A 72089-nucleotide genomic window follows, 5' to 3' on the forward strand; every position below is an offset into this window, starting at 1 on the left:
TACAGCATTTGACAATTCGGCTCGTCCTATTATAACTATCTTCTTGTAGCTTTTGAGGGGATCATTCGTTTGATTTATGAGATAAATTTTACCTCTGACTAGTTCCAAAGATCGTTGACAAATTACTTGTATCCTTTGAAAGATCACGCTACGAATCATTAACGAACTACTCTTGACTATATTACTGATGAGACTAAACCCAGGAATAAATGAAAACACCCTGAAATAAGGGACAGAAAAACGATTCTCGCCAAAATGGAGACTTTTATTGAACAGAAATAGATCTGCATACTATTGATTGAAATATGAAATAATTTTGGGGCTTACCATCGATTGATAATCAATGGAAGCCCCGCGTATAACAGATGGAGGCTAGGGTTTTTAGAGAACTTTTTTAGAGAGAGGGAGAGAGAGGTTTTATGCAATTGTATTTGAATTAGACCTTAACTAGTCATCCGTTGTTTTTGATTAAGTTGTTAAAAATTCGATCTTAGTTGTCAGTTTCGATTCCTCGATTAAATTAATCATTTATAGTTTAATTGAAGTGTTTGACGATGAGAGGAGTACATTAAAATTATCGAAAATTAGTAGTTCGTCGACGATAAATTGCAATTGGGCTTATCAAACACACTATCATTACGTAGTACTCCCATGTGACAGTTTTTACTTTGGGTATAACACCCCCACTTACCAAGGAGCCTTAACAAGACCTTCTGTAACACCCCCTTCTAACCCGACCAAGGTAATTGGGAGATGTTACCATATCAGTTTCCCGAGGCGGTAAATCGGAGATACAATAAAGAAACATTTATTATAAATAACAAGTTTGGTGATTACAAACCATGAATGAATAAATAAAAGAATACAACTCATGACTACTATCTATGTTATCTATCAACTATCCAAGTACTCGACTCCAAGTCCAAAGCACGACCCCAATCTCGATCACGTCAACAAGCAAAACCTGTACTTAACCTGCTCCCCATATGATCAGAAATATCATATGGATCGACACATGTCACTCCGAAAATAGGTGACAATTACACAGACACACAAAACATCAGTTTCAATAAATAAAGTGTGACACGACTCGAGTGTGTGAATATGCAACATGACTATGATATGAATGACATGATATCAAACAACCACCACCACGGTACGGGACACACGCAGACATACCGACAAGCACACTGATACCGGGACACGCCCAGACATACCAATAACCACAAACATGTACAGGGACACGCCCAGACGTACCGGGTCCGGAAGCCAATCGAATCCCCTGCCACACATCATGTCTTAACAACATGAGTCCCTCCATAACTCAAGCCATTAATGTGCACATCCCTCTTGGAGTGGGAAGCTCCAAGAGGCGACTTAAGCGTAAGATGGTCTCCCAACCGTCTTACGTCTCCTCAATAACCAAGTAACACCACCAAAGAATCACAACCGTCACATTCCCCAATATACATGACAAATAAAATAATGCAAGATACCACACAATATGCCAATTACCGACTCGTCAAGTCATCTTAACCAATATCATGTTATAATGCAATCCAACCAACATACTTATCTCCTTAATGATACTATTCACCACTAAACATGTATTAATGCAATTAATCTAGTTATGTGACACTAATTACAACATTAACCACAACATATGTTATGACCACATTATTGAAACCGAGTAGGATTAACCTACCTTTTAGCATTCTTCATAAGAAATCCAAAACCACCAAGCATTCATATCATAAAGCCGTCTCATCCTACATAATTCCATAACAAACTATCACAAAGCATTCTACAACAACTAATACTACTAATTAACCCTTCATTATTACCCATTAATTACTCCTAATACTAATTAAAACACTAATTAACACTACCCATAAGAATCTCCCAAATTCTAGGGTTTAGTCTTAAAACGAATTATCCAAACTAAAAGGAAAAATGTAGTATAATACTCACCAAATGATAAGGAACAAGAATATGTGAATGAATCTTCCAAATTCTTCACCCATAGTTATAGATCTAGGATTTAGAGAATGAGGGATTATAGAGAGAGGTAGGAGAGGTTTAGAGAAAAGGAATTAGTGTTTGGAAATGGGAAAAATTAGAAAATATGGTGTATATATATGTCAAGGCCCATCAATAGAAAAGCCCACACGTGAAAACTCAGTGGTTCCCGTAGCACTCGGTCGAGTGACGGCTCCACTCGATCGAGTGAGCTACGAATCAGGGGCTTTAACAACTTTGGAGGCTCACTCGGTCGAGTGAGGTTTACTCGGTTGATTACTAGGTCATTCGACTGAGTGCTAGCTTTAGAATTTACGAGGTATTACCCAAAGGTGTAGAGAGAGATGAGAGGATTGGGAGAGAGAGAAATTAGGTTTAGGAATGATAAAATGAACCGTCGAAAATGAATTGTGTTTAAGACTCCACGTTTTATAATAACGCGCTTACCAACGAGGTACTCGGTCCCCACTCGGTCCCCACTCGATCGAGTATCTTAACTACTCCTATGGTAAGTGGGGGTGTTACACCCAAAGTGAAAAAACTGTCACATAGGAGTACTACGTAAATGATAATGTGTTTGATATGCCCCTGCTAGGCCGAGTAGCGAGTTACATTGGTAAACTAATATATCTCGTATCCCTTGCTAAGGCTCTCCTTTGGTCAATAGGTCAGTCAAAGGGTCCCTAACAGGGCGGGTATTACAGTCTTCCCCCCTTAAAAAGAATTTTGCCCCGAAGTTCGTCCCACACTTCCCAATGTAACACAACAAAGCAACTCGAATAACCACATAGTACTCATGCGACAAGGAAAGCCACGTAAACTTATGCAACACCAAATCACGCCAACGTAAACACGACAAGATTATTATCATTATATGTTTAGCACCACCAGTTATCGTGACATGATTTTAACGACCATGCAACCACTATGTTATTACTATATGCAAGCCACTAACCCGCTTAGGAAACACCAAATGATGTCATAAAATAGTTTAAATAACGACGATTAAAAGTTATGGAAACGGCAGTTTAAAGATTAAAAGCAACATTTTTTTATGAAGTTTAGCCTTAAAGACTAAAGGCAACAATATTAAAGAAGTTTCAAGAGCTTTGCCATTTCTTTTATCGCGATGTTATCTACCCCTTTTAAAAGGAACTTCGTCCCCGAAGTTCACTCCCAGCTATAGAAATGAAGTGTACGTATGTAACACCCCCATACACCAATGTGCCTTACCAAGACCACCTAATGCATGAGGGTGCTACCATCTCGGTTACCCGAGGCAATGAATATCAAATAGACCATCAAAGAACGTACTTTAAAATAAGTTTAAAGTAAATACATGCCAAAACTCAAAACTGCAAAGTACGATACAACTGTTCCAAAACCAAACCAACTAAAGTAAATAAAATGTTCGACTAACATCGGAAGACTTCTAATTGACTCGTGGTGACTCATGCCCAGCTAATCCCTCACGCATCCAAATCATACCTGCTCAATAACTGCTCACCATCCCCGAATGGATCACCACAGTTTTTAAAATAATTAAACGGGATCAGTTACTGCATATATACACAATATAAGACAATACAACAGTAATGCACAAACACAATTCTCCAACACCATCACATCACCAATCGCCTGGCTAGCCTAAAGGTCTAGCCCTGCCAGATTACCAGTCGCAACCAGTAATCCACTCCGCCAGTGGGGGGCCGCAACCGTTCCCACCTAAGCCCCGCTCATCTTTACCGAGCGAAAATCCACGTTCCTTAATGTGCACATCCCCTCTTGTGGCGGGTTCCACAAGGGGCGAATCAAGGTCGTGAAGCCACTCCCGCAAGTGACTCCACTCAGCCGAGGGGGCACCTTGCGAACCATAGACAAACAACCACAACCAAGTACAAAATGAACAATACTAAATCAATTACGATATAACCAAATGCCATTTAACCAACAACCAACAACCAACAACCAACAACCAACAACCAACAACTAACAACCATCTCATAATCATGTAAACAATAACTAAGTAGGAAACCCTACCTTGAATGCAATCACCACAATCGACACAACAACAGATCAAAAACGCTCCTCTACGAAATCATCTCATATCAACATATAATCGTACAATCACAATCTAATACCAATAATACTCCCAAAAACCCCAAAATTACCCAATTAGGGTTTAAACGAAAGTTAACGAAAAAATATGAAACTGTACTAGGATCTTACCCACAATACGACGGTATCAAAGGTGTAAAGAACTCTGAAATCCGATGAATTTGGCCCTTTGGATTTGATAGCAATATAAAAGAGGATTCAACGTAACTTGTTCGCTTGTGTAAAATATTTTAGAATGAAATAAAAAGAAACCAGTGAAAATACTTTATATACCAATCTCGCGTTGATATCAAAACCCGGCCAAAAACCCGTAAGAACCGACGTACTCGATCGAGTAACTAAGGTACTCGATCGAGTTGCCCCTACTCAATCGAGTACCCAACAGACAGAACACTGTCCAAACGCAATACTCACTTACTCGACAGAGCAAGCCCTACTCAATAGAGTACCCATCAGCTCATATACCGTAGTATTACATCATATATATAAACACAGGAATTATGGAGACATGTATTACCTTCCTAACAGTTATGAGCATGTACGGAATAGCAGTAAAGCAACCATGTTCATATAAAGCGGAAATAAGAATAACTTGCAATCATCAATGTTGTGTCTTATTACCTTCCTAAAGCCTGGGCGTATCCCGGTACCGACATTATGATTGTATAATCGTATTTCATTCATGTAACACCCCTATACTCCAAGTGCCTTACCAGGACCACTCAGGTATGAAGACATTACCATCTCGGTTACCCGAGGCAATGATAATCAAACAGCAATGAAGAAACAACGTTTAATATAAATAGTTTAGCGAATAGTTACAATCCTCAAAACCAAACCAAAAGTACGATACATGATTTCAAACTGACTGTTCTAATCGAAATGTAAATAAACTAAAGGCTACAAAGGAAGACTCCTATCATCATGTCGTGGCATCCCGGCTATCCCAGTACTCATCTCAATACCTGCTCAATATCTGCTCACCATCCCCGAATGGATCACCGCAGTTTACAAAACAACACCGGGTCGTACTAATCACACAATTAATATAAACAACAATGATAAGATAAACAGCGAGCCTTAAGCGTCACACACACACACAACCCATCGATTCCAATCATCTCAATCGATCCGTCCTTTGGGGACCACACCGCCGATGGGGGACCGCACCGTACCCACCAAATCCCCGCTCCACATAGTGAGCGATAAACCCTGTCCATTAATGTGCACATCCCTTTTGTGGCGGGTTCCACAGAAGGCGAAACTAGGGCGTGAAGTCACTCCCGCAAGTGACCCCACTCAGCCGAGGCCACGCCTCGCGAACCATCAACAACGATCACAACCACAATCACAATACAATTATTATAGCAAACAACCAAATACAATGCATCAACCAATATCCCATTATGGGACTAATGCGAGTAGGAAATCCTACCCGGTATGCACACAATCGATGGTCTCTCTACCGCCGAGTCAAAAAGCCTCTTCTATGAACCCTCCTCCTATCATACAACACATAGAGACTACCACATCACATACTACACATAAAACCCCAAATCTCTAAATTAGGGTTTAACCAAATCGAAGGAAACACAATAAAAGGGTGCATAGATCTTACCCTCGACGCAAGGAACTCAAGTGCGAACAACGACAAGAACCGACCGTCGAACTCCGGGAATTGCTAAGAATGCGATTAAGAAGATGAACTTGCTTGCTTTCTCTCTTAAACAGAAATTTAGGTTTTGTAAAAGTGATTTAGAATAATGACGATGAAGCTTAAATACCTTAATCGCATAATTAACAAAACCCGAGAAAACTCCCCGTAAAACCGGACACTCGATCGAGTACCCAAGGTACTCGATCGAGTACCCCCTTACTCGATCGAGTGCCCCAGCTACTCGATCGAGTACCCAACAGGTCAGAAACTATTTTATTTCGCAACTTACCCTTACTCGACAGAGTAAGGCCTACTCGATAGAGTACCCCAAGACTTATAAATACGGAGTATTACAGTCTTCCCTCCTTAAAAGGAACTTCGTCCCCGAAGTTCAAACCACTACTAAACAAAGGTACTCCCACAACATTCCCGACTCAAAAGTCAAACAAAATTCAACATAAAACATGACACTAACCCAACTCATCCCGACCAACACACCGACACAACATATAAAAGGGGTATAAAACTCTTAAAACCGCCCGCGATCATCTCCTACCCCCTAAAAGAAACAAGGTTACGTCCCCGTAACCATACATACCTGATCAAAAAGGAAAGGGTAACGCTCTTTCATAGCTTCCTCTGGCTCCCATGTAGCTTCCTCGGTCTCGTGGTTAGACCACAAGATCTTAAGTAAAACTGTCTCACCTCCCCTAGTCTTTCTAACCTTTCGGTCTAGAATTTGCTTAGGCACCTCAAGATATGATAAGGACTCATCTAGCTCTAAGCTCTCTGCCTCCAACACATGTGACGGGTCACTCACATACTTCCGCAGCTGCGATACATGAAACACATTATGCACTCTCTCTAACACATTTGGTAAAGCCGACGATAAGCAACTTCCCCAACTCGCTCTAAGATCTCATAAGGCCCTATAAACTTCGGACTTAGCTTGCCTTTCTTCCCAAATCTCATAACCCCGCGCATAGGAGAAACTTTCAAAAGAACCTTGTCCCCAACTTGAAACTCTATGTCCCGACGATGTAGATCTGCATAACTCTTTTGTCGATCCTGGGCTGCTCTCATCCGTTCCCTGATCATCTTAATCTGTTCCACCATCTCATGCACCATCTCTGGTCCTAAAACCACTGCCTCAGCACTATCGTCCCAACAGATTGGACTCCTACATCTCCTCCCATACAAAGCCTCAAACGGTGCCATACCTATATCTTTGGTGTGATAAGCGTTATTGTAAGAAAATTCTATCAAGTCCAACCTCTTCTCCCAGCTACCACCAAAATCCATCACACAAGCTCGCAACATATCCTCAAGAGTCTTGATCGTTCTCTCGATCCGCCGTACTGTCGCAGGATGAAATCTTTGTACTCATCTTCAAAGTTGTTCCTAACGATTCCTGCAACTCCTTCCAAAACCTCGATATAAACCTCGCATCTCTGTCAGACACTATGTCCTTAGGGACTCCATGTAACTTAAGCACGTTCTTTCGATAGGCCATAGCCAATTGTGCCTTAGTCCATGTATCTTTCATTGGAACAAAGTGAGCTGACTTGGTCAGACGATCCACTATCACCCAAATCATGTTGTTACCTTGTTGACTCTTTGGCAAACCCATAATGAAATCCATGGAAATGGATTCCCACTTCCACTCAGGTACCTCTAAAGACTGAATCTTACCTTGTGGTCGTCTCTGTTCCCCTTTAACTCTCTGGCATGTCAAACAACGGGACACAAACTCAAATTTGTCTCTTTCTTCATCCCAGGCCACCAAAACGTTTTCTTCAAATCCTTGTATAGCTTGTCTCCACCTGGATGAACTGAATATGGTGTGCAATGTGCCTCTGTCATGATAGTGTTTTTCAACTCCTAATCATTAGGAACACACCACCTACCATCAAACCTCAAAATACCATCTGTATGAATAGAAAATCGGGACACTGTCCCTTTCTCTACTCCAGCTCTCCACTCCACTATCTTAGGATCCAAAGCCTGCTTACCCCGAATATCATCATAAAACTCCGGATGTCTTTGTCATATCACCCATGGCATCTCCTTTCGCATCATATGTATCCCAAAACTCGCTACCTCATCCTCGGCCTCATCAAAGATAGATTTGTACATAGGGAATGTACACTCTTCCTACTCAAAGCATCAGCTACAACATTGGCTTTCCCTTCACGGTAGATGATTTCCATGTCATAATCGCCAATCAGCTCCATCCACCTCATCTGTCTCATGTTCAACTCCTTCTGCGTGAAGATGTAATTGAGACTCTTGTGATCAGAAAATACCTTAAAGATTGCTCCATAAAGGTAATGTCTCCAAATCTTGAGAGCAAACACCACTGCACCCAACTCCAGATCATGAGTAGGGTAGTTCTCCTCATAAGGTTTCAATTGCCTAGAAGCATAGACAATCACTTTACCATTCTGCATGAACACACATCCCAGCCCATTCTTCGAGGCATCCGTATAAACCTCAAAGTTCTCGCTCCCTTCAGGCAATGCTAAGACAGGAGCTGTGGTCAAACGCTCTTTTAATGTTTGGAACGTCGTCTCACAACTCTCATCCCAACGAAACCTGTTCTCTTTCCTCATCAACGCTGTCATCGGTCAAGCTATCTTGGAGAAATCCTTCACGAATCGTCTGTAGTATCCAGCTAAACCCAAGAAACTCCTAACCTCGCAACGTTCTTGGTGCTTCCCACTTTGTCACTGCCTCAATCTTCGCCGGATCCACAGCTACCCCATCTTTAGAGATCACATGCCCCAGAAAAGCAACTTTCTCTAACCAGAACTCACACTTGGACAGCTTAGCATACAACTCATGATCCCTCAAAGTCTGCAACACGATCCTCAGATGCTCCTCATGCTCCTCCTTAGTCTTAGAGTAGACTAAGATATCATCGATAAACACCACTACAAACTGGTCCAAGAACTGTCTAAAAATTCTGTTCATCAAATCCATAAACACTGCCGGCGCATTAGACAACCCAAACGGCATCACCACATACTCATAATGGCCATACCTCGACGTGAAAGCTGTCTTTGGTATGTCCACCTCTCTAATCTTCACCTGATGGTACCCCGACCTCAAATCAATCTTAGAAAAGACTGTTGCACCGCTCAACTGATCAAACAGGTCATCTATCCTTGGCAAAGGATACTTGTTCTTTATCGTCACACGGTTCAGCTCCCTATAATCTATGCATAACCTCAAACTCCCATCTTTCTTCTTCACGAAAAGAACTGGTGCTCCCCACGGCGATACACTTGGTCTAATGTATCCCTTCTCTATTAGATCATCCAACTGCTTCCTAAGTTCCTCCATCTCCTTAGGACCCATACGGTACGGTGCCTTAGAGATTGGCCCCGTCCCTGGCTTCAACTCAACGGTGAAATCTATCTCCCTCTTCGGTGGCAACCCCGGAATCTCCTCTGGAAAAACATCGCAAACTCTCCCACCACGGTATCTCATCAAGCTGTCGGACTCTCTATCCGGTCATCTCTCACATGGCACAAGATCAGAGGACATCCCTTCCTCAGATAAGACTTCAAGGTAACAGCTGAAATCAACTTAACTTTGGGTTTGACTAGAAACCCACGATAAGACCCACTAACGACCTTAGGACCTCTTAAAGACACTTTCTTTTGATGACAGTCTATCTTAGCTTTATACTTTCCTAACCAATCCATCCCGACTATCATCTCAAAACCGTTAAAAGGAAACTCTAGTAAGTCTACCGGGAAATCAACTTGCCCAACTATCAAAGATACATCTCTAAACAATCTCCCACACGATACAGACTCACCCGAAGGTATGAAAACTTGCTCACTAACAGACTCATATACTCTCAAACCCAACTGTTTGACATGACTCGAAGACACAAACGACTGAGAAGCCCCCGAATCAAACAAAACAAAGGTAGGAATACCATTAACAAGGAATGTACCGGTGATAACGTGCGCATCTTCCTCAGCTGCTTTCTTCTCCATCATGAATAACTTGCCATCGGTCTTCTCGCCCACCTCCTGGACAAGATCTTGGCGAGGTGGTCGCTTAGCACCCGACCCTTGATTGTTGTTGTTGTTCGCTGGTGGTTTCTGATAAGAATTACCGCCGTTGCGGTTGCCTCCACTCTGTAACTCGACTTCCCGGTTTGGCCATGATCCAGCCGGTCTGTTGCTCGCGAAGCTCTGCGCAGGTCTCTGGAAAGATCCTGGTGCACTTGTGCACTCATGTCTCTTGTGGCCTACACCACCACAGCTATAGCAGGTCACTCCCCAACTATTACTCACACTTCCACGGCCACGCCCAAAGGAAGCCCAAAGATCGAACCCGGACCCGAGGAAGAAAATCCCTTGGATCGATTGTGGTTGCCTTTCTTGTGATTCGATTGGCCACCACCCTCGCTCTCGAACTTCCTCTTCTCACCACCTAACCTCTCCCGAGCCATCTCCACCAACCTCTCAGCTCTCCCAGCCCTCTCATAAGCTTCCTTAACATCGTAAGGATTCCCACGGGTAACTTATCCATAATCTTAGGGGTCAACCCCTCTCAAACCTCAATGCCAGATTCTCCTCACTCAAACCCATATCCTCAAAGATACCTAGACTTCTCATTGAACAGACTGTAGTACTCGGCCACGAGACATCTCAACAGTCATCTTAAAACCATCAAACTCTTCTCTCATCTTACTCCTCACATGTTCCGGTACAAACTCCTTCCTCACAGCCCTACGAAACTCCTCCCAAGGTATAGCAGGTAAGCCTTGGTTTGTATATATCTCCTTAGCACTCACTTTCTCTGAATCCCACCACTTGCCCCTTTGCCTCCCTCGGATAGAACGCAGCTGTTCCACCCTCATCTCATCAGGACAGTGAACCAAATCTAATATGTTCTCCATCTCCTTCAGCCAATTATCAAGAAGGTTAGGTTCCCCAACTCCCTTGTACTCTTTCGGGTTAAACCTCGCTATGTAAAGGCTGATTTTTGAATGGTCAACCTCCTTCTCCTTCTCCTTCTCCTTATTCTTATCCTCATTCACTTTCTTTAGGGTCTCAGTAAGAGCATCCTGGTGCTCTAACATCTTAACGATGTCATCCACGGTCATAAGCTCAGCTCTCGCATACAAAGCAGTTCTCTTGGGCGGCATCTTGAAACTATACATATATAAGAAAGGGTAGATATGAACATACGTACTAAACTTCAAAACACGAAGACACGACACCCAGAACCTACTCGATCGAGTTCCCAAACCCACTCGATCGAGTAACTGGCTACTCGATCGAGTGCCCAACATACTCGATCGAGTACCCAAACATCAGACCCTTAACAGACCTTCGATCTCTTACCTACTCGATCGAGTATCTAGGCTACTCGATCGAGTGACCCCTACTCGATCGAGTACCCCTAGTTACTCGATCGAGTGCCCAAAAACACGATTCGGGACTCAAAATCGTCAAAAACCCACCCGATCGAGTCAGTCCCACTCGATCGAGTCACGCTAATACATAAAAGCTACCCGCATGTTACGTCATATGCTAACATGCTAAACTTATAAACCACATTATATCATAATACACATGCTACGCATGTTTTCTACCATCTACGAGATCATTTCATCATGTTATTAAATGCCACATTGTAAATCATCCAACATGTTATCATCTCATCAACAAATTCCCACATATCACCATTTTCTTTCACATGCTCAACTTTCTACTCCAACACCCAACAATTAACACATTTCACCACATTCTTACACAAGTTAACCAAACGCACATACGACTCGACAAACACTTCCCCCATGTGACCGGTTCAAAGTTGTAGGGCGACCTCTGCGACTTCAGGACGTCTCCCAAGCCTTTGCACTAGCTCCTACAACTTTTACCCCGGGTTCATTTTAATTGACTCTCTATGTTCATTAGGTTCATTGGTTACAGGTTTCAGGATCGTCGCTCTGATACCATTTGTAACACCCCCATACTCCAAGTGCCTTACCAGGACCACTCAGGTATGAAGACATTACCATCTCGGTTATCCGAGGCAATGATAATCAAACAACAATGAAGAAACAACGTTTAATATAAATAGTTTAGCGAATAGTTACAATCCTCAAAACCAAACCAAAAGTACGATACATGATTTCAAACTGACTGTTCTAACTGAAATGTAAATAAACTAAAGGCTACAGCGGAAGACTCCTATCATCATGTCGTGGCATCCCAGCTATCCCAGTACTCATCTCAATACCTGCTCAATATCTGCTCACCATCCCCGAATGGATCACCGCAGGTTTACAAAACAACACCGGGGTCAGTACTAATCACACAATCAATATAAACAACAATGATAAGATAAACAGACAACTTAACTGTCACACACACACACAACCCATCGATTCCAATCATCTCAATACTGACTGTCCACTGGACCAGCCCTGCCAGTGGGGGACCGCAGCCGTACCCACCAAATCCCCGCTCCACATAGTGAGCGATAAACCCTGTCCATTAATGTGCACATCCCTTCTGTGGCGGGTTCCACAGAAGGCGAAACTAGGGCGTGAAGTCACTCCCGCAAGTGACCCCACTCAACCGAGGGCACGCCTCGCGAACCATCAACAACGATCACAACCACAATCACAATACAATTATTATAGCAAACAACCAAATACAATGCATCAACCAATATCCCATTATGGGACTAATACCGAGTAGAAATCCTACCCGGTATGCACACAATCGACGGTCTCTCCTCTTGAGTCAAAAAGCCTCTTCTATGAACCCTCCTCCTATCATACAACACATAGAGACTACCACATCACATACTACACATAAAACCCCCAATCTCTAAATTAGGGTTTAACCAAATCGAAGGAAACACAATAAAAAGGGTGCATAGATCTTACCCTCGACGCAAGGAACTCAACGGTACGAACAACGACAAGAACGACCGTCGAACTCGGAATTGCTAAGAATGCGATTAAGAAGATGAACTTGCTTGCTTTCTCTCTTAAACAGGAATTTAGGTTTTGTAAAAGTGATTTAGAATAATGACGATGAAGATTAAATACCTTAATCGCATAATTAACAAAACCCGAGAAAACTCCCCGTAAAACCGGACACTCGATCGAGTACCCAAGGTACTCGATCGAGTACCCCCTTACTCGATCGAGTGCCCCAGCTACTCGATCGAGTACCCAACAGGTCAGAAACTATTTTATTTCGCAACTTACCCTTACTCGACAGAGTAAGGCCTACTCGATAGAGTACCCCAAGACTTATAAATACGGAGTATTACAATTCATATCATTGGTATGTTGCATATTTATTAATCATGTTGTGTCTTATAAGTATCAAGTGCTCGCTCGAGTTTCTGAGGCCAGAATTCGTTATTTCACAGTACAACCAACAATCCCGACTTTATAAATTTTACCTGTAAAACGAGTATTTAACCATCTACCAACTCAAGAATCCAGGTCTTAACGAACTCAACAATACGCAATAATAAGTATTGGCCTTATGGCCGGTTACAATCATCTCAAATAAAAACAAATGTCTAGTACGATAAGAAATCCAACAAAATATCCAAAAACCAAAACAATATAAATCAAACGGAGCTCAGATGTCCGCATCCTCATCCATGTCATCGCTGCCACTGGTGCTAGATGTCCCCTCCCCTCAGTATGCTCCTGCTGGGTAGCCACCACTAGTCCACTTCCTGGTCTCATCCAACTAGCTACCATAGTTAGCTCCCCGCAGTCCCGTAAGGCAGCCATACTGGTAGCTCTCCGGGGCCCTCCACGCGGTGCAGTTGATAGGCTATCGCACACCTAACAAAGATACCCTAAACTCGGCTAATAAATTAATGTAGTAAAGTAGGGGTCGAACACAAGGAGACGGGAATTGCGTAGTGAATTGATATAAGTAGAATTCTATCTAGGTCGATTCAATTGTTTGGTTGGTTTGATTGTTAAACTTGTAAATAAAATGAGGCAAATTATAAATGATAAAAGAGTCTAGGGGAGTCAGGTCACACATGCAAATATATAGATGCTCATGCTAAACTAGAAATAGATAATATTGTCAATGGTTTAGGTCTTATGACAACCACCTCTCGGCCTTTTTGTCAACCATAGAACGGGTCCTAATGAGCTCTCGCTATGTCTAGGTCGGTCTACTAAAACATGCTTAATATATTTCATTTCGTGCCACTCGACTTATAAAAGTGAATTAACAAATTACTCTAAGATAGTGATCAATTGCCAAAGATTAGAAAATAAAACAAGCATGTGATAGAAACTTATCAAACAATATTATGTCATCCTAATTTAACATTTACAAATATTATTCATCCATGGCTTCCTTATTCCCTGGACAAGAAGGACTACTCAGTCATATTAGAAATAAAGCTAATGATGTATGAATTAATAAACATAATTATAATAGAAATATAACTAAATGAAATTATAAGAATTACGAACAAACTAAATAGTGATAACATATGAATTAGTGAAATTGCTAATGATAAGAAATGTAAATATGAAATTGCCAACTTGAGTATTTACATAATTTGCATGTGTGACCCGACCTCCCTAGATTATTTCTTTATCATTATTGTTTTCTTCCATTATCCAACCAATCAATCATATGTTAACCGACCTTGATAGAATTCATCCCATAACAACTAATTAACAACTTCCGTCTCCTTATCTTCGACCCCTATTACTACATTAATTTGTGTCTAGCGAAATTTTATCTTTGATTAGGTGTGCGACAAAGCCTATCAAATTTTGGCGCCGTTGCCGGAGAGCACAGTTTTATTGCGTTTAGATTTGTCGATTTCTATTTTGTTTTCTTTTGTCTTAAAGAACACTTGTTCCTTGACACCGTTACTTACAATCTTTTAGAAATTGTTTGGTTGGCATACACCATCTAGGTTGCATGAAAACGGACACGCGACACGACACTTCAAAATTTTCAGGACACGGACACACGACACGGCACTTCAAAATTTTTAGGACACGGACACGGCAAAAAAAATCAATATACATATTAAAATGAAAGGACGTTATAACAACATCTAAACTTTGGTCATTTAAAGGGCACAAAATCGTAAAACGACAACCAATATTAATGTTATACGTTAAAATCAACGTGTCTTAAAAACTACAAATTTTCAAATTACAAACCCAAATTTAAATAAGCATTCAAGTCTTACAAAATTAAATAAAAAATATCAAAGGTTTAAAATTACAAACCAAATTTGAGTCTTACAATACTATTCACCATAGTTATCAAATCGAATTATTTTCACAAAATATATTAACATTAAAAGGCACAAAAAATAAACGTAATTTAAATTGGACAAATAATGCTCACCAAAAGCTAAAAAAAAGGGAGTTCAAGGATCATCCTTTGCACCATTGTAATTATTCATTAAACTTCTTTTGGTGAGTGGGAATAACAACTCAGTTATTCGCTTCCGAAAATTACCCCTAAATCAAACAAACCCTAACTTCCAAAAAATCAATAATCTCCAAATTTAAAACCCTAAATTTAATAACAACAACAATAATAATAATCATTAGAACGATTGATTTTGATTAATTTGATTATTTAGAAACTTTTATTATGTATAATATATATAGAGATTAATATAGAAATAAAACATAGATTGAGAAATTAGGAAAAAATGAAAAAGCACGATACGTGGCAAGCATAGGTTGTCGATGATAAAGGGGAGGCTGACGCAGGGGCGGATTTACAGGGGGTGATGAGGGTGAACCCTCACCCCCATTAATTTTCAGAAAAAAAAAATTGAATAGTTAAAAAAAAAAACGACTTTGCAAATCACACAGATACTCACATACGGACTAGAGAAAAACCAAAATACAACCCCATATCTTTCACTATTTCAATCTTCTTAAAATTCCTTATGCCCAACTGCAATTTTCTCTCTTTGAAAGATTTGCTATATAATGATAATTATTTAGAGATGTGTTTAACTGGGAATTCGAGTTAGGTTTTCTGGGTTTGGGGATGTTTAATTGGAGATGTTTTTAATTAGGGATTCAATGTTTAATTGGGGATGTGTTTAATTGGGAATTCAAATTAGGGTTTTCTGGGTTTGGGGATGTTTAATTGGGGATTTCGAATTAGGTTTTCTGAGTTTGGGGATTTAATGTTTAATTGGGGTGTGTTGAATTGAATGATGAAGTAAAGGAATAAGATGGGTGTTAGAGCTGTGTTTTTCATTAAGGTTAATTTGGGTATATTTGTTAAATTAAAGTCGTAATGTCGGAATTAGAGAGGGTTTTATAAAAACAGTAAGCGTAGTCACTATTAAGTGGTGATTTTTGGATTTAAGTGATATTTAAGGTGATTATTAGAGAGAAGGGACAAATATGGGTGTTATTTATATAAAAAAAATACCTCAAATATTGAATGAGTACTTAGTCACATTTATAGAGAAAGATGTTTTTCATATAGTTGAAACTGATGATGTACTCGATAGTTTTATTTGAGTCATTATATTTTGGGTTTTTTTATGCTAAAGATTTTATTAAACACCCCATATCACAAATCCTAGATTCGCCACTAGGTTGACGTCGGTCGGACTGAGGCGAGGGGAGGCTGGAAGGCATCACAATGCAAGAGAAAAAAGGGGAGAAGTGATATATATGTAAGGGGAAAATGAAAAAGTGAGGTGTCATGATAATTGATAGGGTGAGATTTTGATTTCAAAACTTCTTATTTGGTGTGTCCAACGGCCACGGGCCGTGTCCAACCATGCTGGACCGTGTCCAGAACGTTTTCAGGCGTGTCCGACACGATATCCGACACGGGAACTGTGACACCCTTAAATAACCCGATAATTAAACGCGTAAATTCTACGGAAAAACTGGTAGGATATGTTTGTAATTGGTCCAACTATATAAAAACCTGTAATTTCAAAATTTTTTCTAAACCAATCACAACATCTCCAACATTCCCAATAGGCGGGTGCCAAAACCTGCAATTGCTAACAATCTAATTTACTTAACACCGCTAAAGGTAAGAAAATACATAATGATACAACCCAAAATAGAAAAGGGAGACATATGTCCCTTCAAATTATATACAAAACCAAAAGTTAAAAGGTTTACTATAGGAATAGCCAAACTAGGTCCAAGGTTCCTTATGCTCACTAGCTCGTCTGTGACCCCAACAAAGCATCAACAACCTGTCAATCGCATTTTATACAAACACGAAAGCCACAATTCAGTGGGGAGTAACCTTCGAGTCCTCCCGATACGAATCGTCAAAATTAATGTAACATGTAATGTAACATGTAAACAATTTGATAAACCATTTACTTATCATGTATTCTAACATGTGAACTCTAAACTGACCAAACTAAACTATCATGTGAAACATATAACAAACAGTAATCCAAACTTTATCAATTGTAACCGGCTTACATCTCACCTATTACAATTCATAAAATCACCATACAAGAAAGGGCAATATATCAAAGACAGGCATAAGTTCTTAGTACGGTCAATAGTCACTTTGTAACTCGAGTCTATACCACGAGGTAGGGAAGGTAATCGAACCGGTATCTTGGCTCAGCGGTTAATATTAATAAAACATGGCCAAGACACAACACAACCCTAGCCTAAAATCTGCGCAGACCTAGACATGCGGATACACACCACCGCACCCAAGACCCACAATTTTTCTAAAACAAAGTGAGTACCCTAAGGAGTCCACCAAAGGGTTGGCTAGTACTTAAGCTGACCACTTACTATCAAAATAAGTAACGAGGTCATGCCCCAACTTGGATATAAATCCACTAGTCAGGAACACAAAGGCTATCAAGCAGTGAACATATACTCGTCAAAGACTATAAAGACCTATCTATGATGAAGGCCGAAATACTCACCTAGGACCTAGTCCCACTAGTCCAGACTTGAATACTTTAGCCCACACCACACAAGACAAGTAAGACACCCCCTTAACCATAAGAGGACAAAAAGTCCAACTTACCAACCTAAATGCTAACATTCTATCATGTGAAAGGCTATATAAATGTCTATTCAGCAGATAAACCAACAGAATCCTCAATACCAATTTCTAATTCTAACAATATTAACCATATTAAAGGCTTCGGGGAATCTAGGGCCGTTTTTACAATATAAGAAACTACTTAAATTCAACTAACTACACATGTGAAATAGAGATATAATAAATGACCTCAAGCAAGAAAAAGGCCGATTATCTAATTCATTCAACCGAATTTTTACCCGCAACCCCAGCCCTACGACAGGTACGGGTTAAATTGCGGCTGACCAATCACTCAATTAACTGACATCGCATCAGTCAAAGGGACTAAGGCTCAGTTTTCGGCACAATCATCAAAACATGGCAATTATTGCTATAAAATTTACCTTGAGCCTAATCATTACAATTTCATCTTATAAACTATCCTAACATGTGATAACTATCAATATAAGCTTAATTTTACCAACCTCATTATCTTTACTACTAACATTATTCATTTTAAGCCTTTTAATTACCATTTCATTTTATAACCTATACTAACATATGTTAACTACCAATATAAGAATAATTTCTACTACTAGTATGATTCAATTTAAAAGCGTACTCATATGTGACTTATACAACTTTAACATTAATTAACCCGAAATGACCAATATTGTACGAAAAACCGCGAAACAAGCAACGGACCAACCCGGGCCAACCCCAAGGTCTGCCGTGGCCTGCCGGCTGCTGGCCGTCACCCCTACACCACCATTTTTCCATTTTTGTTTAGTATAAGACCGTCTGAAACATAATTAATCGTTCCCTATACTAATATGTTAACTAAAACTAACAAAAATACATGGATTAAACATGCATGCATCAAATTTAAACATGTGAAAATTTCTACTCAATTAAAATTCACCAAAAACATACAAAAATCAAAGCATGTGACGATTATTCGTCGAGTAACTCGAAATATGTTACCTTAAGCTAGAAAAATGAGCAATTAGCACCTTAAAACCCAAACCCTAACAACAACTAGCCGCTATCCTCGACAATATACGAGTCCCCAAACTCGTCTTCCAAATATTCACCTAAATAAACAATAAAAACACAAAAATAAGTATATAAAACCGAAATTACCCAAAATTCGTCTTAAAACAACTTCAAGAAAACTGAAATTAAAACATACTAGGTTGTAGATCTCGATGAGAGGATTCCGGAAATATAAATTATGCGAAAAACCGATAAGAAATGAGGAAGTTATGGCCAAATTTGCTTGAATTTGTGATAAAATGGTGTTTTTGGAAGGTTGAAGATGATGAACCAAGAAAATCAGAAAAAAGAAGGGTAGGGGAAGGGCCGAAGGGGTGCCGCGGGTTAGGGGAGAAAGAGAGGAAAAGAGCGGGTTTGAGTCGGGATTTTACGAGTCGGTTTTGGCTCGTTTCGATAATAATTAGAACCGTTGGTCAAATGCAAATTCCGACAAGACCAAAGTTCTTAAACACGAGATTACAAGAAAATTGAATACTCATACGACCCATTTCCAAATTCGTTTACCCAATATTCAAAAGAATTGTCATTTTCCCCCCGATACGCCCTTATTTCGAAATAAAAAGTTTTACACGGTTTAAACTATTTTTAAACATCTCGGAACTATCAAAATAAATACTTTTCTTCAAAATATAATAAAATTATATTTCTTTGAATTATTTTTACTTTAAATATCAAATTTTATTTGATTAATAAATTATTTTCGAAATATATTAACGGTCCGAAATTCCCGGGGCGTTACAGGAACACTCAAAACTCAACGTGTCCGTGCAACCTAGTATGCCATGCAAACCATCTGTGCTATACTATATTCATGTAATCTTTTTTCATTCAATTTTATATGATAATTTATCTAGGGCTATAGTCCTAGTAAATATGGGCTAAATCCGCCCTGCGTACATTGAAGATGAGCCATTTAATTAGGTCTAGTTAAACCCTAATAAATCATACGGAGTAACTCATAAGCAGTTATTTATGGTCCCGTGCTAAAAATTCCAATAGCACTTATATTGAATCAAACGGAATAATCATAAAGGCTTTTTTACATCACAAAATCTCATTGAAGAAAGCGATATCCGTCACAAGCTTGTGACGGATACCATTTCTTCTCACAAAATACTCATGAGAGGTGAGTGGGGAAGCACATGGGGGGTGCCCCACCTTGTCCCCTCTCCCTTTTTGTGAGAGGTCTTCAGCTTGTGACGGGATTAGCCCGTCACAAGCAAGACGCTTTGTTTTTACATTTGCACTAAAGATTGAAGAGTGATTTTTGTCCATTTTAGATCAAGGTGAACCTTACCAAGACAAGTTAAGTGAAATTTATCAATGTTTCACCTTCACTTAATTTCACCACCAAATTGCATCTCGAACTATTTTAACTACCAAATTGCACTTTCATCTATTTCCATCCCTAATTAGTATTTACCACAATTTGTGTAAGTGGGCTCATCAAGTAGTGTAGTTACAACTCACAAATCACAACCCTACTTACCAATCGTTGGTTGGCGCAGTGGTAGCATGGGGCTGCCCTTGGTAGGGAGGTCTGCGGATCGATCCCCCACAACTGCGATTGGGAGGGGTTTAAATATCGTAATCCTTGGACACGCCCCGAAATCCGGATTAGTCTGCCCAATGTGGTTCGGATTACCGGATGGTTTAGACCAAAAAAATAAATCACAACCCTACTTTCACTGCACTTCTGCAAATCTCTCGCCGTTTCTGCAAATCATTTGGTGAGCTTCTACTTTTCTAAATCAAGGTTTCGATTTGGTAATTTTTTGCAAATCTTTTGGCGAGCTTCTACATTTCTAGTATTCATTCATTCCTTCCTTCTGTTTCTTCTTTTCCTGGAATAAAATGTCTTCCCCTTTTTCTAATTTAGGGTTTCGATTTCACCATCATTTCCATTTCAATTCTCGTCATTTTTGCAATTCTGCTAATGCTAAGCTTATTGCTACTGATGATGATCCTCATAAATTTGTGGTGTATGTTAGAAAGCAACTTCAATCAGGGTTTAATAATCTCCAATTTCCCATTAATCTGTTCCACCGAATGATGTCTCTTGTGCGCCAACCTTCGATTATTGATTTTAATAAGTTATTAGCGGCAATGCTCAAACTCAAACGACTACATCCTCACGCTACTATCATTTCTCTCTATTCACATCTCGAATTATCGGGTACCCGACCCGATTTACATTCCATAGGAATCCTGGCTAATTGTTACTGCCACTTAGGCCGTGTCGATTTCGGGTATTCTCTCCTTGCCAAGTCCCTTAAGCTTGGCTACCCTTATAAATCTGATTTAATTCTCCTCACGACCTTAATGAATGGTCACGTTCATAACAACCAGCTCAGTGAAGCCATTAAGTTATTGGATGTAGCTGTCATTAAGCTTGGCATTCGGCCAGATATAGTTATGTATAGTACCATGGTGAAAGGTCTTTGCAGGACCGGGGACTATGCGGGCGCTCTCCACCTACTCCGCAAAATGAATTCTGCCCCCTCTTTTTGCAAGCTTAACATTTTCATCTATAATACCCTTATCGACGTTCTTTCCAAAGACAAGTTGATATCAGAGGCCCTCAACCTATTTTCAGTCATGAAAACCGAGGGAATCAAACCAAATGTATACACATATACCTCATTGATGTGAGGTATGTTCGACATAGGTCGTAAAGGAGAGGCCATGGAAATGTTGGTTGAGATGATGGAGAGCAACATTGAACCGAATGTTGCTACTTATAGCATGTTGGTTGACATCCACTGCAAGGACAAGATGACTGATGTAGCAGAAGCCATATTACCGATAATGATTAAACGAGGTTTGACTCCTAATGTGGTCACTTATAGCGCTTTAGTGGATGGCTATTGCTCGTGCGGCCAAATGGACAAGGCAAGGGATCTCATAGATTTGATGGTCAAAAGCCATTGTCACCCCAATGTTGTGACTTTTACTACTTTGATCAACGGTTTTCTTAAACTTCAAAGGATCGACAAAGCCCTCGACGTATTGCACAAAATGTGTGAGCTAGGGATTGCCCCTGACGCATGGCTCTATGGTGTTCTCATAGATGGCTTGTGTGAGGCTGGCTACGTTCAAGATATAGAAAACCTTGTTTCTGATCTCTTAACTATGGGTTTGCTTCCTCGTAAACAAAATAAAGTAAAATGGATGCTCTCCTGATAGTGTAGTGTCACTTACACTGCGATTATCCGAGGATTCACGGTCATTGAGGATTTGTCAAATGCATTATGTTACCGAGATATAATGGTTAATGAGAGCTTTGCAACTGATGCTAGAATATTTAAAAACTGCCCTTTTGGTACATTTCTGAAATATCGTGTAACATGATGATTTCAACCGTGAATGCGAATATTTTCCCTCTTTTCTTCTCCAATATTAATTTCCACTTTACCGAATACTCCTATCTATTCCCCACTATCCCAGTTCCTCCCTCCTTATTTGTAATTCCATTTATAATGGTGTGGTCATCTTAAGCGCATAATCTAATTGGATGATGATATAATTGGGAATTTACGGTTTTATTCCTCTTCATCTGTAAGTTTTTTTTTTCCCGCTTGTTTTAATGTCTGATATTTCCTGCAAGTGTAGTGTGTATAATATTGTTAGACGATGGATGATTACTTATGTGCTTCAATTGTTTTTTACATTTCAAATCGTAGGACACAATACGGCATGACCAGTAGTAGGCGGGTGGTGTTTGACGGCGGGTGTTTGGTGTTAATGGATGGTCCTGATGGGTGGTGTTTATGTTGTTTTGGTCTCAGTTATTCTGATTTCGTCATAACCTTGTTCTATGTCTCAACGGGTTGGCCCCTGATGGATGGTGTATTGATGATTGAACAACTACATGTTCAATTTGGCTCTTTGTGATGATAATTTAGCGCTGATAATTTGGCTCAACGGGTTGGCCCCTGATGGATGCTCTCAATTATTCTTCATGTCTTTTTCTCAGATAGATTATTAATGGTTTGCTCAGCGCTGCCTATTGCTTTTATTATCTGTTATTTATCTTTACTATTGTGATTACAACTGTTGTTGAGGACGGGGATCATCGGTTTAATACCAAACTGTAGACCAAAGCATTGATGATTTTCGATTGGTATTTACGATCCTAGGTCAGTGGTTCCCCCGATTATAATTTACCTTAAATTTCCCCCTTTGAAATCATGAGATATAATGTTTTTAATGAACTATCTTATGCTCACCAACTGTTCGTGGCAAGTTCCCATAGAAATAACTACATTTGGAACTCCATTATTAGAGCTTATGCTAAAAGTCATGAATTTGGAAGTGAATTTGATTTTTTAAACCAATTAGTTAGATCAGTATTATGGCCTCGTAACTTCACCTTTGCGTGTAATTTATGGGCGTGCTTGAAGAATGATGACATAATTGGAATTAAATTGAATCATGGTAGGGTGATAGTTTCTGGTTTAGATAAGGCTTAGATTTGTGGTTATGTCTTTGCAACTGTTTACTTCAAAATGGGTCTTGTAAATGATTTAATGAAGGCATTTGAGGGTGTGTTTGCACTTTGCACCAGATTTGGGTACGTGGAGTTCGCTTTTTAAATGGTTACGGGTATTGTGGGTTTTGGGAGGAGGGGTTAAAGTTGTTTACAGACATGAGAAATACGTGCATTAAACCTGATGGCATGCTACGGTTGCTCTGCTTTCGGCTTTGTATCAGCCGAGCTTAGTGGAAATTAGCGAGGGAATACATGGGTTTTGCGTAAAGAATGGACTTTTATCTAATCCTCATGGTGGTAGTTCTTGGTTTTTGCTTTAGAGGCTGTTGTTGCTGATTTGCTTTACGATTCTTGGTTTTCACTTTAATTCTCATCGAATCTAATTCATTAGCCGGGCTTTCCTCATTCTTGATTGTAACTCACCTTGACTTTCCTTAGTTTAAATACTACTTAAATATGGGAGAATGTGTTTGTAGTTTATTTCAAGGATGATCGCGGAAGAGTCGAGGCTCTAGGTTATGTCGTATCAATGGTAAGATGTCATCTATACCTGCTATGTATGATGTTTCATGTTATTTGTGTAACTTGCCCCTGTTTCCTTGTCAGTTTCTTTGGTGGATGTTTGATGAAATCTTGCTATTTAGCTTTATACATGACATGGTAGTCATGATTCGTTATTTTGCTTGGTTTCCTAAGAGCTTAAAAGCTTCTTTTTACTCAACATTAATGTCACTGCTATGCTATGTACTCCTTGTGTCTCAATGAAATGTTTACATTTGCTTTATACACAAAGACCCAAGGTACAAAGAGAGTGAAATTGCTTTTAATCTTACTAAAAGATAAAGTAGAGAGTAAAACATACCCACAACAGAAAACAGAAACGCAAATTGTTAACTATTGACTGAAACACCCTAAAAAGGAAAGTGTAAATTGTTGACGGGGACGGAGGGAGTAGCACATTAGCACCCGATTGACTTTTTTTTTTTTAAATGTCATCGTGATTTCTTGACCAGCTATTCCAACATTATGTTTCCTTGATTTGGTTGTCATTTATATAGAGACCAGGACAAGGATTTGATAAATGAAAATATGAAATAGGTTAAGCAATCACAAAGTGACTCTATCTACTTCCAAGTCTTCAATTATGAGAAATTTCCTAATGAGCTGCCTAATGTATCCTGAACTTTGAGATATTCAGTCATTAACATACTAACTCCATTCTATAAAGGATTTCCAAAATCTGGTTCTTGTCAAAGCCTCAAAGGTTGTTAAATAATTCCTTGTACATTTTTAAGTCTATATGTGTGATTGCATAAATAGTGAACCTAATCCTCACACTTCTTTTCGAAGATTGCCTGCTAGACTGAAGTTCTATTAATATTTTTGGGTTAAAGTGTAGATATGAGCACCCCAGTGATTGATTTTGATTGTAGGACGGTCCATGAGTACAGAACTTGACAACTATGACAAGAGCGTTGGTGAACCTCTATAACCAAGAGGTTAGCTGAAACTGTTTGCAGTTGGCTGTCAAGGTATGACTGATGCTTGGCCTTTCTCATTCAAGTTCGCCTTTTTCGTTCAAGTTCTCTCGGATGAAATTATGAGCATTACGTACGAAATATGAATTAGATTTGAATTTGTGGACTGTGGTATGTTTGAGAGAGTCTATCACAATATGCTGTTTGTTTGGGATTGAGGGTTATTGTTCATGGTTTTGCCAGTAACAAAGACATGCTTTTTTTTTTAACCGTCTCAGGTATATCCCCCCTTTATATAAAAGTGTGTAGGGGGAAATAAGGTGATTTTTGCGGATGAACAGTCCAACTCCCTCAAATGAACAGTTGGACTCTAAGTCCCCCTCTACCGTTGATTTCCCCTTCCCCCTTTACATCTCATCCCTTCCTTTCTCTCACACACAACCACAACTTCCTCATTCCCTACTCATTCTAATCCACCCATTCTCATTTCAATCTTACTTCTCACTCATCAATATCTGGTCAAGCCTCATCGTTTTGATGAACCTCAATTATTGATGCTCATAAACTGCTGCTTCATCATCTACTGCTTCACCACCTCATCTTCACCTTACACCGATCATATTGGTATGGTGGTTTTCTGTCACAGGTATACTCAAGTTAATTCCGGACGCCTTTTCCTTTGGAGTTAGAATTAGTATTTTGTTTTGTCTCAAATATTTGGGTTTTTTTTGGGTTGTTGTTAATTGTGCTCCTAGGTTTTCCATCGGATCATAATTCCATGTCGGTAAGTGCCTTATACAAGTCTTTTCTGTATGCTTTGGCTAACTAATCAATACAATTTTTACTGATTAATCGATGCAGTTTTGCTTATTTCTGCCTATCATGAGCCATTTCCTGTATGAGATTGAAATTTCGTTAATTAAATTTCAACCTGATCTTGTATCTGTATGAATTCTCCATTTGCCTTTTCCTTGTTTATCAACTCTAATAGGCTATGACATTATATTTTAGGCCGCAACTCATCTTTATTTATGAGGAATATTGTCTTGAAGATGGCAGAAATCTTAATTGTTGCCGATGTCAATGAGTGTGACACAAGCCACGTAAGCATCTCTGTCATTTTTTCACTTTTTCTGCCACTAGCTATCTTGAAAATTTTCTACATTCACATGAATTGTCAAGGTGTGAATATTAAGTGTATTCCCTAAATACTTCATTTTAAATAGCATTTTAAATATATTAGATTGGGGATTCAAAATTTTAAATAGGTGTTTACCCGTACTTGATCATGGCAGCATAGAAAAAAATATATGTGAATGCTTCTCGCACTCTTTATTCTCAAATCAATCTTTCAGTGGCCTATATTTGCATGGAATTATGTGTAGTACTCATATAACTGTGGTTGTGTGGGATGACTGCGTGCTAATGCATTGCTTCCTCATTTCACAGCTTCAAAAATGTTTTGGCTGTGCTGTTGTTGTGTTGGGAGCATAAGATATTCTTGGTCTTGTGCCTTTTTCTTTCAACTCGGAGAACTTGACCTGCTCTAATATGTGGCTTCTGCTTATTCTAAACAAGTATACTTTTAGAGCATCTCTCAGATATTTCATGGATCACATAGTACCCATTGCAAAGTCTCTTAAAAAGGCTGCTCGGAAAGGTTAGTTTTCTTGAGACAGGCACAGGCTCATGATAGGCAGAAATTATAGTTGTATATCTAAAGTGCATGTATACAATATTCCCGTTACTAGGACAGGAAATGCATCAATAAAAAAAACTAGGCTCATAATTCGATGTCGGTAAGTGCCTTATACAAGTCTTTTCTGTTTGCGTTGGCTAACTAATCAATACAATTTTTACTGATTAATCGATGCAGTTTTGCTTATTTTTATTCACTTATTTTATATTTATGTAATTTGCGGTTCAATGCTCAGACATGTAAATGTGTTGCTTGTATAGGCTCCATATGTGTGAAGAACGGAAAAGGGAGGGGCCCCAAACTTCCAGCATCACAATCGTCAATCAAAAAATTTGCACCATGTGAAGCTTCTGGATCGCTGCAGAGCATGTCAAGGTTACGTCTGCTTTGTAAAATTTGAGGGTTTACGGTTTACTTATTTTCCTGCTTACTAAATACTATCTCTGCTCTCTTCCTAACACCCCTTTTACTTTCACCTTTCCCCAACTATTCATTCCCTCTCCCCACATCGTGATTCAATTCCTCTAATTTCCTCACTTTCCCTAATATATAATCCTTCTTGCAGCAGTGTTGTCTTGTGCTAGGAGTCGATTTTTCAACATCTTCGTTGCGTTAGAGGCACCGGAATCTCTTTTAGTGTGCTGACAAGTCGGGTACTTCTTTCTTCTCACCCTAGTTGAATTCCAGGTTGAAATATGAAATTGAATAGTTTACGTAGTAATGTCGTTTGATTGATAATCTTCTTGCTTCTTATGTCATGATCTGTACCTATTCATTTGATTGATTTCTGCATTTTAACTCTAATCAGTAACAACTTACCTGTCCTGATTTAACTAATTTAGAATCCTCTGGTATTTGACTCTATTTGTGGTTTCGTTTATCTTTCTCACTCTATTCTTTCTTCGGTGTTGTTTATTTGACTTTGATGTTGAGGTTTAATTTTAGTTGAAATCCGTGATTGGAACTACTCCTTATTGGTCGTCATAAAATTATGAAGAGTTCTCAGCTTAGTTGTCACTATCTAAAACATCAATCTCTCAGCACTGGTTGTTTGGTTCGATTATGAAGAGTTCTGTAGAAAATAGTTCTGCTTCGAAAATAGTTCGATTATGAGTTGCATGTATTCGCTGTTTAGATGTTGAATTAGTTTGATTCGTGTTCGTATAGTGTGGTTTTAGCTGATTTTGTGATATGGGTGTGTGGGATTTTAATTTGAAGTCGTATAATGTTAATTGTATGCTGTTTGAGGAGTTGAGATTTTCATCTCAGTGTGAAATTGCGCATGTTGCGTACATCTGATGATTATATTGGGGTTGTAGCTTATTTGGGCAGTTGATTCTGCTCCTCAAGCCGAGGAATCAGGTTCTTGTAAGGTGAAAGTTTTTAGCTTTTCTATTTAATTGGGATTATTTTGAGTTTAGTGATGTTTATGTTTATCACTTTTGTGTACAACTCTTGTTACGATGTTCTTTCATGCTTATTTAGGTACACAATAGGGATTAGGGAGGCGAGTTCACATATTAGTACCTCGGACAAAGGTGCAAGGAGGACTCTTGGGACAACATTTATACATTTGGGACCTTTGAGTGCATTAAGGATCTGAGTTGTGTATTGAGGTAGTTGATATTGTTTTATGTTTTACAGCAAACTTCAGATAGTACACTACTACAAATACAGGCTATAACAACGGTAAAAAACCGTTGTTATATAAAAAAGCGGACGTTGTTAAAGCGTCCGTTGTAAAAGATTTTAACAACAGTTGGTTTTCTTAAGGAAACCGTTGTTAAAAATATTAACAACGGTTTTAAGTATAAAAACCCGTTGTAGAAAGTGTGACTCAATTTTGGAGGGAAAGTTATAACAACGGGTTGTAATATACAAAACCGTTGTTATAACTAAAGACAACGGGTTGTTTGTAAATAACCGTTGTTGTTTGTTCTTAAAAAATAAAAAAAAATTAAATTAAATATTACTAGATGCATGCATAATTATGGCCCGTTATAATTCCGATGCATGCATTATTACTGCCATCACTGTGCATATGAACGGACAATATGGAATGAGAAGGGTTAGTAATAAGATTTGAAGCAGCATTGAGAGAAATGATGATGATTATGACACAACTTCCTAACATATATATTAATTAAAAAACAACTCAACTCCAAATAAATTAACCCTACTTAATCTTTCAAAACAAACTCCAAACTCCAACAAAATGAATGATATCATCCTTAAGACTCTTACTATGATCGAGAATAACAACAGTTTCATCCGCCGGTTGCTCCATATTGAGGAAAGTTTCAGGAGCTACCTTGCGGATGCTCGATCCCATCTTGAAAGGACGCAAAGAAGATGGCTTGACGGAGGCGGCGAGCGATTGCGGCTATATGACGATATAGCAAGCTGCTGAACGGAACCTCCAAATAGCCAAAGAGGAGAGGACGGATATGATAGAGGAGAATAAGATCCTCTATGAAAATATAAGAATTGCATTTTTATTAATGTAATTTTTTTTTTAATTTATATATATATATATATATATATATTATGTTTATCTTGCTTCTTCATCTTGCTTCTTCTTTGTTTTACTAACTAATTATGCGAACAATACTTAAACAAATAACATAATGGTCGATAAAAACACAAACATGCAAATGAAATAATTAGAAAAAGAAAATAATGACGATGAAACTAACAGTGACGGTGAGATTTACCTGATAATTACAGAACGTAAGAGACGATGAAATCAACAGTGACGGCGAGAAGATAAAGCGACGATGAGAAAGAGAGAAAGAGAGAAAGAGGCGATGAGAAAGTGTGTGTTTTGTGTTTGTGTTTGTCTGCTGTGTTTGTGTTTGTGTATTAAGGTTTGTGTTTTGTGGCTGCAGCAGACTTGTGTTTGTGTGGTTTATAGTATGGAAGGTATTGGCAACGGTTATTAAACAACAACCGTTGTCAAATATGTTTTAACAACAGTTGTAAATCAACAACCGTTGTCAAATATGTTTTAACAACGGTTGTAAAAAACACCCGTCGTCAAATATGTTTTAACAACGGGTTACAAAAGTAACCGTTGTGATTACTTTTCACTAACTTTGCGCCAATTTTGCGCCAAATTATTAACAACGGTTCTGAATGTGTTACCCGTTGTTAAAACTAATAACAACGGTTTTTATAACCATACCCGTTGTAATTAATTTTAGTAAAATTCGTGCCATACATTCTACAACGTCTATTGTGATTTTCGTGAATAATCGTTGTTAAAGGGCCGTTGTAGTTGCCTGGATTTGTAGTAGTGGTACTTCGTTTTATGTTATTTGAAGCTTCAATTGGTGTACCGTGTACGTCATCGACTTGAGCTAGTTGTTTGGTTCGATTATGAGGAGTTCTGTAGAAAATAGCTCTGCTTAGAAAATAGTTCGATTATGACTTGAATGTATTTTTGTGATAGGGGTGTGTGAGATTTTGATTTGACGTTGTATAATGTTAATTGTATGCTGTTTGAGGAGTTCATCTCAGTGTGAAATTGTTCATGTTGCGTACATCCGATGATCCGACCCCCCTTTCCCGTAATTTGCGAGAGCCCTTGAGGCACTAGGATAATGTGAATTGTCTGCTGTGCCTGTTATTAGGAGAGATGCAGTTGAGATTTTCATCTAGGGGTGGATACTCGGGTGAACCCAATCATGTTTCCAAGGATCGACATTGGTTCAAGGATTATGAACTAGTGAAGGATGGATCCGTTCTATATATGGGCAACGAGTCTACCGCTCCTATTCTTAGTCGTGGCATGGTGGTGTTGAATTTAGTTTCAGAAATATTGTAAATTTAAATAAATTATAATGACATATTTATGTTGAATGTTGTTCCAAATAAAAGTTCCATATTTATTGCTTACTCCAGGCATGAATGATAGTACTTCATATCTTTGGCACGTGAGACTAGGACATGTACATTATAAAAGATTAAAAACAATGTCCGAAGATGGTCTAATTTCATCATTTAACATGAATATAAATAAGTGAAATACTTGTATATTGACAAAAATCACAAGGTAATCATTTGGTAATGTGTTTAGGATCTCACATATGCTTGAACTTATTCATAGTGATTTAAATGATTTTCGCAATTATCCGTCTTTAGGTGGTAAAAAATATGTAGTGACCTTCATTGATGGCTATAGTCGGTTTTGTTACATATATTTACTTCACACTAAATATGAGGCAATTGATAAGTTTAAGGTCTTTAAAAATAAAGTGGAATTACAACAATCAGTTTTGATTAAAAGGTTGTGTTTTGATTAAAAGGTTGTGTTTCGATAGAGGTGGTGAATATTACGACCCATTGTATTTTGAGTCAAGTGGTATCATTCATGAGGTATCTCGTCCATATACACCATAATTAAATGGTGTAGCGGAAAGGAAAAATAGAATCCTAAAGGAAATGGTTAATTCCATGTTGTCTTACTTGGGTTTGAGTGACGTATTTTGGGTGAAGCCATGTTGACGGCTTGCTATTTATTAAGGGATTCCAAACAAAAGGAATAAAGACACTCCATATGAACTTTGGTACAAAAAGAAACCAAGCTTGAATTATCTTCGAGTTTGTGGTTGTCGGGCTGTTGTAAGACTACCTGATCCCAAGATTAAAAACTTGGGGGAAAGGGGCATCGATTGCATATTCATGGGATATGCTGCGCATTCAAAGGCTTATAGGTTCTATGTAATTAAACCTAATTGTGGACAGCGGGCCGCCCACGGGGGCGCTTGGTGAGAAACGGGGACAAGCGTTTGCATTTTGTATGGAGTCGCCACCAATTTTTATGGGAAATTGGAACCGTTCGAATACCTCGTGTCATGTCAAGACACAAAGTAGTGACATGAACACTAAGCAATCGTTACCCTTAGCATTCTATGTCTAGAATGACTCTCGTGGATGCCAATGAACACGGGTGCTCACGGAGATCTGGAGTAAGGGGTGAGGGTACGTATTAGGAAGCTCTTTTGATCGAACACCTAATCCCGCCCGCCTCGATAGCGGCCTCTACTAATGATTAGGGAAGTTATTCGTACTTGATATATCGTCGGCTATATGCATGCAATGCAACATCCATAGATTAATCCTAACATGTGAAAATTAGACTAAGTCGGTGAACACGTAATTAGCATACAATTGGGTCGAAGTTGGGGTTTAATATTGATTACATGTGAAGGCAAGCAATAAAATAAATACAAAGCAATAATTATAAATTACAATAATAGAAAAATTACAATAATTACATTGGAATAGGCGATTTATGTCGAAAATACCTTTAAAACGGATAATTTGAGAAAAAAGGAATAAAAGAAATAAAAGAAATAAATAAATGAATTAACGAATAGAAACCAGGTGATATTACGAATATTAGTTAGTTAATTACGTAGGTTAATTAAACTAGGTCAAAGCGAGAAAGGAGTTCGGGGGACGAGAACTCAACACTGGAGCAGTAGCGCCGATTCTTTGCGTCATTTCCAAGTGGTGAGTTTCGCCGGTCGTAAGCCGAAGCGCAAATCGTTAATGTTAATTATTAATTTTAATGGATCGATTGATGATATTACTCGGATGAAAATGATTTAACAGATTAATTAACATATGAAGGGGTCATAAAAACAGTAAAACATGGATGAGACGGAATTAAACGGATTAATTACATGAAGGGACGATGTTAATGAATGAGATCAATAAACAACTAAACAAACTAATTAATTGATTAGACTAAACATAATGAATGATGACGAATTAACAATGAATATGGATGCAAAATATACCAAAGATAAATTCCAGAAACTCAATATGACGAAATTGAATCTCTAAAACTCGGATTGAATATTAATGACGAAAACCCGCAAATATTGATTACTTGAGATTTAAGTCGGATTTATGACAATTAAAACATGTGAATTAATGATGATGAATATAATACATGTGAATTATTATGCTATCGTGCGAACGAATTATTAAAGACAAACAGAAAACAAATAGGAAAGGCAATTACGAGGAGGACGGAAGAAGAAAAAAGCGAGAAGCTGCGGCCCTCACGAAGAGGCGCAACAGAAGCTGCGCTCCTTCGAAGAGGCGCGGCGATTCTGCGTCTTTTCTCGGCGTCATCTCATCTCTGGAAATCCGCAAAAACAGGTTTTTAAAGACGGTTTTAGAAATCGGTTTTGATTAGATGTTTTCGACATAAATCTTACAATTGATGATACGAAAAGTAAAATACAACAAATAAAGAGAATTATACACCCTCAGACTTACATGTTGACGGAACGAGATGAACTAAGTATCGACTAGTGAATGCTCGACGCGAATGCAATGAAAGAGTGCCCACGTAAGAGGAAAACGATTGATTAATTAAGATTGATTGAGTGTAGTTGGTCAAATTGGTCGGTCATGCAACGGAGAGGCTGGTACCCGGAAAGATCCGAGCTTACGTGGTCGGAAGTCCAAGCACGTAGGCGCCAATTAGTAAGAACGAAGTCTAGAATACAAAGGGAGAAGAGAAGGGCGGACACTCGCGTGAGAAATATGAGGAACGAAGGCTCCTATTTATACTAATCACACGGAGGAATAGGGTTTCGGAGACTCTTTGGAAGTGAATCTCGGAAAGATATAAAAAAGATACGTAAATCATGCAAAGAAGGGCCTGGGAAGAGGCGCAGCAGCCACTGCGTCCCTTGGAAGAGGCGCATCACTGCTGCGTCTATTATTCGGAGGTTTCCTCCTCTGAAGAAAGATTTCGCGTTTGAGTTATGGTAGGACGGAAATAATTCGATTATCTTTTGAATATTACGGGATATTATTTGCCAAAAGAAAAAATTTGTGAAATATGGAATAGAAATATCCGGAACATTCCAGAACATTCTGACTCGGGATTTAACAATTATCAGAAAATGGAGACGGTTTTTTGACCCGGACTCCGAATGTACTCTAATTACTGCCAAAACGATCGTATCCGGACGTAGATGACAACTAAGTGGTTGACATTAATATTTGAGCAAACACTTGACGATAATCTTACGAACTGTCACAAATCGTTCCGCGAATCAAACATGCGGCCCAATCATCACCGGGTGGTTTGCGGGAGGTGCGAACGAGGTGTCTCTGAGCCCCACTTTGACTGAGGCTTGGACAAGGCGAAAGTCAAAGTATAGCCATCAGGTCAATCGAAGATTACAACCTGACGACTATGGCGACGCGAGGCGGCTCAAGGGGTCTGAGCCAAGGACCTGTCGTCGGGAACATTTTAGAGTATGTCGACTATCGGGGAGGGTCGTTTAAAGTCCATTAGACTACGTAAGGAGGCTCGCCAGCCATAAGAAGAGACCATACCTGAAACTTCTTTCTCGAGATGCTTTCGGAGGTGCATAGGAGCTAAGGTTGAGCGTAGGAGCTAAGGGTAAGACCTAAAAGATATATAAAGATTGTGCTAGGGTATGGGGCCCTAAAGGAAAGCATCGTCGGGAAGGAGGCCAAATATGAGTTCAACCTAAGGGTAGCTAAGTTTCGGGTATAGAAACTTCTGGAGAACGACACCCTGTCGAACTCCGCGGGGAAACACAAAATATAGTGAAAGCAGCAGGACGTCGGTAGAAACTGCTGGGGAATCCGCTTGCGTTGGTCTCAAGCGAACTCTGGCAAAACTTGAGGTTGAATCTGCTTGCGTCGGTCTCAAGCGAACTCTTGTTGGGGAATATATCGACGACTAGGAACATCTTGATCGTCATGGGAGAAACTTCGAGTGAGCAGTACTGCAAAATACTACTGCGCCGGATAAAACAATTTGAGCAATACTGCAAAATACTGCTGCGCCGGATAAAATGATTTGAGCAATACTGCAAAATACTGCTGCGCGGATAAAATGCGGACCGGAACGAAAGAAAATCGTCGAAACGGACCAAAAGAATACAATAGCGTTGAAGAAGAGGCGCACCAAAGATGGGCCCACAAATAACGAACCCATAACGAATTTTTGAAAATTCGTATGGAGGGAACGCCAGGAAGAGGCGCAGCAAGAGCTGCGTCTCTTGGAAGAGCGCGGCCCTTTCTTTGCGTCTTTTCCCAATTTGGCAATTTCCGCGTAAAAACGCGAAATCAGAAGGGTTATGTTCATTATTTCGAAACACATTTCCTTCAATTTCTCTCTCAAATCTTCACCATTTCCGTCGAGGTTGGATTCAAAAGCTTGCTTTAAACATGACTAATCGAGGTACGTGTCTTAATCTTGCATTAATCATCCGTATTTGTCGAATTTCGAGCCGCAAGAACTAGGGTTTTCAACCCATTGGATCGAAAATTTGGGGCTTTTCCCCCAAATGGATTTGCTTTGCCAAATTGATGCTAGAAATGGATAGTAGGCAATGTTAGGAACATAACCATGTATTTGCTTTGAATTTTCATCGAGTTTTGAGCCCTTGAGCGAATTTTGAGACAGTTTCTGGTGAACCAAGTAAATTACTTCGAAAATAGCCTTAGGATTACCCATTGGCGACGAAATTTGATATTTGGGATCCTTGGATGATGGGTAAACTTTCTGCCATCTCGAAATTTTGGTTTGTGACAACTTTTTTAGGGCACCTTTCCAGGGCATAACCGCCGTTATAACGAAATGCTGCCGAATTTTCGACTCGAACCCGGAACTAGGCTTTGACTTGGACTTGAATTTGACCCAATTTATCACATGAGCGATTGGATTGGCGGGAATATGGCCAAAGATGGCCAGAAAGGGCGGTTTTCAGGGTTTTGGAGGCTCGAAAACTCCTTAATCAAAGGCTTGTCGTCACGTGACGCGGCCTGAATTCACTTTAACGTTGCAGGTGATGAGGCTTCTACTTCTGGGAGGACTCCCATGGAGATAGACGTTGCTGCTGTTGAGGAGGCTTTAGAGCAGGCCCTCACCGCTGCGGTGATGGCCACTGGGGACGAGGCTCACGAGGAGGAGGCCGTCGAGGAGGAGGAGGAGGAGGCTCCGAGACGGGCCAACGTCAGGCGAGGAGGTCGTCGGTGAGGGGAGCTCTGCGTGGCCGAGACACGGGAGAGTAGGCACCTTGTGTGGGCTGGCAGAGAGGGTCACCGTCCTACAGACGGTGAAGAGCTTAGTAAATAAGAATTTACTACTCATTACCTATCCTCTTTCATTCTTTTTGTCCAAACTTCTTGCAAATTTCCATTCAAAACTAAAGATAGCCTTGTTTCCAATCATTATAGGAGGCCGGGAACATCAGGTCGTTCTCGGGTTACACGACAGCGATGGAGCACTACGAGCGGCTGTCGGCGGAGGAGAGGGCCATGATCGAACGCGGAGCGTTCGTCCTGGTTCGTGCTGGGGGATATCGTGAAGAGGAAGTTGCGGGCCAACCTTAGCCTGGTCCACGCTTTCTTGGATCGGTCGGGATACGACTTCCACGTTTCCCGCCTTTTGGTGAGGTGGGAGTTACTCAGAGGACTACGACATGATTTCAGTGCCGTGCGGGACCGAGGAGATGGTGTGGCGGAGACTGCTATGAGAGCGGATTCGGCCGAGGCGAGGAGGATGATCGGAGTGGAACTCGTCGCGAAGGTCTGTTGCGATCTTAGGGCTTGGTACCAGTACCTATGTCCGAGACTACTTTGCGGGGAAGACCCGGAGGTGGTGACGATCGATGGGAGGAGACTGCTCCTCCTCCTTGTCTGGTGGCGGAGAGGGCTCATCGTGGCTTTGGTGGTTTCTGTCTTCGATTTACCTCGGAGACAAGGGCGAGAGGCTATCGACGAAGCTTCTTCCCTTTCTTTCTTACCTGAGTTCCCTAGGGCGCGGGACGGGTCATTGCTGGTTTTGCGGTCCTCATCCGCTCCCGAGGGCCATGGTTCGTCCGGAGTTGATGGAGAAGGGGACTTCTCCTGGCGCTGTCGGACCTGGACTACTGTTGGAGGTATGAACCTTCCAAAGCAAATTCCTTTCTTTATTGAAATACGAAAGATCGTCATTGATTATTTTGTTTTATAGGCATGGGTGTATTCTTACTTCCCGAGTCTCGCGCCGAAGAGGACAGAGCCGCTGGAGAAGGCCTATCCCGTGGTGAGGGATTGGGTGATGTGCAGGACGAAGAGCAAGCGCTCTTCTCACAATGTCTACCGGCGGGATGTGAACGCCCTTCAGCCGAGTAGCGTGAGTATCCCACTCGTATTTACATCTCTTATACTTTGCTTTCACTTGACCATAGGAATGATCTTTGCCTTTATATTGTCGCAGTGGGTGCCCAGACCTTGGGCGGAGTATGCTGGAGCGCCTCCTTTTGTTGCTGAGGTCCTTCGACCTAGGAGCCCGAGCCATTTCTTTGTTGTGGGACGTCGATGGGTCTGTGTGGTATCGGGCGAGCGTTTGGCTCGTCCCGGTGCTCTCGGGCGCGTTGACGGTTCCCATTGATCCTCCGAGGACGATGTTCGGGGGAGCCTGCGAGGCCGAGAGGGAGGCGGACTTGGCGGTGCTAGTGGCGACGACCTTCTTCTGCTTTGGCGAGGACTACTCGGCGTTCGCTACGGGAGGTTGGCGTCGGCGGTAGTGGTGAGTATCCTTTACTTTTCTTGATTTGATTTCGAGAATTACGATGAAAGATCATCGGTTGATGAGAGCTATTTGTCTTTGCAGGAGGTCGAGGCGGCGGGCGTCGAGCCCCCAGTGTACCCCGAGACTCTTGAGTACACTGACGCGACTGGGAGGACGACGATCTCCGAGTTGCGTGACTTTGACGTAGGCGTGACGGATCTTGGCCTAGACGACCGGGCAAGCATCCCGATTCGGAGGGTGAGCCTCCGACTTATGTACCCTTCGTGTAAGAACACATTTGATTGAACTTTGTTCACTTTACTGAGAATTCTTTTGAAATGCAGGTCGCGCCATCTCGGTTTGTGGCACTATGGAGGGTGGCCAACCGGCTCACGAGCTACCGTCGAGGCACGTCGGTGGTCGAGGTCGTCAGGTACGAACCTCGTTTGCTTTCTTTTGATTTTTTGATTTTCAGTTTTGTTTGAGTTGATTGACATGAGCCAATTTGTTGTTTACAGGGTGACCGCGAGCTGGAGCGAGAGTTGGCCCAGTCTCGGGAGGAGACGGCTCGGTTGTCGAGGGAGCTCGAGTTTCGGACGCCGAGATTCTTTGCTCTTACGGCGAGGGTTCTTGAGTTGGAGGGTGTCCTCGTGAGTTTGGCATACTTTTGTAGACTTGTACATTAGATTTTGAACATTTTTGGACTCGTTTGGGCGCAAGCCCCGCTTTATGGACTTTGGATTTGGTTGGGCGCAAGCCCGGTTGCTTGTACATTTGTATATATGATGGCCTGAGTGCCTTTGCTGCTGGGTTGTGTCGCTTGTACCTGCAGGTTAGTTCTTGAACAGGTTTGGTAGACAACGGTTTACGCCGTTATGCTGCCGAAATTCACATGGAAATCACGCAAAACATACATTTTATACACATAAGGTCTTAATTAGCGCAAAGAAAGACTCAAAGGATACAAAAATGCAAAAAATGCAAAAATTTGCAAAAATTTTGACGGAAATGACCGGACGGTAGGGAGGGTTACCCCTAAAAAAAAAAAAAAGAGAAATCTATAAGTGTAGAAATGAAAATGTTGAAATTTGTTAAAAAAATGAAAACAAAAGAAAATGAATTCCTAAAAAAATGAAATTAGAATGAAATGAAATTTATTTCCTAAAAATAAATAAATGAATTAGAATAATAAAATAAAAAGGTGCGATAAAAATGGCGAGTGTGTCGACGTCGCCTCGAAATGCGTGCCCGCGAATTCAGGAAGTTTGAAACATGGTAAACTGCTCGTATTTACCAAAATAAAATCCCGTAGGAATATGAAATTATTCGCTATAGAATTAGGAAAGATCCAAACGCGGAAATCACAGAAAGTGAGCCTGGGGAAGAGGCGCAGCATGAGCTGCGTCGCTTTGAATAGGCGCAGCAGGAGCTGCGCCTGTTCCCAAGCTTGTCTCTCCTGGCGAATTTTGGAAACAACAATTAGTATAAATAGAAGCGTCGACGAAGCTTTAAATCACATAATTCTTCCGTCTTTTCTCCGTTAATCTCATAAAAAACTCCCAAAATAAATTTTCAAGAGAAAATTTGTCATCATGAATACTTTGGAGATCCGTTTGAAGGAATGGACCAATGAATTTTCGAATGTCGAGAAGCACGATATGGGTGCTCATAACCTTGGGTCTCTATTGAGTTTGAAACTCATTAAGGTTGTAAAACCGTTCTTGGATGCTTGTCTTGACTACTGGGACCCAAATTGTCATGTTTTCGCGTTCCCAGGTGGTGATATTTGTCCTTTTCCGGAGGAAATTGCTGCTATTGGTGGGTGGGATCCCGAGCACTTACCCGCTATTCCTTCCACTTCACAAGGGTATAAGAGCAAATTCAGAGACTTGCTTGGATTGACTAGACTCGAGGTCGATCGCTTGGTTACCCCGAAAGGCGTGAGAATGCTGGACTTTGTAGACCGATTCATCAATGAACCGACCCCACGAGTCTCTTATGTTGCGGGAGGAGAGCCTTTGGCTTCTGTTTGCTGCATGTGTATGTCTTTCATGGACACGTTGATGAAGATTTGCGAGGTGATCCCCGTCTTTTGTGTCTTATCGAGCAAATGGAGCTGCGCAGGAGCCCAGCTTGTTTGTGCTTAGGGGAGATCATCTTGGGTTTGGATAATAGGAAATCCAACCGCGATCTTCCACTTTCGGGGAGTCCCGTCATCCTACAGGTAAGACACCTTTTTTTTTTTTTTTTTTTTTTGTGTCTAATACCTGCTTTTGGTAGGTTTGGCTTATGGAACGGCTCCGACTGCTCGAGCCCCCAGTTCATGCACTTTCCTATCACTCCCGTATGATTGCGATGAGGACGCGGTTGTACATGGTGGACTTCACTCGGGTTTGTGACTATTGGAAGAACAAGCTGAAGAATGATGATGGCCCGTTGATTAGGTGGGTCGTACCATGGTGGCACCTCAAGTCTGTTACTGGGGTGTCTTCTTTGGATCTCACTAGGTCCGTGCGTATTCCGGGATTGGAGTTCATGGTATGCATCTTTCCGGAAAGATTGATGAGGCAAGTCGGGCTGAAGCAGACCATTCCGAGGCTTGATACCGTTCCGCAGACTACTGTAGCGCTTACCACCGAGAGCCGAAGGGAGTGGGCTATCAAATGGGCCCAAAGGAACATGTGGTTCTTGAGCTTCTCCGCCAATGCTTTGTGGGTGTCGGATTCCTATCTGAGGTGGAGAAAGGCTGCAACTTCGGAAGAACGCGAGAGATCGAGGAAACGCGAGCACTGTTGACTACAAGGTGCGCGAGGGAGAGAAAGAGAAGGAGAAGCATCTGACAGAAGGAGAAGAAGAAGCTGGATTTCAGGTCATTCATCCTTCGAAGAAATCAAAGACTACTCCTGTTACGGAAGTGGTGGTCGGCAAGAATGGAAGAGTCAGGCCTCGAGAAAGACCGTTGGTGATTAGGTCTGAAGTGGTGCAAGAGCGCCCGGCCCGAGGTCGTGACAAGAAGTATGACAAGGGCAAAGGGAAGATGGAAGAATAGCCCGAGTCTTTATTTATTATTTGAGTATTATTATTGTTGTAATAAAAAGGAGGGATTTTTAGAATCCTAGCCTATTCTATTCGTTATTATGTATCGTATTATTATTATTAGAAAATGAATGGAATAAAAAAAGGTTAAATGGTTATGAAACCGTTGTGATTTTCTTTTATTATTCTTGTCGAATTTCAAATGCAATGCAAATGTCCTTCTATTTACATTTTAGGTATAATGGGTTGAATCCTGTGAAGGATTGCCTACGTATTCACTTAAAAAGCGAAATCAAACCCTTGCGCGTAGTTCGAGTAAATGTAAAAGAATAATTGTTCGAAGCAAGAGCTTGTAATGAACATAGAAAATAAGCATGAGCTTTTGCTTGTTCTCAAGGTGCGAATTTAGTTTATTTGACGATATGAGGATGACAATCTTGTCAAAATGCAAGAGCATAGTGACACTTAGCTTATTTCAGCTTGGCCAGGGCCGTTTATTTAGTGCCACAAGAGCGACACATGGGTTTACGCGAGGCGCGTTTTTGACCTATTCTAGGCATAATATCGTTTCAGTTGGTCAAGGTTTGTGGGGTTCGAAAACTCATTCCCGTCTAGGTCTGTGATTCTAACCGCACCGCCGGGAAGTATGGATTTGACTAGGTATGGTCCGGCCCAATTAGGTTTGAATTTTCCCCTTGGGTCGACAGGTAAAAGAGCTCTAACCGATTTGAGTACTAAGTCTCCTTCTTTGATGTTTCTTGGCCTAACTCTTTTGTTGAAAGCTCGTTTGATACGTGCTTGATATGTTTGGACATTGTGTAAGGCGCGTAGCCTACGTTCATCCAGGAGGATGAGTTCTTCATATCTATCCCTCTTCCAATCGGCTTCAGGGATTTGGCTTTCGAGTAGAATACGCAAGGATGGTATTTCTAGCTCGACTGGTTGTACGGCCTCCATGCCGTAGGTCAAATATAAAGAAGTAGCCCCAGTGGGTGTCCTAACTGATGTACGATATCCCCATAAAGCAAAGGGTATCTTGCTTGGCCAGTCTCTGTACTTGTCGGTCATTTTCTTGAGAATTGTGACAACGTTCTTGTTTGCCGCCTCTACCGCGCCGTTAGTCTGTGGTCTGTAGGGCGAAGAGTGGTGATGCTTAATCTTATATTTGGCTAGCAATTGCTCGGTTTCGGCTTGGAAGTGTGACCCGTTATCACTGATGATCTCATGTGGGCAACCATATCGACAGATGATGTTGTTTTGTATGAATTTTGCCACATTTTTAGCCGTAAGAGCAGTGTAGGAAGCCGCTTCTACCCATTTGGTGAAATAGTCGATCGCTACTAGAATGAAACAGTGACCTCCTGTTCCGGTTGGGGTTATCTTCCCGATTATGTCAATTCCCCATGCGGAAAATGGCCAAGGAGATGTCATCGTGTATAGCAATGAAGGAGGGACGTGTTGTACATTCCCGAAGATTTGACAATTGTGGCAATGTCTCACGTATTTGATGCAATCAGATTCCATTGTGGTCCAATAATACCCTAGACGTGTGATTTTCTTTGCCATCATGGGCCCACTCATGTGAGGACCGCATTCTCCGTCGTGGACTTCTTCCATCACCTTTCGTGCCTGTGAATGATCAAGGCAGCGTAGGATTACACCAAGAGGTGTTCTTTTGTATAACTCTCCTTGCATGAGGATGTATTGGGAAGCTAATAGGCGTATAGCACGTTGTCCCCTTTTGTCCATATCCGGTGGATAGGTACCATTGAGCTTGAAATTTAGGATCGCTTGGAACCAGGGTTCTTGCGCGATTTCCTCTTCATTGGTGATTTGGTGGACATAAGCCGGTTCCGATCGTCGTTCGATGCACAAAGGCATTTCCACCATGTGATCTGGTATACTTATCAAAGATGCGAGTTTTGCAAGAGCGTCTGCAAATTGATTTTCCTCTCGAGCCAGGTGTAAGTAGGTTACGTGATCAAAGAATTGAGCCACTTGGTCTATCCTAGCCTGATAAGGTGCGAGGCTTTCGCTTCGGATTTTCCAGGATCCTGTAACTTGATTGATGATCAGTGATGAATCCCCATGTACTCGGAGGTTTTTGATTCCTAAGCTTACTGCCGCTTGTAATCCGATGAGACAAGCTTCATACTCTGCAGCGTTGTTTGTCACCTCGAAGTCGAGTTTGACAGCAATCGGTGTATGCTCACCTTCAGGAGAAATGAGCAACACTCCTATTCCGAATCCTCTTAAATTTGATGCTCCATCAAAGTATAGATCCCAAGAGTCCACGTCTGTTTGAAGTATGTCCTCGTCGGGAAATGACCAAGTATCTATGGTTTGTGCGTCGTTGATAGGATTCTCTGTGAAGAATTCGGCGACGGCGTGACCTTTTATGACTTTCAGTGGGACATATTTGAGGTCGAATTCTGAGAGCATCAGAGTCCATCTTGCTAGACGTCCGTTGAGGACGGGTTTCTCGAAGAGGTATTTGACTGGATCCATTTTGGAATATATCTTGACGGAGTAGCTAAGCATGTAGTGACGTAGCTTCTTCGTCGCCCACACAAGAGCGAGGCATGTCTTTTCGAGTTGCGAGTATTTGCACTCATATTCCAAGAACTTCTTACTTAGATAGTAAATAGCTCTTTCTTCACTTCCTACAGATTTGAGCCAAAGATAGCACCCATGGCGTTTCGATTCTTGTGAGATATAAACCAAGAGGTTGATCTCGTTGTGGTGGCATGAGCACTTTGGTGGTTTAGTCAATATTTCTTTGATTCGGTCAAACGCCTTTTGACAATCATCATCCCACATGGTGTGGTCTGTTTTCTTGAGTTTCTTGAAGATAGGCTCGCAAATCATGGTAAGTTTCGATATGAATCGACTTATATATTGTACCTTTCCCGGGAATCATCGACTTCTTTTTTCTGTTTGAGGTTGTGGCATTTCGATCGAGCTTTGATTTTCGAGGGATCTATTTCTATACCGCGTTGGCGACGACATATCCGGGGAGTTTTCCGGATGTTACCCCAAATGTGCATTTCGAGGATTGAGTCTCATTTTGTACTTTCGTAGCCTTGCGAAGAACTTGCGAAGGTTTGCAATATGTCCTTCTCTTTCTTTGGATTTGACGATCATGTCATCTACATATACCTCAACTTCTTTGTGCATCATGTCATGTAGGAGTGTAGTTGCGGTGCGTTGGTATGTAGCTCCGGCGTTGATCAATCCGAATGGCATTATTGTATAGCAATATGTTCCCGTTGGGTGTGAAAGCGGTCTTGTGCATATCTTCCATGGCCATCTTGATTTGGTTATATCCCGCATATCCATCCATGAAGGATAGTAATGCGTGGTCTGCAGTATTGTCCACCAATATGTCAATGTGAGGTAGAGGGAAGTCATCTTTTGGACTTGCTTTGTTTAAGTCCCTGAAGTCAACACAAACACGGATTCTCCCATCCTTTTTGGGCACAGGTACTATGTTAGCTACCCAGTCAGAGTACTCGGAAACTTTGATGAACCCGGCTTTGAATTGCTTATCAACTTCTTCCTTAATCTTTAGAGCCCATTCTGTCCTCATTCGTGAAGCTTCATTTCACGAGGTTTGAAACCCTAGGTTTAATAGGAATCCTATGTTCGGCGATATCCTGTCGATCCCCGGCATGTCTTTGTAGGACCAAGCGAAAACGTCTTTGAATTCATTTAGGAGGTCTATGAAATCGGCCCTTTCGGTAGAGCTCAAGGTAGTCCCTATCCTAAGTTCTTTGGGTTCTAATTCGGTTCCTACGTTGATGGGTTCGGTGTCCTCTATGGTGGTCCCCCTTCCCCTTCTGTAATATTTCTTTGGCTACGTAGGGAGGTATTTCGGTCGAGTCGGGGTCTTGGTCATCCTCGGTATCATCATAAGCATGAATTGCACTCGGAAGAACACAGAGAGTAAGCGAACCCGATTTATTCATATTAAGATTTGAGTAAAGTTGAAACAAAGAAGCCAACTGATCCATGGTCGGTGGCGGCGAGGAATAATGGTGGGGCATTTCCCGAACTACGTGACTACTCGAGGCTAAGCTAGGAGAAACGAGGGGAGTGGGGATGACAACGGGAGTAGACTCTCTAATGACTTCTCTAGACTCGACTCGGGCTCGACTCGACCGACTCCGACTCGACTCGAACTCGTCGTCTTCTGGTTCTCCTTTGAACATCTCTCCTTCTCCAGTAGTGAGCTTGAAGAGTCTTCCTTGGTTGTTGGTCCATTTGATAGATTTTCTCCATCCTTTCTTTGCTTTGTGTCGGTTTACGTGATTAACGCGGTGGGGTTGAAGCGATCGTCTTGAAGTATCATAGTAATGATCTCATCTGCGCGACCCTAATGAATCGGTCCTCTCCAAACAAGAGGCTAACAGCTTGTTCGTCGAAGCAAGGTGCTTGACGGGTTTTGACGGTAGGAACTGTTTCGGGAGGAATGAAGTAGCAATCGTGAAAGATCTCGATTCCGGCTAACTTCCTCTCAAGATAATGCCAAGGTTCGGAAATCCATGGAAGAGTTCGAACTTCCTTTTTGAACTAAGTACCCATTTAGAGTGGGAGATATGGTCTCATTTGGACTCCCACGTACTTGCGATTTTGGACTTGAGCGAGCATTTCGAGAACTTCTTCAGTTGTGGGTTTGTATCCTAGTCCAAGTGGTATCCTTGTCGAGTTGCCTTTCTTGTATGGTGCGAAGGTGTTCTTCCGAATTGGGTTCAAAGGCATTCCAGGGAAGTATCCCTGAGACTTGAGTATGTGGTTGACCACCAAGTTGGAGTAGGGATTATAGTATAAGGGTGCCAACTCACTTTCTATGACGCTCACACTTTGGAAGCCCCCAAGTTCGTATATGGGATCCGCAAGGACTTGGTTGTTTGATTGCTTCTCAATTATCGCCTTGATGGGTGACGAAGTGATCGTCACAACTTTGCCATTTAGTGGGATCTTGATCTTTTGATGGAGGGTGGATGTTACCGCTTTGGAAGCGTGAATCCAAGGCCTTCCCAAAAGTATGTTGAATGAAGCTTCGATGTCCACTATTTGGAAATTAGCCTTTCGCTCGATTGGTCCCGTGGCTATGGTTAGGCTAGCAAGTCCAACCACTTTTCGTCGTGTACCGTCATATGCACGTACACCTTGATTGGTGGGAGTCCAATCCGACTCCTTCATGCCTAGTTTGTATGCCGTTTTGAGGGGTATGACGTTGACCGCGGAGCCATCATCTACCAAAGTCATTGGCACGTTCTTCTTCAGACAGATGACAGTGATGTATAGAGCAAGGTTGTGACTAGAGCCAAAAGGTGGCAAGTCTTCGTCTGAGAAAGTAATAGGATTACTTAGCCTCGGTGGTTCTTGGAAGACCAAGTTGACTACATCTTCAGGAGTGGAGTTATGTGCTACATTCAATTTGGCCAAAGCTTGCAGTAAAGCTTGGCGATGCGGAAATGAGCTTGCCACTAGTTGCCAGACTGAAAGATCAGCCTTGGTTTTCTGTAATTGCTTGAGCAAATGATCAGTGGGGTCGTCTTCGTTATCATTTGGTGTGATGACGTTGGTTGGACCGTTTTGAGTAGTGCTTTGATATGGACGACCCGAACGAGTTAGGTGATCCACATCTTGGTCTTCGCCATTTTGGACTATTTCCTTGACTAAGGAGTTTTCAATGAGGTATTCGTCTTCATCGTCATCGGCCCAAACCCCATTGACTGTAGCTAGTTCTTTCATTCTCATGATATCACTTTCTAGTTGTATGATTTGATCGACTAGTCTATCGACCACGGCGATTACTTCTTGCATAGTGGCATTCTGAGAGAAGATCAATGGTACACGTTCTTTAGGTGTTGCATTGGGATTGCGTAAGGTCGTTACCATGTTTTCTAGTTCCCGCATTTGTCTATCTACACTCCTTGCCCATGCGATGAAGTCGGAAATGGTAGGGGAGATGGTAGAGTAGAGCCTTTCTTTCTCAATTGCATGAATTTCATTTCCGGTGGGAGAAATGAGATGTGAGCAATCTAAGGTAGATTCGTCACTTGTAATCACTAGAACTCCAAGAGGATTCTGAGTGTTGTTGGGCTTACCTCCTGGTGGAATTGGAAGTCGACCATCTTCGATCATATCTTGAAGCACGTGTTTTAACTTGTAGCATTTTTCTGTGTCGTGCCCTTTGCCCCTATGGTATTCACAGTAGGAGTTTTCATCCCAGAATTTGGACTTCTTTTCGGGTTCGGGAGTAGGTCCAATGGGTTGGAGTTTACCTTGCTTCATTAGCCTTTTTAGAGCGTTGGAGTATGTATCCCCAAGGTTTGTGAACTTCCTTGGTGGGCTAGTTTTCTTGGATGGCTCGAGAAGGTTAACTTCGTCGGTTTTGCTAGTAGAGCCGTATGAACGACTTGTGGACCCTTGATATCCTCGACCTACCGTTTTGGACAAGAGTCCTTTGCGGATGTCATCTTCAATTCGTGTCCCTAGTACGGTTAAGTCCTTGAAAGTCTTGATGTTTTGATATCTCAAATGGTTGGCATATATGGGCTTGAGATTATCCACGAACTTTTCCACGAGAGTGGCCTCATCCGGGCATTCAACTAGTTGAGTACTAGTCTTCCTCCACCTACTTAGAAAGTCGGTGAATCCTTCTTTGTCATTTTGGGTAAGAACCTCTAGGGTACGCATGTTGACTTGGATCTCGGCATTATCCGCGTATTGTTTTGAGAATTCGATTGCGGCGTCTTCCCAAGTAGCGACCTTTTTGTGATCCAAAGTGTAGAACCATTGCTTCGGAATGGTGTCAAGAGATGAAGGAAAGATCCTTAAGAACATCTCGGGTTTGATGCCTTTGATAGACATGTAGTCCTTGAAGGCGCGGATGTGGTTCAAAGGTTTCTCATGTCCTTTAAACTTAGGGATATCCGTCATGCTAAAGTTAGTAGGCAATTTGGAATTGACGGCTTCATACTTGCGATTGTTTTCCCTATAGATGTCATCCCCCTTAAGGTACATCAATTGTTCCTCTAGGTATTGGAGTCTTTTCTCAGCTGCGGTTGTCCCTAGGGCAGGATTCTCATCTTTAGACTCGTCATCAGAAAATTGTAGTACTTCACCTTTAAGGGGAGGCAACCTTCCCTCTACATCAAAGATACGGCCTTCGATAAGTTCAAGGCGGTCATAGGTTTGTTCTTGAGTGATTTGCATTTGGGCTATCGCGGCTAGGATTCGATCACTACTTTCTTGAATTTGCTGGAGGTTTGTTTCATCACTTGACCCAGGTATCTTGGAAACTGGATAAGAGATTGGCGACGAATCAAAACACGATCGACCATTCTATCACACTTGCTAAAAGAAGAAAAGTTTTGACTCGTGAAGTGGGTGTGTGCCACTTGTGTTGAGTGAGTTTTGAAGAAAGACAAGGTCTTTGAAAATGTGTGTCCTAGCTAACTGTAGTGTAGTTGCAGGAGTGGACTCGAAGTGAGGTTTTGAAATGGGCTTGTGGCCCGAATTTTGACTTGACAAACGGACAGAGTTTTGACCGGATTTTGCGCTAATTGAAGGCCTACTTTTTTTTTGAAAATCTCGTTTGAAAATGAGTTTTGATTTTTTTGAAAATTCGTCATGGTTTTGTTTAGAAGTGGTGATCACGTAAGGTTTACACATTTATACAAGCATTATAACGGGATGCTGAGTGCATTTAAAAGGGTTTTGGTGTAAAAGGGTGGGTTGCCATACCGAACCATCAAACCCGAAGTCTGTGGAGAGGCTCGTGCCAAACAAGAGTAATGCCGATTCCTAGTCCATTTCCTCAAGTAGTGAAGGCCCTTGATACAAACAAGAGTAAGCATCATGGTATGGATGACGTCAATCGCTATCCATCCTTAGGCCCAAATAAGAATTAGGACCGTTTAGACGGGACGATTGGTCGAATGGGTTGGGTTGGGCCTAGGAAGGCCGAATAAACGGTCTAGGAAGACCGAGTTATGAAAACCGACAATTGTCTTGTACAAACGTATTCCCTAACCTTGTTCAAGTTTCACCCTAGCTACACGTAAGTGTATGATCCCCAGTGGAGTCGCCAAAGCGTGACAGCGGGCCGCCCCACGGGGCGCTTTGGTGAGAAACGGGGACAAGCGTTGCATTTTGTATGGAGTCGCCACCAATTTTTATGGGAAATTGGAACCTTCGAATACCTCGTGTCATGTCAAGACACAAAGTAGTGACATGAACACTAAGCAATCGTTACCCTTAGCATTCTATGTCTAGAATGACTCTCGTGGATGCCAATGAACACGGGTGCTCACGGAGATCTGGAGTAAGGGGTGAGGGTACGTATTAGGAAGCTCTTTTGATCGAACACCTAATTCCGCCCGCCTCGATAGCGGCCTCTACTAATGATTAGGGAAGTTATTCGTACTTGATATATTGTCGGCTATATGCATGCAATGCAACATCCATAGATTAATCCTAACATGTGAAAATTAGACTAAGTCGGTGAACACGTAATTAGCATACAATTGGGTCGAAGTTGGGGTTTAATATTGATTACATGTGAAGGCAAGCAATAAAAGAAATACAAAGCAATAATTATAAATTACAATAATAGAAAAATTACAATAATTACATTGGAATAGGCGATTTATGTCGAAAATACCTTTAAAACGGATAATTTGAGAAAAAAGGAATAAAAGAAATAAAAGAAATAAATAAATGAATTAACGAATAGAAACCAGGTGATATTACGAATATTAGTTAGTTAATTACGTAGGTTAATTAAACTAGGTCAAAGCAGAAAGGAGTTCAGGGACAGAACTCAACCTGGAACAGGCGCAGCAGTTGCTGCGTCTGTTCCAAGGGTGAGTTCTGGCTGTGAAGCCAGAACTGCAAATCGTTAATGTTAATTATTAATTTTAATGGATCGATTGATGATATTACTCGGATGAAAATGATTTAACAGATTAATTAACATATGAAGGGGTCATAAAAACAGTAAAACATGGATGAGACGGAATTAAACGGATTAATTACATGAAGGGACGATGTTAATGAATGAGATCAATAAACAACTAAACAAACTAATTAATTGATTAGACTAAACATAATGAATGATGACGAATTAACAATGAATATGGATGCAAAATATACCAAAGATAAATTCCAGAAACTCAATATGACGAAATTGAATCTCTAAAACTCGGATTGAATATTAATGACGAAAACCCGCAAATATTGATTACTTGAGATTTAAGTCGGATTTATGACAATTAAAACATGTGAATTAATGATGATGAATATAATACATGTGAATTATTATGCTATCGTGCGAACGAATTATTAAAGACAAACAGAAAACAAATAGGAAAGACGAATTACAGAGGACGGAGGAAGAAGAAAAGAAGCAGGAACTGCGGCAGCCTCACGAAGAGGCGCAACAGGAACTGCGCTCCTTCGAAGAGGCGCAGCGATTCTGCGTCTTTCTCGACGTCTCCGTCATCTCTCGGAAATCGCAAAAACAGGTTTTTAAAGACGGTTTTAGAAATCGGTTTTGATTAGATGTTTTCGACATAAATCTTAGAATTGATGATACGAAAAGTAAAATACAACAAATAAAGAGAATTATACACCCTCAGACTTACATGTTGACGGAACGAGATGAACTAAGTATCGACCAGTGAATGCTCGACGCGAATGCAATGAAAGAGTGCCCTCGTAAGAGGAAAACGATTGATTAATTAAGATTGATTGAGTGTAGTTGGTCAAATTGGTCGGTCATGCAACGGAGAGGCTGGTACCCGGAAAGATCCGAGCTTACGTGGTCGGAAGTCCAAGCACGTAGGCGCCAATTAGTAAGAACGAAGTCTAGAATGCAAAGGGAGAAGAGAAGGGCGGACACTCGCGTGAGAAATATGAGGAACGAAGGCTCCTATTTATACTAATCACACGGAGGAATAGGGTTTCGGAGACTCTTTGGAAGTGAATCTCGGAAAGATATAAAAAAGATACGTAAATCATGCAAAGAAGGGCTTGGGAAGAGGCGCAGCGCCCACTGCGTCCCTTGGAAGAGGCGCATCACTGCTGCGTCTATTCCCGGAGGTTTTCCTCTTTGAAGAAAGATTTCGCGTTTGAGTTATGGTAGGACGGAAATAATTCGATTATCTTTTGAATATTACGGGATATTATTTGCCAAAAGATAAAATTTGTGAAATATGGAATAGAAATATCCGGAACATTCCAGAACATTCTGACTCGGGATTTAACAATTATCAGAAAATGGAGACGGTTTTTGACCGGACCGAATGTACTCTAATTATCGCCAAAAACGACCGTATCCAGGCGTAGATGACAACTAAGAGGTTGACATTAATATTTGAGCAAACACTTGACGATAATCTTACGAACTGTCACAAATCGTTCCGCGAATCAAACATGCGGCCCAATCATCACCGGGTGGTTTGCGGGAGGTGCAGAAACGAGGTGTCTACACTAATGATTTTGTTTCGGTTCACACCGTAATTGAGTCAAGGGATGCGATATTTGATGAGAGTCGTTTCTCATCAATGGCGAAGCCAAATGATCTAATACCTAGTTCTAGTGGAGCTATTGCGGGAAGTGACAATGTCACAACTCAAGAAGCAACACTTGAAATTCGTAGGAGTAAGAGAGGAAGGATTGCTAAATCCTTTGGTCCCGATTTTCATACCTATTTGGTTGAAGGTTCAAGGGATTGATGTGAAAACTATTATCCATATTGTTTTCACATTGATGAGGACCCTAAGACATTTGATGAGGCAATGAGGTCTCATGACTCTTCCTTTTGGAAAGAGACGGTGAATGATGAAATGGATTCCATAATGGGCAATAACACTTGGGTGCTTGCGGATTTACCTCGGGGTTGTAAACCATTGGGTTCCAAGTGGATCTTAAAAAAGAAGATGAAATTTGATGGTTCTATCGATAAATTTAAAGCTAGGTTGGTTATCCATGGCTTTAGACAAAAGGAAGGGATTGATTATTTCGATACCTATGCTCCCGTAGCTCGCATTACTACTATTAGGCTGTTGATTGCACTTGCTGCAATTAATAATCTAGTGATCCATAAAATGGATGTCAAGATGGCGTTCTTGAATGGTGAGTTTAAAGAGGGGGTGTATATGGAGCAACTAGAAGGATTTATTATGCCCGGTAATGAGCATAAGATTTGTAAATTAATTAAATCATTGTATGGACTTAAACAAGCTCCTAAACAATGGCATCATAAGTTTGATGAGGTTGTTCTATCTAATGGAATAGACTAAATCAGTCAGATAAATGTGCGTATAGCAAATTTGATGACAACAGTAATAGTCATTATTTGGCTATATGTTGATGACATGTTGACCTTTGGTACCAACCAAGTCAAGAAGACCTTACTAAGGCCTTTTTGTCATCAAGTTTTGCCATGAAACACATGGGTGAGGCGGATGTGGTACTTGATTTAAAGATCAAGCGTGAGAACAAGGGATTCTCTTTGACACAATCTCATTACATTGAGAAAGTATTAAAGAAGTTTAATCACGAAAATTGTTTTCCGGTTAACACTCCAATGGATCCTAGTGTTAAGCTTATGCCTAATAAAGGTGAAGTTATTACACAACTTGAGTACTCTCAAGTGATTGGGTGTTTGATGTATATTATGACAAGCACAAGACCCGACATTAGAGTTGGCATAAAGGATCACGGGCTGGTGGGCGGCACGGCCCGACCTGGCAAGAAAGTCGAGGAAGCATGGTCATGACACGACTGGGCTTGAGTCGGGTTCCGACGCGATTTTCTTCAGAAATCCGTGCCCAGGAACGGCACGGCCCAGGCACGGTAGATCCCGGCACGCACCTGGCACGACCCGGCCTGAAGAATTGCCCGTTGATCATCATTTATTAAACAAAAAGTACATTAATATTTAATAAAATATATATAAACCATTAATCATCATTTATTAAACAAAAAGTTTTAAAAATATATCAATTATATAACAATTTTTTTTTAAAATAAAAAAAATATAAAGCACATGGATCGGCCCACGGACAAGGCGCGAAAAGCCCATGGGCCACGCACGGCCCGAGCACAAAAATGGTCGTGCCTTAAGCGGGCCGCAACGTGGGTTTGGATCAGTGGGCCTGGCACGACACGACCCGAGAAGCCCAATATCCGTGCCTGGGCCGGGCCAATTTTGGGGGAAGCCACGACGGGCCGGCCTAGCACGGCCTATTGCCTACTCTACCCGACATCGCCTTTGTCGTTGGCAAGCTGAGTAGATACACAAGTAATCCTAGCCTTGAGCATTGGGTTGCGTAAAACATGTATTAAGGCGGGTTTTAGAAGGGTATTTCGATGCTAATTGGATCACCAATATGGATGATCATTCATCTACTAGTGGATGGGTGTTCTTGCTTGGTGGATGAGTTAACTCATGGGCTTCTAAGAAGCAAACTTGTATAACAAGTTCGACCATGGAGTCGAAATTCATTGGTTTAGCTGCGCCCGATAAAGAGGCAGAATGGTTAAGGAATTTGGTTTATGAAATTCCGGTTTGGCCAAAACCTTTTCCTCCTATCTCTATCCATTGTGATAGTTTGGCGACTTTGGCTAAGGCTGATAGTGAAATTTATAACGGAAAGTCTAGACACCTTAGTGTTAGACATAGCGTGGTTCGTGAGTTGATTACTCAAGGAATTATTTTCGTTGATTTCGTGAGAAGACATCATAATTTGGTTGATCACTTGATGAAGGTATTGGCTAAGGACTTGGTTCTATAGTCGGTAATCGGGATGGGTTTAAAGTCCGTCTAGATCTTTAAGAAAAGATACCCAACTTCCCTCTAACAAATTTTAGAGGCTAAGTTCAATGTGGAAGGCTTATTATGTAAGATTGGAGCACATGTTATAATCTCAAAAAGTATGTGCATGACCTCCATGACAAGAGGTTGAAGTTTAATACTTCTGAATGAAATCTTTGACAAAGTTAATTTTGCAGTTGTATGATGAAAGATTCACCTATGTGAGCGTGAAGTGTAGCCGCTTCAAGAGGCTTGGACTTGGCTTCCTATACTCTCGTGAAAGGATATGGACACAAAGCGGTCAATAGTGTCAAGTTTGTAACTTTAAAAGTTTATTTGAGTCTATGTGTATGTTATCTTCATATATTCAACATGAGTTGAAATGTTCAATCCGTGGGACACCTTGATTCTCGAATACTTGGAATGTGTAATGGACTAATGTGAAACTTCAATCCTTGCTTTCATTTATGTATACATTTGTTGCTTTGTTGTTTTATTTGAAAACATGGGATACATACTTAAATGGGGGAGGGAATGTTAGTGATATTGATCACAAGGACATTTATGTGCATTCGGGTTTTCGTGTCAAAATCGGTTTGAGCTTGAAATCAATATAATGTGAGTAGGAGATTACGGAGGGTACGCTCATATAATCGGATTTATCGAGTTCATGGTTAAAGTGGATAAGGGACACTATTTAAAAGTGTTGTTGTAGTATATTATGTCTCCTAACGGGGTCATATACTCGGGATTAAAGTATATCAAATACTTAGAGAAAATTAAGAAGAAAAAAAACTGACGATTATCAAATTTGGTTACGTCCCCGATCGGGGTTACCTATCCCCGACAGGGGTTGTATAGTTATGTGTATCTCGCGTTTATTAGTCTGACTTTGGCGGTTGGTCTTGGTTTTCATCGGTTTAAAATGAAAAGTAACATACGTACTTATCTTCTACTTATTGAATGCATGCACGTGTGTTTCATTAACACACACACACACACACACACACACACACATATTGAATGTTGAAAAACTATTCTGTATGTTTTTGCATTTTGGATTTTTGACACAAACGAAGTAAAAACCAAACTCTTATTGTATATTGTTCTTTGTTCTTGCCTTAAGGCAAATGAATCGTCTTATCCAACAAAGATTTTGTGATACCCAAAGGCTATAGGGTCGAAATACTCTAAGGAAAGTGTGTTCAACACGATTCGATTAGGTGTAATATACCGTCTTATATAGTTTTCATTTATGTTTTTATAGTGCCTTTGTATTAGTTGTATTATTGGAATTTATTGTAATACAAAAGCTACAACGGAATCATCCTTGATAAAGGGATAATCTCAAAAATTTCCTCAATAAATCCCTCAAAAATGGGTTCTCCTAAAGAGTCAATATCCTTAAAGATCCCATTTAACGTCAAAACTATCATCAAAAATTTGTAAACTCTCTTCATCCCAAAAATCATCCAAAACATTCTTCTCCTCAAAACAATACTCTCTTGGTTCCTTCTCTCCAATCATGGTATCACTCTCAAATCCAGGAGCTCCTTCTTTTTCATCACATTCAATTTCCATCCACTCATGTTCTACCTCAAAGAACATGCTCTCAAATTCACACATCCAAAATGCATCTACATCAAGTATATCACTCGACTCACTCAACCCATAATCATCATGAAACAAGATAGTCTCCAACTCACACTCATCAAATTTCTCAACCACATTATCCTCAACATCATCACTCAAAGGCTCAAGACCCTCATCCACATCCACAATAATATTCTCCTCAATACTCAACAACAAAGAAAAATTAGGCTTCCGACTTCCATGATTTAACCAATCAAAAATATCATATGCCTCCTTATTCGAATTAGAAGACAAATCATCATCACATAAGGAATCAAGCAAAGATTTAACTTAACAATTTATGCCTTTTTTTAATTGTAAGACGCAATTATTCCTCACAAAAACCATGATCATCTAGTGAGTCAATAAATTGCACAAATCTATCAAGCTAAGCCCAAAATTCTTCATGTTCATACTGTGGAAAACCAAGATAAAACAACATTTTCAACATAACAACAAAAAACGTAGCCAAACAAATCTAAAACTAAATTAATATCAATCAGTTGATCTCCCCGGCAACCTCTCCATTTTGATATGTGGTTTGTCGCACTCTCCCAATCAAACAAATTTATCAACTAAACTAGTGTAGTAGGCTAGTCGAGGTCGAACCACAAGGAGATCAAAGATTGACTACTAATTTTGTCTTAAATTATAGGTTAGCTACATGAATCAAGAAATTGGTTGATAATAAGCTTAACAACTAGATTAAATTAACTAAGACTACTAAACTAAATAAACAAATAATGAAATAGATATTTAAGCAATAAAAAAAAGTCTAGGGTCCGATTTTCTCCACCAACACACCTTGTTTACAACCATTAATTCCATTGACAACACTTGGTAATGGTTAGGGGGAAAACGCCTTTAAGTCACCTAACACCTCCCTCACGGATTCGCGTTAGGACGGTAGTCATACCGATCACCTCCCTCCCGGATTTGTGAGACGGAATCACTTATCATAATCTAAGATCAATAAGCCCATGTTAGCTTTCCGGTCATCTCAATCCTTTTCCCAAAGGTAGAGTTCAAACCGGCAATTAAAGGTACCATTCCTAAGTTCTCCCTCCCGGGTTCAACTTGAGTTGGCTACTAGTCTAGGTGAGGTTAGTCGGATCCCAACTTAATCAATTCCCATTGATGGTCAAGGGTCAAGAGTCAACAACAATCCTAAATAGAACATAAACTAGTCAAATTCCTTAATTAACCCCAACTAATCACCCAACAACTAGTTAATTATGAAATCCAATCAAGTAAACTTGACATTTTAAGGATTAATCGAATCCTAGTGAGAAAATTACTCACTACTCATTACCAATGTAACATAAAACGAATCAACAACTATACTAAACATGATGCTAAGAACAATAAAGTAGTAAAGATTTAAATTTTAACAAATCTAATGACTAAATATGAATGGATTAACACTAAACATGGTAAAGACTAAAACTTTGACTAATTAAAATGATTAAAGTAATTAAAAAAACATAACAATAAACTAAATAACAATAAGAGGAAAAGAGAGAAGAAATGTATACCCAACTTGTATTAAAGAGGAATTAAGATGAGAAATTCTACATACAAATGTTGTAGACTAGACTTCAAAGATAAATTAGATTAAACTAAGAATAAGGAAGAAAAGATGAAAAGATGGAATTTTTGGATGTATTTTGAAGAACAAAAACAAAAACTACCCTAAACTACTTCTACTCTTCTTCGTCTTTTGTCTCCTGAAACCACAAAAATGAAGTTGTCTGCCTCTTGCTTGTGAATTTCCGTCCCAAAAAAATGCCATCACTCTACTTTTTTGTCTTCTTCTTCATTTTTGTGTGTGAAAGGTCATTTGGTATCTTACTTATCTAATAAAGCCCAAGTTGAATTGTATAGCACAATAAAAGCCTAAATAAAAAGAGCACATCCTCTACATTATATCTTAATAATCTAAATATTATCTTAAACCAATCTAACGTTCTAAAGTAATGAATTACTATGAAATATAGGAGAAATATAATATATAAAAATATCATAACCATCCACCTTAGTTTTAAGGTAATAATAAGCTTGCTAGTCCAAGGTATATAATATTTTGAGTCTCTGAAATTTCACCTTTCTTCACTCTTTTGACTAACATTATTAAATAAGAGGTTACCATTGTTAAATAATTTTTTTTTATTTTTTTTGTATTTTTATTCTTAATAGTGTGATTAACTTCTGTTTCAGAGATAAACTATTTCTATTACCCGTGAAATTTACGTAACTAGCCATGTTGTCACGTTAGTGGTGTTATGTAAGCTCTATCGCAATGGGCTAAAAGGAAAAAATGCCCTCATAAGAAAAAAAAATGGTTTTGTAAGAAAAAAAAAATATATTAATCAATACATATATTGACAAACCATATCATCAAAGTATATTTATGTTATGTATGCATCAACAATATACTAATCTTTTGTCACGGATTATCAGTATTTTATCATGAATATTGCTATGTTTATTAGTATTTTGCCACGAATATTGTTTTTATTGTTGTTGTATTCGATTTTTTAATTATATTTTATTATACTCCCTCTATCTCGATCTTTTTTTTACCTTTTATTGTTTTTTTATTAAAGACAGTTTTGAAAATCAAGTAACGATCCTCATCAATGAAAAAGTTTCTGAAAATCAAGTTTCTCAAGTTTTGAAAATCCTTTCTTATCCGAGCCATAATATAACTTTTGACATACATCAATATTAACTTATTAAACCCATCAATAACCATCAGATTGTTATGATGTAAATCTTTCCTTCGTAAACATAATTTCTTCTTTTGGAGACGAAAAATAAGAAAGATAAGAGACCTTTATGAGAGGAAAAAAACAATTTTAGATAAGAATAGATATTGGTAACTACATGAATTAAATTAAATTTATGATAAAAGTGTATACCTTATGAATTTTCTTAAATCCTCATCAACAGAATAAGAAGGATCAACCCTATTATAAGGTATAAATGTTGCTAATATGTCGAATTTCACTATAAAGTTCTTTAGCCATGATTTGAATTTTTTAGGGGAGTTCATATTCCGCCTTAAAACACACAAATTAATTAGTAAAAATAAGTCAAGTCGGGTATGACAATGTATTTAAAATAGAATTGTGAGAAATCGTACCAATTTTTTTTGCGATGGTGTGAGTGCATTAGCTTGAAAGTTTTCCTCTTGCGTGTATACGCCTCATAGTGAAATGCCTAAGTACAAAAAATGATTTTATAATCTATAACTACAAGTCTAGCAGTGAAGAATAATACAATGCAATCTACTTTAATTTCTATTAGGTATTTTTTACAGAATTTTATTTTTATGAACATACGTGACTACTACAGTCTATTCAATGTCGACAATTCTTTCATTTTCTCAAATGTATTTGTTGAGCCGATTCAATTAATTTTGAAGAAACGCAAAACTCCAAAGTACTCATAGACGAGTCATTTACAATACACTCGTCAACATTACAAGAGCATTGACTATCTTAACTAATCTACTGAACATGTACACGTGTGAATAAATGTTGTTGATTAGTATCAGTAGTTCAGCACTCTTGTAGCTCTAGTGTTAGTCAGTCTTTGTACTGCATTACTTATACAGTCAACCCTCTCAATCACAACTCTTACCCCAAAGGGAATCATAATAACCTTTTAATTCCACATTTTTATTTACAAATTAAAGATAATGACATCGTAAATAAGAGAGATATCAACTAGTTTAGCTAGTAGAGTCTCGAGTCTTATCAGACGCGTGGGTTCTAAACTATTACTCCGTATCATCACTTTACGAGTATATTTATTCTAGTAACCAAAAAGCAAGAGTCAATTTTCTACATGATCAAACAACAATTGGCAACAAACCGTATTTCATAATACAAATAAACACAAGATAAATATGAGAACTTAGATTATACACAATAGCTTCATTAGCACTATAATGACCTCGTAACAAGAGCGCGACCACGAAATTAGCATAGACGAGTGTTATTGGTAAAAAATGACAATGACATTATTGACAGTCCAGGAGAGAGTCCGAGTGGATTTTCAGCTTTCGCTAACAAACCAAACTCACAAATACAATATTATACTCCGTCTATCCCAATCAATAGTTTACTGTAGATAGCCAATATCTTCAAGTTCCCAACACACCCGATGATTTTCGGACTATAACATGTTTCGAAAATCGATACGTTTAATCGACATTTTGTTTAAACAAACGCGTCAGAAAACTCAACTTGAAAACCGTTTTCAGAAAAGAAAAGCACTTTAAAACATTTCAAAAAAAATACTTGGATTGTCTTATGCACGACGACGGAGTCGCAATGACACTATTTAGAGTCAAAACCGACACCGGACCTAAAATCGTCGCAAAATTCAAATCCCGACTCAACACAAATCAAACCTGAGTCAAATACGCAAAACACCCACACCAAATAACACCCAAACACAAGCTTAAACGGCTAAGCAATCACATAAAATACAAAACACATCCAACAAAACTTAGGATAGAACAAAGAATAAAATCCAAATTTGCGAAAAGGACAGAACACCTCATTGGGTCGTCAACGTGCTCGCGCCTCAATGGAGTGGCCTTGTAGCCACGTCTCCCAAAACAACCAACACCACTCATTTATATATAAACACACTTCTAGCACCTCATCTGTTAGGCACGCGAGAGTTCGCTCCTTCTTTCTTCCTTAAAATTCTAGAACTCGACTTCTTAAGTCAACAAATCCACACGTGTTTTAGACCTACCGATTGAAACCCAAGCCTTACACACTTTATTTGATACCTTCGCCGTGCATTTGACCGACCCATTCGATCAACTCAACATTTAATCAACACTTTAAACCAAAGCAACACTCTTTTCTTACAAAACGGTTTCTAAAACGGGTTTTCCGACTTACGAGTTTAACACTTTGTTGATTCTCGTCAACCGAACATGTAAGTATGAGGGTAAAACAAACTCCTTAACTTTATATTTTACTATTTCTATGAGTTTACAAATGTAAAACGCATAACACGATTCAAAACTTGGAAAGATCGAGCCAAAACCGAGTTTTGGCCTGAGACAGAAGCTCCTTACATCGCCTAGGAGCTCACGCCTCTTATGATATCTCAGGTCGGAATTCAACGTGTTTGAGTTCATCATTCCTCCAACATTTCAATATATTTTTCATGGTTTTTACCATTTCAAATCATTTTATATGATAAACACTTTTAACCATTATCAAAATCATCCTTGGTTATTTATACCATGACGGTTTTATTCCGTGCGACGATGATTTCATTGGTTAATGACAGATTTATGGAGATTTAAACATTTTCATCTCCTATTTCTTTCATTTACTCATATTTGTAAGCATTTTAGTCATAATCAAAGTCATCCTTGGTTTATACATACCATGTCGATTTAATTCTGAGTACAATGACAAATATCGACTAATTACAAAAGTAATGAACCTAACATGATTGGTTCATATATCAAGCATTTCATCTTATTTCTATTTTCGTTCATTTCATCATCCTTATGTTAACCTTATTATAAGTCACCTTTGGCTAACATATATGCCATGTCTATTTAATTCGAGTATCGTGATGAAACGGTTAAGAATACACATTTTACATTTTTATTTATAACTCATTCATATCAAGCTTGCAATTTTGAATTCGACGACGAATATTGCTAACACAATGACAAATATTATGATTCATGCAAACCATACTCGAAACATTAAGACTAAAGCGGTATCGATGACCTATTCAACAAAAGAGATTTTAACAACCTTTTAAAACGGTTTTGATAACCTTTTACAAACCCATAAGGCTCATTTGGACTGCCGCTCAACACGCGCCCCAATGCACCTCTTGTCTCAACCTTTTATAAAATCAGGGGAAGTCCCTTGTATCGCCAGCAGGCTCGAGCCCCAAAGGGCTACGTGGCACTTTCCTGTTTTCTTTTCAGCACTTATCTAGGACGATCTCAATTACGCTTAACCCGAGTACATGACGGATCAAATTGACGAGTTCACATTTCACCCCTTATCACATAAACACACTTTTTCAAACAAATGGATCGTGTTAAGCACCATAAACCCACCTTGGTAAATGGATGTTTAATTTTCATTTTCGCATGCAAATAAACTTAAATCCAACTCGACATCAATTACTTAATACTTGGATAAACAACCGGCTTAGCAAATTCTCACACGTTAGGTTAAAACTTGTGGATGCGCATTCATGCATTTAAACCATGTTATCAACTTTTGCATTTAAACAACCATGATCGATCAGTAGAAGTCTCTAACGCGGGCGGGATTGGGTGTTCAATTAAACAGCTTCCCAATACGTACTCTCACTCCTTACTTAGAACTTTTGGATAGTGGACGACCTTATCCATGGCAACGAGAGTCATTCTGCGATACGATGCTAAAGGGGGAACGAGTCCTTATCTTTAGTACCTATGTCAAAGCACCGCTTTTTGCTTCGTTTAACCGAGGTATAAAGTGGATTTGAACGGTTTCCAAGCATACTATAATTGATTGGTGACGACTCTGAACATCTTTGCATCTTGTTGAGGCCTTCATCGAGATGAAACCGACCGATCTAAAGCGATCCGGTCAAAAACATTTTCTTACGTCCCCGAACGTGGGTCTTCGACCGCCGCATGTCCATATATTGGCGCACGGGTGTTCCATGTCCATATTTACACTAACTTTATTTTCCCCTCACAAAATAAAATAAATATAAACTATTTACCGGAAAGCTAATCACACTATTACTAACATACAAATAAAATAATGTTAATCTCTTAATTTAATAATGTTAATCTCTTAATAATAATAATAATAATAATAATAATAATAATAATAACAATAATAATAATAATAATAATAATAATAATAATAATAATAATAATAATAATAATAATAATAATAATAATAATAATAATAATAATAATAGCTTTGCTGTTGCTAAGGGTGTGGGATCCCAGATTGTTTCTCGGCTCCCCACCAATTTAATGTAAACTTTTATTTTTCTTTTAATGAAAGCTGCGCGCATTCTTTTATAAAAAAAAATAACATTAATAATAATAATAATAATAAATAATAATAATAATAATAATAATAATAATATAGTTAAAAAGAAACCTAAAACAATAAAAAATTTACCATGTTGAATTTTTTCAATTAATTTGTAAGAAGTATATATTTAATTATTGATTATTTAATTTGATATAACTCTTACTAAAAAAAGAGGAGAAAACAATGAAGGCTAATTGAAATATTCTCCCACCTTGTCCTAAAACTTAATGAAATTACAAAAAATAGATGGTGAAAAAAGAGACGGAAAAAATGTTTATCAATAAAGAAATCAATCTATAAATCTATCTATTAAAATAATTGAAAGGCATGATTGAGGAGTGTACATACCAATGTCTAATAAACCTCAAATCCTATGTGCCGGTTTATGCAAGTTAGTTTTCTATTTTTTCTTTTTTTTTTTAACATTAGAAATAAATTAAAAAATTTCTAGTAATAAAATGAATTAATTCAATGTGCTTTTAAATAAAAAATAACAAATGATAAGCTAATAATTGAAAAAGAGATATTAAAGGTGTAAAGGTCTCTAACACTAAACTCTATGGTCTCATATTATTCCTTCCCTCCGGCTTCCCTCATTAAGCACATTAATACAAATAATCCTTCATTAAATGCCCAATTAGTTCTATAAATTTTTAGGCTTTTAGTTTTTTTTTTACAAAGGAGATGAAAAGCTTCTAGTGATGAATTTGGCTCCACATTTAATCAATTGAATCTCAATATTGTTCTTCCATCTTTCTCTTGTAAATATCCTGATTTCTACAACAAAAATTTGAGATTTTATTCGACGTCGTAAAAAATGGTGTGTTTATTTTCCACTAATCTCACAATTTCAGCAAAAAAGAAAATCTGCTTGCTGCCGGTACGGCCACCGGTTGCCGCCGGTAGAGGACACTTGTACACGCAACACACCACCAACCTCAAATTGTAACCTAATTTTTGAAGATCATATAAATACCCCTCTTCCCTTAGTCATTAAACACACTACCTTAGATTATTTTCAAGCACTTATTTTCATTAAAACTTTGTTAATCAAAACCTTAATCTTTCTCTAATTAAATCTTAATCCTTTAGTTAATTAGTATTGTTCTAGTATTATTCAGTAGTTTACATTTGGTTATTAAATTGTAATAAAAGATTTTGAAGAAACTCTTCTCTTTATTAATCCAAGACTCAATCTTTCCTTGTGTTGGTATAATTCCTCATCTCTTTATTGATTTAATTTCAATTGTTTACATTTTTATTTTCTCTCTTTGTTATTGTTATAATTTATATTATCTTTTCCACCATGCTTACTTGTGTTTCATCAATTGTTTACATTTACTTGAATATGATGTGTGAGTAGTGACCCCCTAGGGTTTATGGGGATCCTAAGTGGAATTTAATGGTATAATTTGGGTAATCAATAATTGGGTTTGGGGTAGAATTGTTGACTTACTTATTCATGCACACTAGATGTTTGTGGAATAATTGTGTGAGTGAAAGCTCCCACCTTTCTTCATTGTTTGCTTAAGTGCTCTATTAATTAAAGTTGTAGGTTGTTTTGATAGCTTGATTAAGTAGAGATTTTATGCTTGATGAAAGTCAGGTGTCCATATTTAGGGAGGACAAGACATTGGACCTCTTACCTAAGTTAAACTATACCCCTTTGCCCGGTTATTTACCCTTTATTTGCCATTACTCACTTAGGGGAACCCGATTTCCCTAGCTTTAATTCTAATAGTCCACACCGTAGATTTATCTTTGCTTTAGTTGCTCATATTAATCATTTAGACCTCACATCCTCTTTTACTCGACTAAATTATACCTTAATCAAATAAATAGAAACCCCCACCATCCTTGTGATCGACCTCGACTTGGCAAGCTTTACTAGTTAGGTATCGAGTTTTATAAATTTGTTTTGATAAGTGGGAAACACGACTTGCAATATATTTTACCTTACTTATCAAAATGGCGTCGTTGCCGAGGATGGCGTTAGGTTATATTTAGTTTGTTAAAGGTCTTAGTTTTAGTCTTAGTCCACTTGATTGTTTGCTTTAGTATATGTGTGCTTCACTGTAGAGTGTGTGATTTTGCCTTCCCCTAGTGTGTAAAAACACTAGGAGACTAACGTTTTATCGAGTGCATGCCTATGAGGAACCATCAAGCTTTTCTCTTTCACTCCGACCCCAAGAGGCTCTTTCGAACCTTAAAGACAAGAACTCTTGCAAAAGTTAGGAAATCTCCTCAAGCAATCATAGACCAACCAAACTCACCCACGCTACCAATCATTGAAGCCACAACCCAACTAAAACCAAACGACACAATTGCGACTCTAATATAAAATCCTTTTCAAGACTTCGAAATTCCAACTCCACCTCAATCACCACCCCCTAATATACCCAATCCACCACCTTCAATGGCTTTACGTGACCATAACTGTCCAAACTATAATGATGCGTGTAACCCTATCAACTATGGCCCCTTGGCTCCCAACAATTTTGAGATGCATCCCGCCCAAGTTGGCTTGGTAGAAAATGACTTGTTCGGGGGTCATATTGAAGAAGATGCTCACGCTCATCTAAGGAAGTTTAAAAACAAAGTTGCTATGATGAAGAAGAACGAGGTATCTGAAGATACACTAAGGATGATGTTGTTCCCATTCTCCTTGTCGGGTAAAGCGGATCGGTGGTTGAATATTCACCCTCCCGACACATTCACGACATGGGACGCCTTAGGCAAGACATTTTTGGCCAATTACTACCCATCATCCAAGACGGCCATGCTTCGAAATGAAATCCACACTTTCCAACAAGAGGATGGAGAATCTTTGGGAGAGGCATGCGATAGATATCAAGACCTTATCGCTAGTTGTCCTCACCACGAGATTCCGGAGTGGTATGTCACCCAAACCTTCTTCCAAACCTTGTTGTCAAGAACTAAAGAAATGGTGAATGCCTCGGCGGGAGGGAGATTCGACCATTTGGGTGATAAGGAAGGGACGTCACTAATCAAGAAGATGGTAGAATCGAAAGCCAACTACGGTTCAAGGGGAAATATGCTTAGGAGGAATGGCCGATATCCCAAGGAAACCACTTCTAATTCTAATGCCGAGACAAATGTCAAACTCGACCTTCTCACCAAGAAGTTTGAGAAATTGACAATAAACCAAGTCCATCAAGCTAGTGGACCCCATGGTCCACCAATGGAGGATGATCCCAAGTGTTCCTTGTGAGCTATGTGGGGGACTTCGTCAAACCTTTGATGTGTGTACTAACAACTCCTATAATGTGGGGTATGAAAACAACATGTAAGATGTTAATGCTTTCCAAATCTATAACAACAATACGAGGCCACCACGACCATCCTACAATAATCCCAATGTCTATAACCCAAACACAAATTTCTACCATCCGGGTTTGAGGAACCGCCCCAATTTTAGCTACAAATAGCACCAATGTCCAAAACTCACACCATCTTCAATCACAAGAGCCCAACTCCAACCCATCCGGGTTTTCTCAACCTAGAGGTGGGTATCCTAATCAAAGAAACAACGCCCGAAATCAAAACCAAAACTTGGGGAACCAACCTCAAGGTTACCAAGATTTTGGGGGCAACCAAAACAATCAAGGGTTCTACCAAGGAAACCAAATCAATCAAGGGTTTGGACAAGGGTTTGCTCAAGGGTTCCAAGAACAAGGTCAAGGTCCAAACTTCAACAAAAACGGTCCAAGAGGGAACTATTAAGGGGGCTAAATTCCAACAACAATCAAGGTCCCAACACCCAAAACGACTACGGATTCCCTCTACCCATTGTCAATCAACCCTATCAAGAGCCTACGGTTGACTCTTCCCAAGGTGAAATCATGAAGATGCTGAAAAGTATGCAAATGCAACATAGCCAAGACTTGGCTAATTTCAAGATGGTTAGTCAACAAGGAAATGCCAACCAAAGAATTGCTCACCAAAAGGAAATGAAGGAATTTGAGGCCCGATTGGCCGCTCATGCTCTTGCTAACCCCCATAGGCCACCGAGTGGCTTGTTAGCTCAAGGGCAAAGCTCCAAGGATGCTTCTACTAGCCACCAAGCTCATGCGGTGGTCTTGAGAAGTGAAATTAAGCTTGAAGATCCTTACAAGCACCTCGAGGTATAGGTTGATGTAGATCCTAAGAGAAAGAGGACGGAAATGTATGGTGGAAAGGAAAGCCCCCCGATTACACCATCGACAAGGGTGAGTGAGGCAAAGAAGGGGAAGCAATCTTATGAAGAATCCTCAAGTGGGGAGGTACAAATGGGAAAGGAAGTTGATGACTTAGTTGAAGATCTACCTTATGAGGAAGAAGGGGGTGAAGATGCTACCGAAGAAGTGCTCTTGCAATCCTCCACAAAGGTAACAAAGAAATCAAACCCTCCAAAAGTACTCTCCGATTCTCAACTTGTTATACATATTCCTTACCCCTCAAGAGCAATAAAGAGTAGGGAAAACTTCAAGTATGCCAAGCTTTGTGACATGCTTGAGAAGCTTGAAGTAACCATACTCATTACTGAAGTGATTTTGAACATACCAAGTTACACAAATATTTTGAAGGACATCTTGACTAAGAAAAGAGTTTTGGGTGACCAAGAAATAGTGGCAATGGAAGAGGCATGTAGTGCTCATATCCATAACAAAATGCCCACTAAACTTGGTGACTCGGAAAGCTTTTCAATTCCTTTTGTGGTTGGTGGTGTTCCGATTTCTAGAGCTCTTTGTGACTTGGGAGTAAGTGTGAGTGACCTGAGTGTCATACCTCTAAAAGTTTCAAGGAAAATTGGCATTCATAGTCTTGCTCCTACTACCATGACTCTCCAATTGGTGGATAGGTCCGTCAAGCGCCCTTTGGGGGTGCTTGAAGATATAGCCGTCAAAGTTGGAAAATATTTAATCCTGACCGATTTTGTTGTCCTTGATATACCGGAGGATAGCCATACACCCATTATCCTAGGTAGGCCATTATTGGCTACCGGAGGAGTACTTGTTGATGTGAGAAATGGGTGTTTAACCTTCCGAATTGAGGGTGACAAGGTCGAATTTAATCTTCCAAATTTGATGAAAGGCACCAAAGTTGAAAGAGCAAATATTATTGAAGTGATTGAGGAAGTAGTTGAATCAGTGTCTCGGGAAGAGTAGGAGATGGAAGAGGCCTTCCGAATCTCCCAACATGATGAGGAAATGAAAGACGACCACGAGGTCGAGGATGAACTTTTGAAGAAGGTGGAGGGACTTCTCCCTCCATTTTTACAACTCAAACCTCCCTCACTCAAGTATGCGTTTCTTGGTGAGGAAGAGTCTTATCTCGTGATAATCATTGCCAACCTTAGTGAGGCTCAAAAATAAAAACTTTTTAAAGTCTTAAAAACTCACAAAAGCTCACTAGGGTATAGCATTTATGGTATCAAGGGACTAAGTCTAAACTTGTACATGCATAGGATCGTGTTAGATGAGGGAAGTCAACCTAAGGTTGATAGTCTAAGGCAAATAAACCCCAAAATGTGCGAGGTTGTGAAAAATGAGGTCTTAAAATTGTTTGAAGCGGGGATTATTTACCAAATCACCGATAGTAAGTGGGTGAGTTCCGTCCATATAGTACGAAAGAAAGGTGGGGTAACTATGGTGGAACAAGGGGGTGGGACTCGCGTACCAACTCGTCTGGTGACCGGGCGGCGGATGTGCATTGATTATAGAAAACTAAATGCCGCCACCCTCAAAGATCACTTCCCTATCCCCTTCATCGATCAAATGTTATAAAGGCTTGCGGAGCATACTTACTATTGTTTTCTTGATGGACACTCCGAATTTTTCCAAATCCCAATCCATGCGGAAGACTAAGAGAAAACAACTTTAACATTTCCCATTGGAGTTTATGCTTACCGGAGAATGCAATTTGGGTTGTGTAATGCACCCGGCACCTTTCAAAGGTGTATGATGGCCATTTTCTCAGATTTTCTTGAAAAGAGCATGGAAGTCTTCATGGATGACTTTAGTGTCCATGGAGACTTCTTTGACCATGGACTTATTAATTTGACTAATTTTTTGAAGAGATGTGAAGAGCACAATCTAGTTTTAATTTGGGAAAAATGTCATTTCATTGTTGAAGAAGGGATTGTGCTCGATCACATTATCTCCAAGAGGGGCATTGAGGTTGATGGAGCCAAAGTGGCGGTCATATAAAGTTTATCACCTCCCTCAAATATGAAGGGGGTGAGGAGTTTTCTTGGCCATGCCGGATTTTATAGGCGATTCATTAAGGACTTTTCAAAGATTGCAAAACCATTAACCTCACTTCTCCTCAAAGATGTGCCTTTTGTGTTTGATGAAGTTTGTCTTGAGTCATTCCATAGGTTTAAGCAAGCTTTGGTCTCGGCTCCTATAATTCGCACTCCGGATTGGAATCTTCAATTCGAGATTATGTGTGATGCATTGGATTTTGCGGTGGGCGCGGTTTTAGGCCAAGTAGTTGACAAAAGGCATCATGTCATCTACTACACTAGCAAAAGTATTGACCAAGCCCAATGCAACTATTCAACTACGGAGAAAGAGATGTTGGCCATAGTTCATGCTATTGAGAAATTCCGGTAATATTTGGTTGGCTTTAAGGTGGTAGTGTATACCGATCACACCGCTTTGAGGCAACTCATGGTGAAGAAGGATGCCAAGTTAAGGCTCTTGAGGTGGGTTTTATTGATTTAAGAGTTTGACTTGGAAATCAAGGACAAAGCGGGAACCGATAACGTTATGGCCGACCACCTATATCGGTCAACCGTTGAAGATCATGGGATTCAAGATGAAAGTGGGTCGATTAATGAATGGCTAAGAGAAGATAGTCTTATGGGAGTTAGCACCATAACGCCATGGTTCGCGGACTTTGCTAACTACTTGGTAAATGGGTTTATATCGGATGAGCTTGACTCAAGAGAAAGGCGAAAATTGAGGATGATGCCAAGAGATATTTTTGGAATGATCCCCACTTGTTCCGTAAGTGTGAGGATGGGATATTTCGGAGATGCGTGTCTAGAGAAGAGGACATGGAAATCGTTGATCGAGTGCACAATTCGGCTTATGGAGGACACTTGGCCACTTCAAGAACCATTGCCAAGATCATCTAAGGCGGATTCTATTGGCCCTCTATGTTCAAAGACATCGACTATTTGGTGAAATCGTGTAACCCTTGTCAACGGACCGGTAACATCGGTAAAAGGAATGAGATGCCCCTTAACAACGTCCTTGAAATTGAGCTATTCGATTGTTGGGGTATAGACTTCATGAGACCATTTCCCAACTCATGCGGCAATGAATACATTTTGATCGTCGTGGACTATGTTTCGAAGTGGATAGAAGTGGTTGCATCACCAACCAATGATTCCAATATTGTGATGAAGTTGTTCAAAAGCACAATCTTCCCTCGGTTCGGAACTCCACGATTGTGATTAGTGATGGTGGCTCCCATTTTCGGAAGAGCACGTTCAAGTTATTGTTGGAAAATCATGGAGTGAGGCATAAGACCGCCCTTGCCTACCACCCTCAAACAAGTGGGCAAGTGAAAGTGTCTAACCGACAAATCAAGGCAATCCTAGAAAAGGTGACAAACAAGAACCGAAAATATTGGTCACAAAAATTGTCGTATGTCTTATGGGCTCTCCGTACGGCATACAAAACACCATTGGGAACCACACCCTACAAGCTTGTGTATGGCAAAGCTTGCCATTTGCCCGTTGAGTTGGAGCCCAAGGCCTGATGAGCTATTAAAGAAATGAATTTTGATTTTGATGCCGCTGGAGAAGTTCAATTCCTTCAAATGAATGAACTAGAAGAATTGAGATTAGAAGCTTATGAGAGCTCCAAAATTTACAAGGATCAAACGAAGAAATAGCACGATGCCAAGATTGTGAAGAAAGACATTGGTGTAGGGGACCTTGTTCTCCTTTTCAATTCCAAAGTGAAGGTATTCCCGGGCAAGCTTAGATAGAGGTGGTCGGGACCCTTCAAAGTGATGGACATATCCCCTTACGGTGCCTTTGAACTTTGGAGTGAGGAAGGATGAACCTTCAAAGTCAATGGGGAACGATTCAAGCGTTACTACGAAGGAGATGACAAGGGTTCTTGCTCTACCTCGGGGAACCCCTTCCCGAGGAAGAGACAAGTTAAGATTTTTGAACAATGAATGGGTTTGGTGTAATTCCTCAAGAACCACCACTTGTAAATAGCATGCATTTAGGTAGTTAATGAAGATTTTGGATTGTTCGTACTTTGTGCAAATTGGTTAGCGTGAGGAAATGAGGCGGTGTCACCATGAGGAACACATGTTTAGCCTTCACTTGACCAATTTCCCGGTAAGAAGCTCGGGTTTGAAAGTGGAAAACACGACCCAATGATCAAGTGAAGAAGTTATTTTTCTTAAGGGATGTCAAGATGTGATTCTACAAGCAAATGAGCTCCTTACCGGCAGACCGGTAGCCGATCCCCTTGGTCGGTAAATTGCCCTTTTCAATTTGAGGAAATATAAACTTGAAATTCAATAGAGAGGTGCTCCCTACCGGTGGACCGGCATCCGGTGCCCACAACCGGTAACGAGCACTCATAATTTTTGATGAAAAATGACAAGTGAAGTGAAGGAGGGGTGTATGCTGATACAATTTATAGAACACAATTTATTGAATACAATAACATATGATACAGTTTCCCATATATCGTGTTAGGTTTATTTACCTATTATTAGACTTCTCTAATAGTGAACTAATTAACTTCTTAATTATTTTTTCTTTAGATCTAGTGAATGCATAACAAAATAAGAGATTTATAAGAAAAATAATGTCCTTTACATTGTAAGATGGTTCGAAATTTTGGGCACAAATAAGGTCACCTTCCTTATTTGTTCTTGAGCTTAAAATGTTGGATGATCCTCCAAAAATCCCAATGTAGGGATCCTCCTTAGATTGCACCAAAGACTTATCCCTTAAACTAGTATACTAATTAACTAGATTAATAAACTATTATCCTTAAAATTAATTCTAATATTATCACTATTACTACACTAATAATCTTATTTTGATATTAGAATGGAAGAAAAAATTCTTGTATCTCTAAAAACTTGTTTTAGAGAGATTGAGAGAACTAAAGAATATTTTGCATGTAGTATTGTGAGAATGAATGAGTAGTGTGTAAGAGTAAAGTTAAAAGAGCAAAAACTACTCATATATGAGTAGTGACGCCGGCTCATGTAAGGCCAAGGAAGGCATCTTCCTTTTTCTTTTTCTCTTATCAAAGTGTAGGTTGTGTAAGGCTAGTAGTGTAGGTTCTATTATTTATTATTTCATCACATAAAATAAAATAATCACAACCCACTAATACTCCCTTTATTTCGGTCCAACCCATATAAAATGGACTACCATTTTATTTTGTCAATTTGTCATTTGTCACACAATATGTCACATGTAGTATGTTACATGTTATTAATTAATTTAATGCATATTTATCAAATAAATATCATTCTATGAATTAATTAAAATTACATACAACAAATTGACTAGTGATACTTGATCACACAAATAAAATGGGTCATATAATTATAATTCACAACATCTTGTAATTACAATTAACCATTCATTCTTATCGCGATTGTTTCACAAACAATAAACAATTTTAGTAATAAAATATTTCAATCATTAAAATAAATCTTATTTAATCCCATTACAATAAAATATAAATATTCTCTCTCACAAGTGAATTGTTCAATTTTAAGGAATTGATCAACTTGTATCGCCATACAATTAATCAATTTGTCTATTAAGGGAATTGTGCTTTAGGTGTGACCTTAAGGGATCAACTGACCACCACCGTCAAACGACAGTAATGTTAAACTCTAGTTAGCCAATCATTACCGATTATTGATGATCAGATGACTATATAATGAATCATCCCTTACGTATTAATATGAGATTTAAACATGTGATCGCACTATTGTTGAGGACACATACTCCAACAATCTCCCACTTGTCCGAGACAAGTGTGCGTCACCAATTCTCTTGTCCTATTACAATCTCCCACTCAATGCAAGGTGTCTCGCAGGTCGTACTTGCATTTGATCATATCTTGAGTGGTTTCCTCGATCTGGAGTGTAACTGTCTGACCGGAATTATCTACCGTTGATACCTTTCGAGCGTGGCCACACATTTCCAGTTCACTACTCCTCGAGTGGCCTTGAGATTTCAAACAACCATGACAAGCTTCCAATCGCACCATTCCCTTTGTTCAGTCACAGTCCATCATAACCCAAAATATACCCATTTGACCTCATTTACGATACTCGTAGAGTATAAATCAA

The 72089-nt window shown here is 39.7% G+C and overlaps 1 protein-coding gene and 1 long non-coding RNA gene across 2 annotated transcripts; both read left to right on the plus strand.

Annotated features, from left to right (window-relative positions):
* Positions 1 to 20748: 20748 nt before the first annotated feature.
* Positions 20749 to 21546, plus strand: LOC141620692 (pentatricopeptide repeat-containing protein At3g09650, chloroplastic-like). Its single transcript, XM_074437499.1, has one exon. It carries the CDS (start codon positions 20749 to 20751, stop codon positions 21544 to 21546), a length of 798 nt encoding a protein of 265 aa, XP_074293600.1.
* Positions 21547 to 22949: 1403 nt separating this feature from the next.
* On the plus strand, positions 22950 to 24920 carry LOC141622028 (uncharacterized). Its single transcript, XR_012532839.1, has 3 exons — positions 22950 to 23033; positions 23863 to 23918; positions 24820 to 24920. It is a non-coding gene; the product is annotated as an uncharacterized LOC141622028 (long non-coding RNA).
* The last annotated feature ends 47169 nt before the right edge of the window (positions 24921 to 72089 follow it).

The sequence above is a fragment of the Silene latifolia genome, chromosome X (assembly GCF_048544455.1).
Source record: "Silene latifolia isolate original U9 population chromosome X, ASM4854445v1, whole genome shotgun sequence".
Classification (NCBI taxonomy): Eukaryota; Viridiplantae; Streptophyta; class Magnoliopsida; order Caryophyllales; family Caryophyllaceae; genus Silene; species Silene latifolia.

Bases quoted from the DNA above. Each gene is read 5' to 3' on its own strand.
- LOC141620692 (XM_074437499.1), top strand. From the start codon at position 20,749: ATGTCTTCCCCTTTTTCTAATTTAGGGTTTCGATTTCACCATCATTTC.